The 72,089-nt window shown below is 38.5% G+C and overlaps 2 protein-coding genes and 2 pseudogenes across 2 annotated transcripts; 1 reads left to right on the top strand and 3 right to left on the bottom strand.

Annotated features, from left to right (window-relative positions):
* Positions 1 to 714: 714 nt before the first annotated feature.
* Positions 715 to 1,655, bottom strand: LOC100666238 (putative olfactory receptor 1F12P; annotated as a pseudogene).
* A 16,755-nt stretch (positions 1,656 to 18,410) lies between these two features.
* On the top strand, positions 18,411 to 30,175 carry LOC104847314 (putative olfactory receptor 2B8; annotated as a pseudogene).
* A 7,195-nt stretch (positions 30,176 to 37,370) lies between these two features.
* LOC100666521 (olfactory receptor 2G3-like) lies at positions 37,371 to 40,510 on the bottom strand. Its single transcript, XM_010602526.3, has 2 exons — positions 39,599 to 40,510; positions 37,371 to 37,394 (listed from the first exon to the last, which is right to left on the bottom strand). The coding sequence occupies exons 1-2, from the start codon at positions 40,508 to 40,510 to the stop codon at positions 37,371 to 37,373; spliced, it is 936 nt and encodes a 311-aa protein (XP_010600828.3).
* A 19,475-nt stretch (positions 40,511 to 59,985) lies between these two features.
* Positions 59,986 to 60,930, bottom strand: LOC100669710 (putative olfactory receptor 2B8). The gene has a single exon (XM_003421122.2). It carries the CDS (start codon positions 60,928 to 60,930, stop codon positions 59,986 to 59,988), a length of 945 nt encoding a protein of 314 aa, XP_003421170.2.
* Between the last annotated feature and the right edge of the window lie 11,159 nt (positions 60,931 to 72,089).

The following is a 72,089-nucleotide window of genomic DNA, read 5'->3' as shown; positions in this document are numbered from 1 at the left end:
ACACACACACACACACACACACACACACACAAAACTTCAGGAGGAAGTATAACTATCCATCCTCACTCCCACCAGTTCCTAATACATATCATTCAATCCATTCAGATAATTTTTTTCAATACACACCATGCCCCTTCTTACCTACAAAGCTTCCTCATGTGTTTTGAATGTTCTTTTCATTCCTGTGTAAAACTCATCCAAGGTTCAAGAGCCAGATTAAGCGTCTTTTCCCTGAAGTTTCCTTGACCTCTTCAGCCCTCACCAATCTCTGCTTCCTTTGACCTTGCATTGCATTTATGGTTTGAACATTTGATTTTGTAGTAGCTTTTATTCTCTAGTGTTTTTCATGTATGACAACGTGGTCATCCATTCCATCCTGCCCTAGTAGGAGGAAAGTCCTGGGGCCATCCTCTATTCTGCACTCCCTGTGATTCATTCCTGTGTTAACATGAGCTTCGTTTGATGTCTTAACAATTCATTCAAACACTGATTTAATGTTTTTATTGTAGTTTGAGAGATTTTACATATAAATATTTATCCACATAAATAATCTCCAAGTGCTCACATGTATAAGGGCTGTGATTATGTCACTCCTAGAGTTTAGGTTATACAAAGTTCAACTAGGTGCTTAGTAACTGCTTTGTAATTATGGTGAGAATGAGAACAACGACGTCATTAAGATTTTCTCTTTTTGAACTCCTCGGCCAGTACAAATCACTGGGAGAAGATTTTTCTGTGGCCTAGGACCTTCTTTAAAGCTCCCTTCAGTTCATTGTTTCTTAGACTGTAAATGAAGGGATTCAGTACAGGGGCTACCACAATAAAAATTACTGATGCCACTAAGTCTTTGTCAGTTGAATGATTGGATATGGGAGTCATATAGATCTTTGTGATTGCTCCATAGAAAAGAATGACCAAGGCAAGGTGGGATCCACAGGTGGAGAAAGCCTTGAGTTTTCCTTGGGCAGAAGGGATTTTCATCACAGCAGAGAGGATGTGGGCATAGGATGCCAGGATACACCCTGAAGGTACCACAAAGAGCAGCCCCACCACAGTCAGAACCATCAACTGATTAAGGCTGGTGTCAGAACAGGATAGAGGGAGAAGAGAGTTATTATCACAGAAGAAATGGTGGATGACATTGTTAGAGCAGAAGTACAGACGGGCCATCAAAAGGGTATGCAAGAGGGGGTTCAAAGTGGCAATGACCCAGGGAACAGCTACCAGGCAGGCACAGAGGTACTGGGCCATAATGGTGGAGTAATGCAAAGTGTGACAGATGGCCACATAACGGTCATATGCCATCACTGTGAGCAGAAAATTGTCCATGTTGGTAAACATTATACTGAAGTACATCTGAGCTAGGCAGGCAGAATAGGATATGGACTGAGTCTGTGTTTGGATATTCTGCAACATCTTGGGAACTGTAGTTGAAGAAAGACAGAGGTCTACCAAGGACAAATTGGCAAGGAAAAAAACATGGGTGTGTGGAGATGATGGTCTGAAGCAATAGCCATCAAGATGAGTAAGTTTCCCAACAGTCCTGTTAGGTAGAGGCACAGAAAAAGTGCAAAGAAGAGTGCCTGCTGCCTTGGCCAATTGGAGAAGCCCAAGAGGAGAAATTCAGAGACATTGGTTTGGTTTCCCTTTTCCATTGCTTGGATATATCTGCATAAAAACCCAGGGAATAAAATGTTTTTGTTAGAAAAAATTTTCCTTTTATGATTTTTATGTACTCACCTACTGTAGTCCCACTTATTAGATATTCTGTCTTTAGGCTATTATACCTCCTTTCTGATTTTCTCTCTCAAGCCTCATTGAACCTCAGCTATGTCTTTTCAACTCATCAGTTGTCTTTCCCTATATTTGCCCTTACTGAAGCTGCACTTTATCCAAGATTTCTATGGGATCTGTATATGTCTTCCTTCAGTAGGCAGAGACTGTCTTTCTTCTTATAAAGTTGACACTAACACTTGCATATTCTGCCTTGTGTGTGTTGCCTGACTCTCAGCTGTGTGTTGGACCGTATAATGAATCTGACACTAAATGATTCCATGGCAAGCATTGATATTTAAATGGGAAATTTTGTCCAAATATTTGCTCAACAGCATATGAACCATCCTGCTTGGAAAGCAGTCAGACACCTACAATACAGAATTCATTTAATGGGGGTGCACTATCCTATCTGTATAATACTCAAAGTAAAAATATACAAACTTGCTCAGTATATACAAAAAGATAAACCTCCAAAAATAATTTACAGGAAGATTATGAGCAACATAGGAAAATATTTACAAATAAGTTTAAAAAGCAGAACATAAAAAGTATAATAGAGCATATACCACCTTCTAAAACAAGAATTTCCCCACCTCCCATCTTAAAACCTTCCAGTGATTTTTCATTACCTTCAATTCAAATTTCAAATTCTTTATCATGGCATGCAAGGTTCTTCATGAACCCCATCTTACCTTTCTAACCTTATCTCTTGCTAGGATTAATTTCTCACCCTTAGAATTTTCTGGCACACATTGCAGTTTTATGTCTATATAGCTTTTCTCATTTCGGAATTCTCCGACCATTGTATTTAAAGATTCCTTCCAAAAACTCTCTGTCACATTGCCCTGTTTTTTGTTTTCATGTCACTTACCACCATGTGGAATGTACTTATTTTCTAAAAATATTTCCTACTTATTAGTTTTCTAACTTTCACCAGTAAAATGTAAGCTCCATGGGGGCAGGAAATTTGTCTTTTTCCTTCTCTGTCTCTTTCTTTTTATCCTTTTATATACAATATAGGCATATCTCAGAGATATTGCAGGTTCAGTTCCAGACCACTGCAATAAAGTGACTACCACAATAAAACAAGTCACATGAATTTTTTGGTTTAGTCTATTAAATGTGCAATAGCATTATATATAAAAAAACAATGTACTAAAAAATACTTTATTGCTAAAAAATGCTAACCATCATCTGAGCCTTCAGTGAGTTGTAATCTTTTTGCTGGTGGAGGAGAGTCTTGCCTTGATGTTGATGGCTACTGACTGATCAGGGTGGTGGTTGCTGAAGATTTGAGTGGTTGTGGCAATTTCCTAAAATAAGACAACGATGAAGTTTGCCACATTGATCGACTCTTCCTTTCACCATGAAAGATTTCTGTGCAGTATGCGATGCTGGTTGATAGCATTTTACACAATATAACTTCTTTCAAAATTGGAGTCAGTTCTTTCCAACTCTATCGCTGCCTTATCAATTATGTAATATTCTAAATCCTTTGTTGTCACAGCATCTTCGTCAGCAGTAGATTCCATCTCAAGAAATCACTTTCTTTGCTCATCCATAAGAAGCAACTCCTCATGTGTTCAAGTTTTGTCATGAAATTGCCACAATTCAATCACGTCTTCAGGCTTCACTTCTAATTCTAGTTATCTTGCTATTTCAACCACATCTGCAGTTACTTCCTCCACTGAAGTCTTGAACCACTCAGTCATCCATGAGGGGTGGAATAAACTTCTCCCAAATTTCTGTTAATATTGATATTTTGACTTCCTCCCACAAATCATGAATGTTCTTAATGGCATCTAGAATGGTGAATCCTTCCCAGAAGGTTTTCAATTTACTTTGTCCAGATCCATCAGAAGAATCACTATCTATGGCAGCTATAGCCTTATGAAAAATTTCTTACCCTCAGAATTTTCTGGCAATTTTATGTCTATATAGCTTTTCTCATTTGGGAATTCTCTGACCACTGTATTTAAAGATTCCTTCCAAAAACTATCACATTGCCCTGTTTTCTTAAATAATAAGACTTGAAGGTTGAGATTACTCCTTCATCCATGGTCTGCAGAATGTATGTTGTGTTAGCAGGCATGAAAACAACATTAATCTCCTTATATGTCTCCATCAAAGCTCTTGGGTGACCAGGTGCATTGTCAATGAGCAGTAATATTTTGAAAGGAATCTTTTTTTCTGAGCAGTAGATCTCAACAATGGGCTTAAAATATTCAGTAAATCATGTTGTAAACAGAAGTGCTGTCATCCAGTCTTCGTTGTTCCACTTACAGAGCACAGACAGAGTAGATTTAGCATAATTCTTAAGGGCCCTAGGATTTTAAGAAAGGTAAATGAGCACTGGCTTCAACTTAAAGTCACCAGCTGCATTAGCCCCTAGGAAGAGAGTCAGCCTGTCCTTTGCAGCTTTGAAGTCAGATATTGAATTCTCACTAGCTAGGAAAGTGCTGGATGGCATTTCCTTCCAATACAAGGCTGTGTCATCTATGTGGAAAATCTGTTGTTTGCGTAGCTCCCTTCATCACTTTTCTTAGCTGTATCTTCTGGATAACTTGCTGCAGCTCATACATCAGCACTTGCTGCTTCACCTTGCACTTTTATGTTATGGAGATGGTTTCTTTCCTTAAACCTCATGACTCAACCGCTGCTAACTTCACGTTTTTCTTCTGCAGCTTCCTCACCTCTCGCAGCCTTCACAGGATTGAAGAGAGTTAGGGTCTTGCTGTGGATTAAGTTTAGGCTTAAGGGAATGTTGTAGCTGGTTTGATCTTCTATCCAGATTACTAAAACTTTCTCTTATGAGGAATAAGGCTGTTTCACTTTCTTATCATTTGTGTGTTCACTGGAGTAGCGCTTTTAATTTCCTTCAAGAACTTTTCCTTTGCATTCATAACTCGGCTGTTTGGTGCAAGAGGTCTAGTTTTCAGCTTATCTTGGCTTTCAAAATGTCTTCCTTACTAAGCTTAATCATTTCTAGCTTTTGATTTAAAGTGAGAGACATGAGACTCTTCACTTAAACACATAGAGGACAGTGTAGGGTTATTAATTGCCCTAATTTCAATATTGTCATGTCTCACGGAATAGTGAGGCCTGGGGAAAGGGAGAGTGGCGAGGGAACGTGTGGTCAGTGGAGCAGTCAGAACACGCACATTTATTGATTAAGTTTGCCTTCTTATATAGGTGTGGTTTGTGGCACCCCAAAATAATTACAATAGTGGTATCAAAGACATTGATCACAGATCACCATAACAGGTATAATAATAATTAAAAATCTGAAATATTGGGAGAATTACCAAAATGTGACAGAGAGACATGAAGTGATCACATGCTGTTGTAAAAGTGGTACCGATAGACTTGCTCGACACAGGGCTGCCACAAAGCTTCAATTTATAAAAAATGCATTATCTGTAAAGCTCAATAAAGAGAAGTATAATAAAACAGGGTAGGCGTGTACTGGCATACAGCACTATTGTGTATGTGCATGTGTGTGTGTGCATGTATTGTAATGAATGAAGAAAGAGAGAGAGAGAGGAAAAAACAAAAGGAAGGAAGGAAGAAAGAAAACAGTATAGGCTCAGGAAGCTTTTTTTTGTATCATGAGTAGAATAGAAATAGTGCCCTCAATGTATAATTTTTAGGAATTTTAATCCTAGACCATATAATGTTTGTATACATATTTATTTATCTACACCATACTTATCAACCATCTTGTTATCCAACATTTCACATTTATGACAATAGTAAGAAATCTACTATCCTACTATTTTGTGCATTAATGATGTACATCTGGTAGTAATGAATGCTGAGGTTCAAGGCAAGAATAACGGTGTGACGGTTAAAGGTGTGTCAACTTGGCTAGGCTATGATTCTCAGTGGTGTGGCAGTTATGTAATGATGCAGCCATGCTCCATTTGGGGATCTGATATGGTCATCCTCTATTTTTACATAACACCGATTTTTGTATAAGAAACTGGTCTTTGCTACCCACCATGTCGATAAATGAGGAGTGGATGTATACTTGGTTTTCATAACTCATTCTTGCTTGTAGGATTTTGGAGAGCACATGGACTGAATCTTATTCATCTTTGGGTAGGGAAGCCCAGCTTTATAAACAGTGATTTATATTTGCCTAAGAAAATAGAATGAAACTTTTTTGGAGGCAGGGGAAATGAGCTTCAAGTCAGAGGGTTCAACACATGTATGAGTCTATTATTGGTTCTCTACTCAACTTCATTGCCTTGTATCTAAGCTAAATGGATGAAGAGTCTGGAGGCAGAAACTCAAGGAAATGGAGGGACCATATTTTCAGTGATTGAATAATGAAGCGTGAAACTGAATGGAAGAGAGAAGCATTCCATACACGTACATGCAACATGGAGAAAGGCATAGGTACTTTGGACTCCAGAGAACACAGAGCTGCCTGGCATTAGCAGCTGAGGAAATCAATGTCCTGACACTGCTGTTACTTTTCTCAAAGTAGTTATTGGCAGAAAAATAGTGATTAGCGGCCTATATTAAAGGGAAGGAAAATGGAGGATTCTATCCATCAGAGAGTAAGCAGAGAGCCCATGTGAGACCCTCTTAGAAGTCTCAGAAATCATTAAAATAACTTTCCACAGCTGTAGAACTTGATACAGTAGGTAAAATAACCGCCTGCTGTTAATAACCACTCTTGGGCTGACAGGCTGATATGGTCTCTGGAAACATAGGTTAGAGTTGTGTCATATCACTTGGAACAGCTGCTGCCACATCGTGGGCATTCAAGAAGTTGAGAAGGAGTAGAGATACGTGACGATACTTTGGGTGCAAAACTATAAACATCAGTGGCTGAAGGTGGTGGCAGTGATGACAGCAAGCAAGAAAAGTTATTACCCCTCCCCTTCAATTTTTCATAAGGTAAAATTTTTTTTCACTGCTGGGAACATTATAAAACAATCAGAAGTAGATGAAATCAGCTGAGTAAAGTCTATAAATGTATTTAAAAAATCACAAATCTTTCATCAATTTAGAAAAAATATGAAGTCAAGATTTACCACTATCAAGTAATCTATGTCATGCTGAATGTTTTCATAGTTTGTTAATCCTTACAACTCTATAATGTAGGTCACATAACCCAGTTATGTAGACACTGAGTTTTAGCAGAGACATAATCTCAATTAACCTTTCTTGATCTAAAATCTAGCCCACTTTTCACTAAACCGTCAGACCATCTAGGATTTCACACCTTTATCTCCCATTAACTAATTAATTAATTCCACAAAAGGTTATTAAGCACCTAGTATATGTAAGGCAATGTCTGACGACTTTGCATCGGGCTTGCGCTTGTCTTGCTTGTCTAAGTGAACAAATGCTTTCTCCTCGTTTCTCCAAATCTACTCACTCCCCACGGCACTCACCGGGTATTCATACGAGGAGCCTTCTGGGCAGAGGCTTTGATTTCCAAGAGTCACGCAGAGGTAATGGGAAAAATAAAAAAGTGCAAAGTCTGTCTTCCAGAATGTGTGGGTGCGGGGATGGATTACCCAATAAGCCCGGCGCAGGGAATTACTTGTGCTTACTTACTAATCCCTAGTGACCGATTTCGCCTGTTTTTCACCACAAAAGCCATGTAAAATTGGTCACCAGCGATTAGTAAGTAAACACAACTAAGCTGGTGCATACCTTGCTTACTGCAAGCCAGTGCATACCTTGCCGAGAGGTTAATCTGCCCCCGTACAGGAATGAGACATGGGATGATTCTTGGGACATTGATGCGGAGAGAACTAGCGTGTGCAGCGGCCTCCCCACACTTAAATGTGTATTTCCTTTGTAGTCCCTGGGAACCCAAGCTTAACAAGCTTCCTCAACTCTAGCAATAATTGTTTCATCCCCCTCGTGGGTTTCCCAGTGCGATGCTAGGGATAATGCACCTGGCAGACAATCCCCCAGAGAGAATCAAGAAATTAAAGACCTGGAAGTTGTTCACAGGCTTCCAGGAAGGTTTATTACAGACCGTCTTGCTTCTTCCCAAGAGGCCCCCAAACAACAAAAATCAAGCATTACGACAATTAAAAAATAACCTTTCCAGAAATGAATTGTTTCTTCCTTAATAGAATTGATCCATTCTGCAAACAGAGGTTTGCCTTCTCTGCCTGCAGCACCCTGCGAGCGATACCATCCTAGGGCTTACATATGCCAGCTTTCTCAACAGTGCTTCAGATTCGAGATTCATTTTGTGGCAAAGGAGATGAGACAAAGGGCACAAGATCGCAGAATTCACTGGTCTTGTCACATACTCCATCACCTAGCCTAAGAAAACAGTGGAATGGTCTCTCAAAAGCTACTCTTATCTACCAGGTTGGGGCTAACTCTCGCAGGATTTGGGATGCTGTATTTTTTTTATTCCAAGATGCTGTATATGCATAAAACAAATGGCCAGGATATGGTGCTATATCCCTAATTACTACATATGATGCTGTGTCCCCAACTGCTATAATGTATGAGTCCAGGATCCAGAGGATCTTAGCTTTTTCTGTGTAAGCAACCAAAAACGAAACCAAACCCATTGCGGTGGAGTAGATTCTGACTTATGGCAACCCTATGGGACAGGGTAGAACTGCCCCATAGGGTTTCCAAGACTGTAATCTTTATGGAAGCAGACTACCACATCTTTCTTCTGCGGAGCACCTGGTGGGCTCAAATTGCTGACCTTTCAGTTAGCAGCTGAGCCCTCAACCACTACACACCCACTAGGGCTTCTTTCTGTATAACAAACCACCCTAAAACTTAGTGGCTTAAGACGTCAACCATCTATTTACTCATAATTATGTTGTTGTTAGGTGCTGTTCAGTGGGTTCTGACTCATAGCGACCCTATGTACCACAGAATGAAACACTTCCTGGTCCTGCATTATGTTCACAATCGTTGTTATATTTGAGCTCTTTGTTGCAGCCACTGTGTCAATGCATTTCGTTGAGGGCCTTCATCTCTTTCACTGACCCTCTACATTACCAAGCATTATGTCCTTCACCAGGGACTGAGCTCTCCTGACAACATGTCCAAAGTATGTAAGACGCAGTCCCGCCGTCCTTGCTTCTAAAGAGCATTCTGGTTTTACTTCTTCCAAGATGGGTTTGTTCATTCTTTCGGCAGTCCGTGGTATACTCAATATTCTTTGCCAACACCACAATTCAAAGGCGCCAATTCTTTTTTGGTCTCCCTTATTAATTGTCCAGCTTTCACATGCATATGATGCGATTGAAAATACCATGGCTTGGGTCAGGCGCACCTTAGTTTTCAAGGTGACACCTTTCTTTTCAACACTTTAAAGAGGTCTTTTGCAGCAGATTTGACCAATGCAACGCATCTTTTGATTTCCCGACTGCTGCTTCCCTGGGTGTTGATTGTGGATCCAAGTAAAATGAAATCCTTGACAGTTTCAATCTTTTCTCCATTTATCATGATGTTACTTATTGGTCCACTTGTGAGGATTTTTCTTTTCTTTATGTTGAGGTGTACTCCATACTGGAGGCTATGTATGGTCTTTGATCTTTGTCAGTAAGTGCTTCAAGTCCTCTTCACTTTCAACAAGGAAGGTTGTGTCATCTGTGTAATAAAAAAAATGCTGGTTGTTAATTATCCTTCCTCCAATCCTAATGCCCCATTCTTCTTCTTATAGTCCATCTTCTCGGATTATTTGCTCAGCATACAGATTGACTAGGTATGGTGAAAAGATACAACCCTGACGCACACCTTTCCTGACTTTAAACCACGCAGTATCTCCTTGTTCTGTCTGAACAACTGCCTCTTGATCTATGTAAAAGTTCCTCATGAGCACAATTAAGTGTTCTGGAATTCCCATTCTTTGTAATGTTATCCATAATTTGTTATGATCCATACAGTCAAATGCCTTTGCATAGTCCATAAAACACAGGTAAGCATCCTTATGGTATTCTCTGCTTTCAGCCAGGATGCGTCTGACATCAGCAATGATATCCCTGATTCCATGTCCCCTTCTGAATCGGGCCTGAACTTCTGTCAGTTCCCGGTCGATATACTGCTGCAGCTGCTTTTGAATGATCTTCAGAAAAATTTTGCTTGCATGTGATATTAGTGATATTTTTTGATAATTTCCACATTTGGTTGGATTACCGTTCTTGGGAATAGGCATAAATGTGGGTATCTTCCAGTTGGTTGGCCAGGTAGCTGTCTTCCAAATATCTTGGAATAGATGAGTGAGCACTTCCAGTGCTGCATCCGTTTGTTGAAACATCTCAGTTGGTATTCCGTCAATTCCTGGAGGCTTGTATGTTGCTAATGCCTTCAGTGCAGCTTGGACTTCTTCCTTCAGTACCATTGGTTTCTGATCGTATGATACCTTTTGAAATGGTGGACCATTGACCAATTCTTTTTGGTATAATGACTGTCTATTCCTTCCATCTTCTTTTAATGCTTCCTGCATCGTTAAATATTTTCCCATAGAATCCTTCACTATTGCAAATCAAAGCTTGAATTTTTTTCCTCAGTTCTTTCAGCTTGAGAAATGCCGAGCATGCTCTTCTCTTTTGGTTTTCTATCTCCAGCTTTTTGCACATGTCATTATAATACTTTGTCTTCTCGAGATGTCCTTCTGTTAAGTTCTATTACTTCATCATTTCTTCCTTCTTCTTTAGCTGCTCGACACTTGAAAGCATATTTCAGAGTCTCTTCTGCCATTCATTTGGTCTTTTCTTTCTTTCCTGTCTTTTTAATGAAATCTTGCTTTCTTCATGTGTGATGTCCTTGATGCCATTCCACAACTCATCTGGTCTTTGGTCATTAGTGTTCAAGGTGTCAAATCTATTTTTGAACTGGTCTCTAAATTCAGGTAGGATATACTCAAGGTTGTAATTGTCTCTCTAGGACTTGTTCTAATTTTCTTCAGTTTCAACCTGAGCTTGCATATGTGCAATTGATGGTCTGTTCCACAGTATGCCACTGGCTTTGTTCTGACTGATGATATCAAGCTTTTCCATCGTTGCTTTCCCTAGATGTAGTCGATTTGATCCTGTGTATTCTGTCTGGAGGGGTCCATGTGTATAGTCGCCGTTTATGTTGGTGTAAACTGATATTTGCAATAAAGAAGTCATTGGTCTTGCAAAATTCTATTGTGCAATCTCTGGCATCTTTTCCAACAGCCGTTTCTTCTTCCTTGTTTCCAGCTTTCACATTCCAATATCTGGTAATTATCAATCCATCCCGATTGCATGTTCGATCAATTTCAGACTGCAGAAGCTGGTAAAAATCTTCAATTTATTCATCTTTCGCCTTAGTAGTTGGTGCATAAATTTGAATAATAGTCATATTAACTGGTCTTCCTTGTAGGTGCATGGATGTTATCCTATCACTGACAGTGTTGTACTTCAGGATTGACCTTGAAATGTTCTTTTCGATGATGAACGCAACCCCATTCCTCTTCAATTTGTCATTCCTGGCACAGTAGACCATATGATTGTCTGATTCAAAATGGTCAATACCAGTTCAGTTCAGCTTACTGATGCCTAGGATATCAATGTTTGTATTCCATTTCATTTTTGAAGATTTCCAATTTTCCTAGATTCATAGTTTGTACATTTCATGTTCTGATTATTAATGGATGTTTGCAGCTGTTTCTTCTCATTTTGATTCATGCCGTATCAGCAAATGAACGTTCCGAAAGCTTGACTTCATTCACACCATTAAAGTCAACTCTGCTTTGAGGAGGCAGCTCTTCCAGAATTATGCGAGTCAGTAATTTGCGCTAAGCTGAGCTGGGCAGTTCTCATGTGAACACTTTGAACACATTCATGTGCTTGCAGTGAGCTGTTGGGTCAATTTGGGCCTGACTGATATAGGATGGCTACAGTTGGAATGGCATGTATTGCTTAGTGTGGTTTGGTGTCCTCCAGTAGGGTGGCCTGGGATTCTTCATTTGCTGCAGGTAGGTTTCCAAGAAAGAGAGAGAGCAGAAACATTCAAAACTTCTTGAGGCCTAGGCTTAAAACTGGCACAGTGTCACTTCCACTGCATTTTATTGCCCAAAGCAAGTCACAAGACCAATTCAGTCTCAAGGGGTGGGAAAAGACTCTGTTTCTTGATGAGAAGCACATCAAAGCTACATTGTAAAAGGCATGGATTCAGTGAAGGGTACACAATTGTGCCATTTTTGCAATCAATCGAGGATAGAAATAGGAATGATTTATTTTACTATTACTCCCAGTGATATGCTTTTGGTATTTGTGCTTCACAGTCCTGTAACCCTATCTCTGCTAGATTTGAAGTCCTGATTTCATGAAAGAAAAAGTATCCATTGGAGAACACAATTGTTTAGCTAAATTAAAAAAATTTTTTTTGTAATTTTTAAAAATTTTATTGTGCTTTTTATTTTTATCATGCTTTAAGTCAGTCTCTCATACAAAAATTTATATACATCTTGCTATGTACTCCTAGTTGCTCTCCCTCTAATGAGACAGCACATTCCTTCTTTTCACCCTGTATTCCCCCTATCCATTCAGACAGCTCTGTTCCCTTCTGCCTTCTCATCTCCCCTCCAGACAGGAGCTGCCCACAGAGTCTCATGTGTCTACTTAATCTGAGAAGCTCACTCCTCACCAGTATCATTTTCTATCCCATAGTCGAGTCCAATTCCTGTCTGAAGAGTTGCTTTTGGGAGTGGTTCCTGTCTTGGGCTAACAGAAGTTCTGAGGACCATGACCTCCGGGGTCCTTCCCATCTCAATCAGAACATTAAGTCTGGTCTTTTTACGAGAATTTGAGGTCTGCATCCCACTGCTCGCCTGCTCTGTCAGGGATTCTCTGTTGTGTTCCCTGTCAGGGCAGTCATTGGTTGTAGCTGGGCACCATCATGTTCTTCTGGCCTCAGGCTGGTGTAGTCTCTGATTTATGTGGCCCCTTCTGTCTCTTGGGCTCATAATTACCTTGTGTCTTTGATGTTGTTAATTCTTCTTTGCTCCATAGGTTTGAGACCAACTGATGCATCTTGGATGGCCGCTTGCTAGTGTTTTAAGACCCTAGACGCCACTCACCAAAGTGGAATGCAGAATGTTTTCTTAATAGATTTTATTATGCAAATTGACCTCGATGTCACCTGAAACCATGGTCCCCAGACCCCCACCCTCCCATACTCTGGTACTCTGGTCTTCGAGCCATTTGGTTTATTCAGGAAACTTCTTTGCTTTTGGCTTAGTCTAGTTGTGCTGACCTCTCCTGCATTGTGTATTGTCTTTTCCGTCACCTAAAATAGTTCTTGTCTACTATCTATTTACTGCATACCCCTCTTCCTCCCTCCCTCCATCCCACCTCTCAGAACTATCAAAGAATATTTTCTTCTGTGTTTAAACTATTTTTTGAGTTCTTATAATAGTGATCCCATACAATATTTGTCCTTCTACAACTGACTAATTTCACTCAGCATAATGCCTTCCAGATTCCTCCATGTTGTGAAATGTTTCACGGATTCACCATTGTTCTTTATCTATGTGTGAATCGACTCGACGGCAGTGGTTTTTTTTTTTTGGAAGTATTCCATTGTGTGAATATACCATAATTTATTATCCATTCATCTGCTGATGGACACCTTGGTTGCTTCCATCTTTTTGCTATTGTAAACAGTGCTGCAATGAACATTAGTGTGCATATATCTGTTTGTGTGTGTGAAGGCTCTAATTTCTCTAGGATATATCCCAAGGAGTGGGATTGCTGGATCATATGGTACTTCTATTTCTAGCTTTTTAAGGAAGTGCCAAGTTGATTTCCAAAGTGATTGTACCATTTTACATTCTGACCAGCCCTACATAAGTGTTCCAGTCTCTCTGCAACCTCTCCAAAATTTATTATTTTGTGGTTTTTGCATTAATGCCAGCCTTGTTGGAGTGAGGTGGTATCTCACTGTAGTTTTGATTTGCATTTCTGTGATGGAAAATGATCATGAGCATTTCCTCATGTATCTGTTAGCCACCTGAATGTCTTCTTTGGTGAACTGTCTGTTCATATCCTTTGCCCATTTTTGAACTGAGTTGTCTTTTTGTTTTTGAGTTTTTGCAGTATCAGGTGGATTTTAGAGATCAGACGCTGGAAATGTCATAGCTAAAAACTTTTTCCCAGTCTGTAGGTAATTCTTTTACTCTTTTGGTGAAGTCTTTGGATGAGCACAGGTGTTTGATTTTTAGGAGCTCCCAGTTACCTAGTTTCTCTTTTGATGTTTGTGCATTGTTGGTAATGTTTTGTATACTGTTTATGCCATGTATTAGGGCTCCTAGCATTGTCCCTGTTTTTCTTCCATGATCTTTTTAGATTTTATATTTGGGTCTTTGATCCATTTTGAGTTAGTTTTTGTGCATGGTGTAGGGTATGGGTCTTGTTTCATTTTTTGTAGATGAATATCCAGTTATGCCAGTACCGTTTGTTAAAGAGATGTCTTTTCCCCATTTTGCTGACTTTGGGCCTTTGTCAAATATCAGCTGCTCATATATGGATGGATTTATGTCTGGATTCTCAATTCTGTTCCATTGATCTTTGTATCTGTTATGGCTGTTTTGACTACTGTGGAGGTATAATAGCTTCTAAAATCAGGTAGTTTGAGGGCTCCCAGTTCTTCTTCAGTAATGCTTTACTTATCTAGGGCCTTTTTCCCTTCCACATGAAGTTGGTGATTTGTTTCTCCATCTCATTAAAAAATGTCGTTAGAATTTGGATCAGAATTACATTGTATCTGTAGATCGCTTTGGATAGAATAGACATTTTTACAATGTTGAGTCTTCCCATCCACAAGCAAGGTATGTTTTTCCACTTAGGTAAGTCTCCTTTGGTTCCTTGCAGTAGTGTCTTGTAGTTTTCTTTGTATAGGTCTTTTACAACTCTGATCAGATTTATTCCTAAGTGTTTTATCTTCTTGGGAGCTACTGTAAATGGTATTGATTTGGTAATTTCCTCTTCGACGCTCTCTTTGTTAGTGTAGAGGAACCCAACTGATTTTTGAATGTTTATCTTCTATTCTGATAGTCTGCTGAACTCTTCTATTAGTTTCAGCAGTTTTCTTGAGAATTCTTCATGGTTTTCTGTGTATAAGATCATGTAATCTGCAAATAGAGATACTTTTAGTTCTTCCTTACCAATCTGGATTCCCTGCATTTCTTTATCTAACCTAATTGCTCTGGCTAGGACCTCAAGCACAATGTTGAATAAGAGTGGTGATAAAGGGCATCCTTGTCTAGTTCCCGTTCCCAAGGGGAATGCTTTCAGACTATATCCATTTACCATGATGTTGGCTGATGGCTTTGTATAAATGCCCTTTATTATGTTGAGAAATTTTCCTTCTATTCCTATTTTGCTGAGAATTTTTTTTCATGAATGGGTGTTGGGCTTTGTCAAATGCCTTTTCTGCATCAATTGATAAGATCCTGTGTTTCTTGTCTTTTGTTTTATTTATGTGACGGATTACATTGTTTTTCTAACATTGAACTCCCTTTGCATACCTGGTTTGAATCCCGCTTGGTCATGGTGAATTATTTTTTTGATATGTTGTTGAATTCCATTGGCTAGAATTTTGTTGAGGATTTTTGCATCTAAGTTCCTGAGGGTTATGGGTCTGTAATTTTCTTGTTGTGTGGTTTCTTTACGTGGGTTTGGTATCAGGAATATGCTGGATTCATAGAATGAGTTTTGGAGTAATCCATCCTTTTCTATGCTCTGAAATACCTTTAGTAGTAGGTGTGTTAACTTTTCTCTGAAAGTTTGGTAGAACTCTCCAGTGAACCCGTCAGGGCCAGGGCTTTTTTTTTGGGAGTTTTTTGATTACCTTTTCAATCTCTTCTTTTGTTATGTGTCTATTTAGTTGTTCTACTTCTGTTTGTGTTAGTTTAGTAGGTAGTGTGTTTTAGAAATTCATTCATTTCTTCTAGGTTTTCAAATTTGTTAGAATATAGTTTTTCATTGTAATCTGATATGATCCTTTTAATTTCAGTTGCATCTATTATGATATTGCCCATCTCATTTCTTATTCAGGTTATTTGCTTCCTCTCCTGTTTTTCTTTTGTCTGTTTGGCCAGTGTTTTATCAATTCTGTTAAATTTTTTCAAAGAACCAGGTTTTGGTCTTGTTAACTCTTTCAATTGTTTTTCTGTTTTCTATTTCATTTAGTTCAGCTCTAATTTTTATTATGTGTCTCTTGTAGGCAGAATATAGAGAGATCTTGGTTTTTATGCATTCTGCCACTCTCTGTCTCTTTATTGGTGCATTTAGTCCATTTACACTTGACGTAATTATGGATAGGTATGAATTTAGTGCTGTCATTTGATATTCTTTTTTGTGTATTGTTGACAGTTTCTTTTTCTCACTTAATTTTTTGTGCTTTGTAGCTTATCTTTATATATTGTCTTTTCCTCTTCTTTGTTGTTGTTGGTTTTGTTTTTGGTGAGTCATTGTTTTTCTTGTATTTTATCGTGAAGTGTAGGATTGTTAGTCTCCTTTGTGGTTACCCTAATATTTACCCCTATTTTTCTAAATTTAATCCTAACTTTTATTTCTTTATATTGCCTTGACTTCCTCTTCATATGAAAGATTTAGGACTACATTTTTTAGTGCCTCTTTATTATTTTAATGTTGTCATCTTTTACATAATGACATCGCTGTTATCCTTTTTGAGTGTTTTTTTATCTTTATTTATTTTTGTGATTTCCTACCTGGGTTGATATCTGGTTTCTCTTTCCTTTGTTCTAGTCTTGGGTTGATATCTGTTATTATTGATTTTCTTACCACAGAACTCCCTTTAGTATTTTTTGTAGTTTTGTTTTGGTTTTTACAAATTCCCTAAACTTCTGTTTATCTGGAAATGTCCTAATTCGCCTTCGTATTTGAGAGACAGTTTTGCTGGAGATATGATTCTTGGCTGGCAATTTTTTTCCTTCAATTTTTTTTATAAGTTATCCCATTTTCTTCTTGCCTGCATTGTTTCTGCCAAGTAGTACAAGCTTATTCTTCTTTACTCTTCTTTGTAGGTTACTTTTTTGTGTATCTCTACCTACTCTTAAAATTCTCTCTTTTCTTTGGTTTTGGCAAGTTTGATTACAATATGTCTTGGTGACTTTCTTTTGAGATCTACCTTGCATGGGATTTGATGGGCATCTTGGATAGATATCCTCTCCTCTTTCACAATATTGGGGAAGTTTTCTGCCAACAAATTTTCAACAATTCTCTGTGTATTTTCTGTTATCCCTCCCTGTTCTGGTATTCCAGTCACTCGTAGATTATTTTTCTTGAGAGAGTCACACATGATTCTTATGGTTTCTTCTTTTTTAAAAATTCTTTTATCTGATTTTTCTTTGAATATATTAGTGCAAGGGGTTTTATCTTTTGTCTCACTAATTTTGCCTTCCATTGCTCAATTCTGCTCCTCTGACTTTCTATTGAGTTTTCTAATTCTGTAAGTTTATTGTTCATCTTCTGAATTTCTGATTGCTTTCTCTCTATGGATTCTTGCAGCGTATTAAATTTTTCATTATGTCCTTGAATAACCTTTTTAATTTCTTCACTTTCTTTATGTGTGTGTTCCTTGGCTTGTTCTGCGTTTTTCTTGATCTCATTCCTGATGTCTTGAAGAGTTCTGTATATTAATCTTTGTATTCTACATCTGGTAATTCCAGGATTACATCTTCATCCAGAAGATCTCTTGATTCTTTGTTTTGAGAGCTTATTAAAGTGATCATGGTGTGCTTCTTTATGTGATTTGATACTGACTGTTTGCTCTGAGCTATCTGTAAGTTGTTGTATTAATTTATTTTACTTTTGCTTATTGTATCCAAGCTTCTTGCTTTATTTTGTTTTTATATGTGCAAATAGGCTACTTGAGTGGGCTAGCTTATTTGTGCCTTTGAAGCTCTAATGTACTGTCACCGGATGGCTAGAGCTGTTACCAGGTATGTGAGCCTAGGAGTCCATTCACTTTTCTTGTAAGTATTCAGCTTATGTGTCCAGGTAGTTGGTCATCCAGTGTGTGGGTACGGGTTCTTTCCTACAGCCTTAGAGGGGCTGGGGTGATTGGTGTAGGCACAGGTATCTGGTTGCAGCAGGGGGTCATACATTGAACAAGGCAGGGGGCTGACAAACATCCCCCAAGTGTCTGTGAGGAAAGAGCGTCCCTGTTCCCTAGAGCACACAGGTGGGTGGGTTCTGCAGATGGACCGTGGGCACTTGATGCTTTTGGTTGTAAGGACTGGGAGGCACCACTTATCCTTGGACCCTCATTGCAGGTGGCTAGGTGATGTGGATGGAGGTACCAGTCTTTGGGCCCCTGATGTGTGTAGGTGAGTAACCTGTTTAATAGGCAAAGCAGTGTCAAAAAAAAAAAAAAAAAAACCCGCCTCTCAACTGCACAGCTGAAAGAGTTGAAGACAGATCTTAAGCACATACACTGTTGCAGTCTGCAAACAAGGGCCTAATCTCCTGAAATTGCCCCACACAGGTCCATGCAGGGGTGAAAGGTAATCAAAGTCCGTGGATCGTTTGTGGCTGGATGGGAGCCCCTTCTCTCCTGAGATCACCAGCTTCGTGGAGCTGGCAGATTATCTTTTCCCCCAATTGTTAATTTATTACTTTTCCAAGGCTTGGAGAATGGCTCAGGGCATGGAGCAGGACGAAAGTCAGGCCCAGCGAAATCGACAGCCACTGAAGCTGGCTTGGGGTTTGGGGGCATGGTAAAATAAATGCAAGTACTTGGCTTTTGCTGAGAGTGCTGTTCTCTGATTCCAGAGGTGTGAGTAGACTGTGCAGCTTGCTGTCTCTCCCTGAGGAACTTACAGCACCAGTCCCACTGAGGTCACAGCAGGGGATCGTGCCTGAGGGGCTCTAGTTCCTGCTGAGTCAGGTCTGGCAACTCCTCACTGCTTCTAAACTGTCTCTGCCTTCCCCTGTGCTGAGTCCAATTTCCTAACTTTGCCTTTCTTGCTCGGGCTCCTAGCTTGTCATATATATAATCATTTCACTCGTTTTTTCAGGTTTTTGTTATATGAAGGATCACTGGAAGCTTCTGACTACTCTGCCATCTTGGCCCCACCTCCCTGTTCAACTAAATTTGGAGCTGTGACTACCTTCTGACCACTCTGGATTCCTTGTGCAAAAGAACAAACTGGCAAAGAAAAGGGTTATTATATTGTAGGAGGATAATTGACCTTCATTACCATAAGGATCTACTATTATTGTTACATTTGAAGTTGTTCTTAGCTGCCGTCAAGTTGGTCTCCTATTCATGGTGACTCCATGCACACTGTGTTTGAATCTTTGTGACCCATATGGTTTTTATTGGCTGATTTTTTGGAAGTAATGTCCAGGTCTTTCTTAGTCTGTCTCAGTTTGGAAGCTCCACTAAAACTTGGTGAACATCACAGCAACATGTAAACCTCTGCTGACAGACTAGTGGTTGCTGCGCTTGAGGTGGATTGGCCAAGAATTGAACCTGCATCTCCTGCATGGATAGTGAGAATTCTACCACTGAACCATCCCTGCCCTCCATATGAAGTTAGGAAGGAATTTATATGGAACCAGACTGTAAGTGTGGAATTATAGCAACCAAATAATGGCATAGTTCCCTTAAGGATAAATGTCTGGATCACCTCCCCAGGCAAGCAACACATGCTAGCCAAATGATGGCTGAAGAGAAATGAAATCTGTTATGGGTATACAGCGTTTGAACAGCTACAGCAGTAAAATTATAGTATTTTCACTAATTCTTTTGCATTAAGATTTTGTAGAGGCTGTGCTGGCAGTCACCTTGAATGGAACTCTGTGATTGGCTACACACAAGGGAATTTTAGTGATAATAAGGGTAGACTGCTTCAGACCTTGGGGTACCCGTTCAGAATATGGGAGCTTCACATTTCTATTTCAGCCACTAATGCTGTAATTGGCTTTGTGACCTCTAGTTTTATTTAGCTGTAACTTGACAATGCCTTAGCTTGGGCTTGTGCTGTGGACCTCTTACTTCTTGTACCAGGCTGTCTCTCTTGCTGCAACATAGAGGGCACCACAGTTACCTACTTGGTGCTCATACATTTACAATGTGTAAGTATGGGACAGTGAACACCCCATGGAGTGAATATTTGACTGATGAGAGATGATAGGTAATTTTTTCTTCTTTCTTCTCTTGGGTTAGAGATAAGACATATTTCAGGTGTGCACATGGGATCAAGCACCGAATCACTTCATACAGGTGGCAAACTCAATAGTGCATCCTTGGCTGCTCAATTTTCCTCCCTCCTATGTTCATTCTCTTTTACACCTGATTCTGTACCACATCCCCACTCAAGTGCTTGTGCTTAAGCCTTTGTCTCAAACTCTTGTTTTTTGGGCAAAAATATGGACCTCTTCCTGTTAGTTGTCCAGGTAGCTGTCTTCCAAATTTCTTGGTATAGATGAGTGTGTGCTTCCAGTGTTGCATTTATTTTTTGAAACATCACAATTGGGATTCCATTAATTCCTGGAGTTTTGTTTTTCAACAATGCCTTCAGTGCAGCTTGACCTTCTTTCTTCAGTATCATCAGTTCTTGATCATATGCTACCTCTTGAAGTGGCTGAATGCCGACCAATTCTTTTTGGTACAGTGACTCTGTGTATTCCTTCCATCCTCTTTTGATGCTTCCTGCATCATTCTATATATTGTCCATAAAACCAAAAAACCAAAACCAAAGCCAAACCCATTGCTGTTGAGTTGATTCTGACTCACAGTGACCTTATAAAACAGAGTAGAACTGCCCCACGGGGTTTCCAAGGAGTGGGTGTGGATTGGAGGTGCCAATCTTTTGGTTAGCTCCTAACCACTGCACCACCAGGTTCCGTATTGCCCATAGAATCCTTCAGTGTTGCAATTCCAGGATTGAATTTTTTCTTCAGTTCTTTTAGCTTGAGAAATGCTGAGCCTGTTCTTCCCTTTTGGTTTTCTAACTCCACATCTTTTCACATTTCATTATAATAAGTTGTCTTCTTGACTGCCCTTTGAGATCTGTTGTTTAGCTCTTTTACTTCATCATTTCTTCCTTTCACTTTAGCTAGTGTACATTCAGGGGCAAGTTTTATAGTCTCTTCGGATGTCCATTTTGGTCTTTTCTTTCTTTCCTGTATTTTTAATGCCCTTTTGTTTTCTTCATGTATGATGTCCTTGACGTCCTCCCGCAACTTGTCTGGTCTTCTGTCATTAGTGTTCAATGCATCAAATCAATTCTTGAGATGGTCTCTAAATTCAGGTGGGATATACTCAAGGTTGTACTTTGGCTCTCATGGACTTGTTTTAATTTTCTTCAGCTTCAACTTGAGCTTACATATGAGCAGTTGATGGTCTTTTCTGCAGTAGGCCCCTGGACTTGTTCTGACTGATGATATTGATGTTCATTGTCTCTTTCCCCAGATGTAGTCAATTTGATTCCTGTGTATTCCGTCTGGTGAGGTCCATGTGTATAGTCACCATTTATGTTGTTGAAAAAAGGTATTTCCAATGAATATGTCATTAGTCTTGCAAAATTCTATCATGTGACCTCCAAAGTTGTTTCTATTCACCACGGCTATAATTCCCAACTACTAGTCCTTCTTCTTTGTCTCCAACTTTCACTTTCCCATCACCAGTAATTATCAATGCATCTTGATTGCATGTTTGATCAATTTCAGACAGCAGAATTTGGTAAAAATCTTCAATTTCTTTGTCTTTTGTATTCATGTTTGGTGCATACATGTGAATAATAGTCATATTAACTGGTCTTCCAAGTAGGTATATGTATATCATCCTATCCCTGACAGCATTGTACTTCAGGATACATCTTGAAATGTTCTGGGTTCACCCCTCTCTTTTTATTTATTATTCCTTTTTAAATTTGCTAAAGTGCTTTGTCATGACAGGAAACAGATGCTAACAAAGGAGGAGCAGAAAAATGGGAGTTCTTTCACTGGATTTGTCTTATTGGGTTTCTCTGACAGGTCTCAACCGGAGCTAGTCCTCTTTGTGTGTGTGTGTTTTTTTTTTATCTTTTATATCTTCGTTTTGCTGGGAAACACACTACTATTTTATTGCCCGAACTGTGCCCAAATTTTTACACCTCTATGTAGTTTTTTCTCACCAGCATAAGCTTTCTTGATCTGTGTTAACCTACCAACGTTGTCCCACAGCTACTGGTTATTCTCAGAGAATGGACAAATCTATCTCCTATGGTGGTTGTGTAGTTCAGCTGTATATATCTCTTGGTTTGCTATCTACAGAATCCATTCTGTTAGGGATTATGGCATTTGACCATTATGCAGCTGTTTGCAAGTCCCTCCGCTACACAGTCATCATGCACCCCCGTCTCTGTGCCCTGGTGGCTTCTGCTTCCTGGCTCGATTGTTTTGCCAACTCTATATTGCAGACAGTGCTCACCTTCCTTTTACCATTTTGTGGGAGAAATATATTAGAACACTTCTTGTGTGTGGTTTGTCCTTTGCTCAAACATGGCTGTGTTGACACCACTATGAATGAATCTGAATTTTTCTTTGTCGGTGTCATCATTCTTTTTATACCTATTGTATTAATCATGTTCTCCCATGGTCAGATTGTCAGAGCCAACTGATGCATAAAGTCAGTGGCAGGCAGAGAAAATCATTTGGAACCTGTGGATCCCACCTTACAGTGGTTTCCCTGTTCTATGGCAGAGCCATCTATGTTTATCTCCAGCCCAGCAATAACTACTCTCAGGATCAGGGCAAGTTCATATCATCTGTCTTTTACACCTCCATTATACCCATGATTGATCCTCTCATATATACACTGGGGAACAAGGATGTGAAAGGTGCATTTAAGAAGATTCCTTGGAAAGGCTGTGACTCCAGATTACTGGGGCGGGGGGAGAAAGATGCTTCAGTGGAAGGACTTTGAATACCAGAGCCCCTAAGATGTGATATCCTCCACATGTCTTCCAAAATTTCCCCTGACAACTCTCAAGGGCATTTCCTTACCTAATTCTTTTAGGAAGATGAATGTTTAAAATCTAAGTTTATGGATTCAGTTCAAGCTCCAGAGATGGTGATTCAGTATTCCTAGAGCATCTGTATTATTATTATTTTTAAAAAGCTTTACAATTTTTTCTTATTTGCATCCTCATTTGAGGACATTATTCCATTTCTACTTACAGAAACACATTTACATACATGCCATAAAGTCACAGGCACAATGGGATTATAAAACTGTTGAAGCTAGTAAGAATACTAACATTTTAGCATTTTTTTTATTAACTTTTATTAAGCTTCAAGTGAACGTTTACAAATCCAATCAGTCTGTCACATATACGTTTACATACATCTTACTCCGTACTCCCACCTGCTCTTCCCCTATTGAGTCAGCCCTTTCAGTCTCTCCTTTCCTGACAATTTTGCCAGCTTCCCTCTCTCTCTATCCTCCCATCCCCCCTCCAGACAAGAGCTGCCAACACACTCTCAAGTGTCCACCTGATTTAATTAGCTCACTCTTCATCAGCATCTCTCTCCCACCCGCTGACCAGTCCCTTTCATGTCTGATGAGTTGTCTTCAGGTATGGTTCCTGTCCTGTGCCGACAGAAGGTCTGGGGAGCATGGGCGCCGGGATTCCTCCAAGTCTCAGTCAGACCATTAAGTATGGTCTTTTTATGAGAATTTGGGGTCTGCATCCCACTGATCTCCTGTTCCCTCAGGAGTTCTCTGTTGTGCTCCCTGTCAGGGCAGTCATCGGTTGTGGCCGGGCACCAACTAGTTCTGGTCTCGGGATGATGTAGGTCTCTGGTTCATGTGGCCCTTTCTGTCTCTTGGGCTCCTAGTTGTCGTGTGACCTTGGTGTTCTTCATTTTCCTTTGCTCCAGGTGGGTTGAGACCAATTGAAGCATCTTAGATGGCCGCTTGTTAGCATTTAAGACCCCAGACGCCACATTTCAAAGTGGGATGCAGAATGTTTTCATAATAGAATTATTTTGCCAATTGACTTAGAAGTCCCCTCAAACCATGTTCCCCAGACCCCCGCCCCTGCTCCGCTGACCTTTGAAGCATTCATTTTATCCCGGAAACTTCTTTGCTTTTGGTCCAGTCCAATTGCGCTGACCTTCCATGTATTGAGTGTTGTCTTTCCCTTCGCCCAAAACAGTTCTTATCTACTGATTAATCAATAAAAAATCCTCTCCCTCCCTCCCCCCTTCGTAACCACAAAAGTATGTGTTCTTCTCAGTTTTTACTATTTCTCAAGATCTTATAATAGTGCTCTTATACAATATTTGTCCTTTTGCCTCTGACTCATTTCGCTCAGCATAATGCCTTCCAGGTTCCTCCATGTTATGAAATGTTTCACAGATTCGTCACTGTTCTTTATCGATGCGTAGTATTCCATTGTGTGAATATACCACAATTTATTTACCCATTCATCCGTTGATGGACACCTTGGTTGCTTCCAGCTTTTTGCTATTGTAAACAGTGCTGCAATAAACATGGGTGTGCATATATCTGTTTGTGTGAAGGCTCTTGTATCTCTAGGGTATATTCCGAGGAGTGGGATTTCTGGGTTGTATGGTAGTTCTATTTCTAACTGTTTAAGATAACGCCAGATAGATTTCTAAAGTGGTTGTACCATTTTACATTCCCACCGGCAGTGTATAAGAGTTCCAATCTCTCCGCAGCCTCTCCAACATTTATTATTTTGTGCTTTTTGGATTAATGCCAGCCTTGTTGGTGTGAGATGGAATCTCATCGTCGTTTTAATTTGCATTTCTCTAATGGCTAATGATCGAGAGCATTTTCTCATGTATCTGTTGGCTGCCTGAATATCTTCTTTAGTGAAATGTGTGTTCATATCCTTTGCCCACTTCTTGATTGGGTTGTTTGTCTTTTTGTGGTTGAGTTTTGACAGAATCATGTAGATTTTGGAGATAAGGCGCTGGTGTGAGATGTCATAGCTGAAAATTCTTTCCCAGTCTGTAGGTGGTCTTTTTAGTCTTTTGGTGAAGTCTTTAGATGAGCATAGGTGTTTGATTTTTAGGAGCTCCCAGTTATCGGGTTTCTCTTCATCATTTTTGGTAATGTTTTGTATTCTGTTTATGTCTTGTATTAGGGCTCCTAGGGTTGTCCCTATTTTTTCTTCCATGATCTTTATCAGTTTAGTCTTTATGTTTAGGTCTTTGATCCACTTGGAGTTAGTTTTTGTGCATGGTGTGAGGTATGGGTCCTGTTTCATTCTTTTGCAAATGGATATCCAGTTATGCCAGCACCATTTGTTAAAAAGACTATCTTTTCCCCAATTAACTGACACTGGGCCTTTGTCAAATATCAGCTGCTCATACGTGGATGGATTTGTATCTGGGTTCTCAATTCTGTTCCATTGGTCTATGTGCCTGTTGTTGTACCAATATCAGGCTGTTTTGACTACTGTGGCTGTATAATAGGTTCTGAAATCAGGTAGAGTGAGGCCTCCCACTTTCTTCTTCTTTTTCAGTAATGCTTTGCTTATCCGGGGTTTCTTTCCCTTCCATATGAAATTGGTGATTTGTTTCTCTATCCCCTTAAAATATGACATTGGAATTTGGATCAGAAGTGCGTTATATGTATAGATGGCTTTTGGTAGAATAGACATTTTTACTATGTTAAGTCTTCCTATCCATGAGCAAGGTATGTTTTTCCACTTAAGTACGTCCTTTTGAATTTCTTGTAGTAGAGCTTTGAAGTTTTCTTTGTATAGGACTTTTACATCCTTGGTAAGATTTATTTCTAAGTATTTTATCTTCTTGGGGGCTACTGTGAATGGTATTGATTTGGTTATTTCCTCTTCGGTGTTCTTTTTGTTGATGTAGAGGAATCCAAGTGATTTTTGCATGTTTATTTTATAACCTGAGACTCTGCCAAACTCTTCTATTAGTTTCAGTAGTTTTCTGGAAGATTCCTTAGGGTTTTCTGTGTATAAGATCATGTCATCTGTAAATAGTGATAACTTTACTTCCTCCTTGCCAATCCGGATAAGCTTTATTTCTTTGTCTAGCCTAATTGCCCTGGCTAGGACTTCAAGTACGATGTTGAATAAGAGGGGTGATAAAGGGCATCCTTGTCTGGTTCCCGTTCTCAAGGGAAATGCTTTCAGGTTCTCTCCATTTAGAGTGATATTGGCTGTTGGCTTTGCATAGACACCCTTTATTATGTTGAGGAATTTTCCTTCAATTCCTATTTTGGTAAGAGTTTTCATCATGAATGGGTGTTGGACTTTGTCAAATGCCTTTTCTGCATCAATTGATAAGATCATGTGGTTTTTATCTTTTGTTTTATTTATGTGATGGATTACATTAATGGTTTTTCTGATATTAAACCAGCCTTGCATACCTGGTATAAATCCCACTTGATCATGGTGAATTATTTTTTTGATGTGTTGTTGGATTCTATTGGCTAGAATTTTGTTGAGGATTTTTGCATCTATGTTCATGAGGGATATAGGTCTATAATTTTCTTTTTTTGTAATGTCTTTAGCTGGTTTTGGTATCAGGGAGATGGTGGCTTCATAGAATGAGTTGGGTAGTATTCCATCATTTTCTATGCTTTGAAATACCTTCAGTAGTAGTGGCGTTAAGTCTTCTCTGAAGGTTTGGTAGAACTCTGCAGTGAAGCTGTCCGGGCCAGGGCTTTTTTTTGTTGGAAGTTTTTTGATTACCGTTTCAATCTCTTTTTTTGTTATGGGTCTATTTAGTCGTTCTACTTCTGAATGTGTTAGTTTAGGTAGGTAGTATTTTTCCAAGAATTCACCCATTTCTTCTAGGTTTTCAAATTTGTTAGAGTACAATTTTTCGTAGTAATCTGAAATGATTCTTTTAATTTCATTTGGTTCTGTTGTGATGTGGTCCTTCTCATTTCTTATTCGGGTTATTTGTTTCCTTTCCTGTATTTCTTTAGTCAGTCTAGCCAATGGTTTATCAATTTTGTTAATTTTTTCAAAGAACCAGCTTTTGGCTTTGTTAATTCTTTCAATTGTTTTTCTGTTCTCTAATTCCTTTAGTTCAGCTCTAATTTTTATTATTTGTTTTCTTCTGGTGCCTGATGGGTTCTTTTGTTGCTCAGTTTCTATTTGTTCAAGTTGTAGGGACAGTTCTCTGCTTTTGGCTCTTTCTTCTTTTTGTATGTGTGCGTTTATCGATATAAATTGGCCTCTGAGCACTGCTTTTGCTGTGTCCCAGAGGTTTTGATAGGAAGTATTTTCATTCTCGTTGCATTCTATGAATTTCCTTATTCCCTCCTTGATGTCTTCTATAACCCAGTCTTTTTTCAGGAGGGTATTGTTCATTTTCCAAGTATTTGATTTCTTTTCCCTAGTTTTTCTGTTATTGATTTCTAGTTTTATTGCCCTGTGGTCTGAGAAGATGCTTTGTAATATTTCGATGTTTTGGACTCTGCAAAGGATTGTTTTATGACCTAATATGTGGTCTATTCCAGAGAATGTTCCATGTGCGCTAGAAAAAAAAGTATACTTTGTAGCAGTTGGGTGGAGAGTTCTGTATAAGTCAATGAGGTCAAGTTGGTTGATTGTTGTAAGTAGGTCTTCCGTGTCTCTATTGAGCTTCTTACTGGATGTCCTGTCCTTCTCCGAAAGTGGTGTGTTGAAGTCTCCTAGTATAATTGTGGAGGTGTCTATCTTACTTTTCAATTCTGTTAAAATTTTATTTATGTATCTTGCAGCCCTGTCATTGGGTGCATAAATATTTAATATGGTTATGTCTTACTGATCAATTGTCCCTTTTATCATTTTATAGTGTCCTTCTTTATCCTTTGTGGTGATTTAAGTCTAAAGCCTATTTTGTCAGAAATTAATATTGCTACTCCTCTTCTTTTTTGCTTATTGTTTGCTTGATATATTTTTTTCCATTCTTTGAGTTTTAGTTTGTTTGTGTCTCTGAGTCTAAGGTATGTCTCTTGTAGGCAGCATATAGATGGATCGTGTTTCTTTATCCAGTCCGTGACTCTCTGTCTCTTTATTGGTGCATTTAGTCCATTTACATTCAGCGTAATTATAGATAAATAAGTTTTTAGTGTTGTCATTTTGATGCCTTTTCATGTGTGTTGTTGGCAATTTCATTTTTCCACATACTTTTTTGTGCTGAGGCGTTTTTCTTAGTAAATTGTGAGATCCTCATTTTCACAGTGTTTGACTTTATGTTAGTTGAGTCGTTACGTTTTTCTTGGCTTTTATCTTGAGTTATGGAGTTGTTATACCTTTTTGTGGTTACCTTTTTATTTAGCCCTATTTTTCTAAGTAAAAACCTAACTTGTATCATTCTATATCGCCTTGTATCACTCTCCATATGGCAGTTCAATGCCTCCTGTATTTAGTCCCTCTTTTTGATTATTGTGATCTTTTACCTATTGACTTCCATGATTCCCTGTTATGTGTATTTTTTTTTTAATTAATCTTAATTTGTTTGTTTTTGTGATTTCCCTATTTGAGTTGATATCAGGACATTCTGTTTTGTGACCTTGTATTGTGCTGGTATCTGATATTATTGGTTTTCTGACCAAACAATATCCTTCAGTATTTCTTGTAGCTCTGGTTTGGTTTTTGCAAATTCTCTAAACTTCTGTTTATCTGTAAATATCTTAATTTCGTCTGCGTATTTGAGAGAGAGTTTTGCTGGATATATGATCCTTGGCTGGCAATTTTTCTCCTTCAGTGCTCTGTATATGTCGTCCCATTCCCTTCTTGCCTGCATGGTTTCTGCTGAGTAGTCTGAACTTATTCTTATTGATTCTCCCTTGAAGGAAACCTTTCTTTTCTCCCTGGCTGCTTTTAAAATTTTCTGTTTATCATTGGTTTTGGTGAGTTTGATGATAATATGTCTTGGAGTTTTTCTTTTTGGATCAATCTTAAATGGGGTTCGATGAGCATCTTGGATAGATATCCTTTTGTCTTTCATGATGTCAGGGAAGTTTTGTGTCAGGAGTTCTTCAACTATTTTCTCTGTGTTTTCTGTCCCCCCTCCCTGTTCTGGGACTCCAATCACACGCAAGTTATCCTTCTTGATAGAGTCCCACATGATTCTTAGGGTTTCTTCATTTTTTTAAATTCTTTTATCTGATTTTTTTCCGGCTATGTTGGTGTTGATTCCGTGGTCCTCCAGATGTCCCAGTCTGCATTCTAATTGCTCGAGTCTGCTCCTCTGACTTCCTAGTGTGTTGTCTAATTCTGTAATTTTATTGTTAATCTTTTGGATTTCTACATGCTGTCTCTCTATGGATTCTTGCAACTTATTAATTTTTCCTCTATGTTCTTGAATAATCTTTTTGAGTTCTTCAACAGTTTTATCCGTGTGTTCCTTGGCTTTTTCTGCAGTTTGCCTTATGTCGTTTGTGATGTCTTGAAGCATTCTGTAAATTAGTTTTTTATGTTGTGTATCTGATAATTCCAGGATTGTATCTTCATTTGGGAAAGATTTTGATTCTTTTGTTTGGGGGATTGGAGAAGCTATCATGGTCTGCTTCTTTATGCAGTTTGATATGGACTGCTGTCTCCGAGCCATCACTGGGTAACTAGTTTTTCTGGAAAATCTGCTAAAAAAAAAAATTCAGTCAGATCCCTATCAGAGTTCTCCCTCTGGCTCAGGCTATTCGGATGTTAATGAAGCTGCCTGGGGAGGGTGGGGGAGGGATCAGAGAGATAGGAGAGTAGCACCTCAGAATATAGCCAGAATTGTTTGTCTTGCTTGGAATGACTATTATATCTGAGATTTCCGTGGGGCGCGTCACCTATGTGTGCTGGCTGTGTGGAGATTGCCCCCGGGGGGTCTGGCCCACTGGAGTCATGGTCAGATCCTCCGCTGCCAGCCTGGGACGGTGCACTCCTGAGTCCAAAATCAGTTGCTGCCTCCCAGGGACTCCCCGTCCGGCCTGCCGCGTCGCCGCGCCGCCTCCACGAACCGGCTGGGCTCCTCCCCGGGGTCAGCTCAGGCAAGCAGAGCAGCTCCCCGCGCCTGCGCTACGACCGCGTGTCCTGGCTGGGACGCCACTCTCCCCACTCCAAGACCCATCACTGTCTCCCCGGGACTTCTCTCACTGGCTGCATCACCACGCCGCCCGCGCAAACCGGCTGGGCCCCCTCCTGGGGTTTGTTCAGGGGGTGGAGCTGCTCCCTGCGCTTATGCAGTGCCCGTGGTCTGCCAAAATCCCTGTGGGACGGCTCCCTGGCTGGGATGCTGCTCTTCCCACTCCAAGACCTGTCACTGCCTCCCAGGGACTTTTCCCACTGGCTGTGCTGCTACTCTGCCCACAGGAACTGGCTGGGCCCCCTCCCGGAATAAGTTCGGGGCCGGGGCTAGGCCCCTTGTTTGTGCCGTCTGCCCCCCTGGGCTTTGCCCCAAATCGGGCTCCGAAGGTCACCTGACTGGTACGCTGGCTCCAGGCTCTGAAAACAATCGCTGCCTCCCCGTATTTGTTCGTTCTCCGTCTCTAAATCTGTGTTTGTTGTTCAGGGTATGTAGATTGTTATGTATGTGATCGATTCACTTGTTTTTCCAAGTCTTTGTTGCAAGAGGGGTCCGCGGTAGCGTCCACCTTGTCCGCCATCTTGGCCCCGGCTCCTCTCACATTTTAGCATTTTTGAGGGATGTTAAATATTATTATAAACGATTATATATTTTTGACTGCATAGAATTCTCTCGTACAGAGGAATTGGAATTTTCACCAGTACTCCGTCACTGGACATTTAGAGTTTTTAAAAAACATTTTATAATTAATTGGGTTATGAAAATTATTGTGCATAGATTTTTTTTTGCAGGTATTGCTCATCATATCATTACAAGAAATTAAAGGAAGTGTAATTTTTTCCAAAAAATATTTGATAAATTATACTACAGGGAATTTATGTAATTTGCCCACAGATTTTCTGAATTTACAGCATTATTACCTACAGGGAATATTGGATAGGCCAAAAACTATGTCATTTTTATTATCTCAATTTTATTTCTAGATTGGTTGAAATATTTTTTCATCTACTTATAGGACATGTGTAGGTGGGGCAAGGGCTTATTGTTTTAGGAAATACCTGTTTATGGTCTTTGCATATCTTTCTATTGAATTATTCATATTCACACTAAGACTTTTTTATATTAAAGGTTATAAACCACTGTCCATTAAATATGTAGCAACTATTTTCCCCAGTATGTTCATTTTCTTTTTATTTATTATGAATTTTGGATTTAATATTTATGTGGTCACATAAATTGGTCTGTTTGTTAATGATTTTCTTCTTTAGTGGCTAGAAAACTCTCAAAAGAGAGTTAAGAAAAGCATACATATATACTTCATTTGGTTCTTTTTTGAAAATAAATATCTCTTTAGTCAATCTGATTTGATGTACATTGTGAGGAGTTAATTACCTTTTTTGTGTGGTTAGTATTGAAAGAGCATTTATTCAAATATCATTTATTTTCCATATATATCTGTTTTTGAATTTTAGATTGTTTCCTTTTTCTCGTTTGCCAGAATCTCACTGATGTAAGATTCATAGTTTTAGTATAAATTCTAAAATTTGGCAGATTTTGTTGTTGTTGTTAGCTGCCCTAACAGAATGTTGTATAACAGAATGAAATGTGGCTTGGTCCTGTACCATTTTCGTGGCTGTTAGTATGTTTGAGTCCATTATTGTGGTTATTGTGTCAGTCCATCTTATAGGGTTTCCCTAGTTTTTGTTGGCCCTCTACTTTACAAGACATGATATCCTTTTCTATTGATTGGTCTTTCCTGACGATATATTCAAAGTAAGAAAGTCAACAAAATCTTGCGGTCCTTACTACTAAGGAACATTCTGGTTGTATTTCTTCTGAGACTGATTTGTTCATTCCTTTCAGGCATATTCAGTATTCAGGCATATTCAATATTCTTCATAACACCGCAGTTCGAATGCATCAATTCTTCTTCTATCTTCCTTTTTCATTATTCAACTTTCGCGATCACATGAGGTAATTGAAAAGATCATGATTTGGGTCAGGCACATCTTTGTAATCAACGTGACATCTTTACTTTTTAAAACTTTAAAGAGGTCTTTTGCAGCAAATTTGCCTGATGCAATAGGTTGTTTGATCTCTTGACTGCAGCTAACAAGATAAAGTATTATGATGAAATGTGCAAAGGCTTAGAGTTAAAAAACGAAAAGAGAAAAACACAATTGGCATTTCTCAAACTGAAGTAACTGAAGGAAAAATTCAAGCCTGAAGTTGTAATACTGAAGTTTTCTTTGGGCAGAAATTCAATTTGGAAAAAAAAAAAAAAAATTGGCAGATTAAAACCCATTGCCTTCAAGTCGATTCCAACTTGTAACAACCCTATAGGACAGAGTAGAACTGTCCCACAGGATTTCCAAGGGTGTAGTCTTTACAGAAGTAGACTGTCGCATCTTTCTCCTGCATAGCACCTGGTGGTTCGAACCTCAGACCTTTCAGTTAGCTGCTGAGCTCTTAGCCACTGTACCACCAGGGTTCCTTAATTGGCAGATCACACAATGCACACACACACATACACACACCCCTGTAGCTGTTGAGTGGATTCCTACTCATAGTGACCTGACATTTAAAAAACAAAAAAAACATTAGGTCTCCCTTATTTCTATATTTTGGAGTTGTGAGTGTACCTTAGAAATAATTTTTACAGTTTCTAAAAAAAAAAAAAAAAAAAAAAAAATCGTAGATTTAAATTGGAATTGCGTAAATCTATAAAACAATTCCTGGAGAACTGGCAGCTTTGCAGTATTCTATCCATTTTGGTTGTGATTCATCATTTATTTCCTTTGTTATACATTTATTAGAAAAGTTTTACAAATTCTTATTAAGATAAACTAGTTTCTTGATGTATTTTTAATTCTTTTTATTGTAACTGGAATCTTTTTAAAACTTTTTATTTCAGTATACCAGAGAAAAAGTGTGTTTATTTGTATTTGGCACACTCTTTAAACATTGTCCACAATATCCCAAATTTTCATTTTATTCTCTTGAATTTTCTAAATAAATAACCATGAAATGCACAAAATAAATGGTTGCTGATATTTTTGAGGCATTAAGTTTTGGTGGATTCTTATGCAACAATAGGTAACGTGGAACCCAAGTGTATTTGAACAGCCACACCACCATTTCAAGGGATACCATATTTTTAATCAGGAAAATTCAGTTCTTGCCTTTATGGGATTTTTTAAATGTTAATATCATTAGCAGGAATTTTGCTAACAGCCCATTCAACTTCATATTTTCTTCTACATATTATATGGGGCATTGTGGTTCACTGGTAGAATTCTCAACTCTCAACTTCCATGTGGGAGACCCAGTTTCGATTCCCAGCCAACGTACCTCATGGGCAGACACCACGTGTCTATCGTGATGTTGAACTACTTCCGAAAATCATCCAATGAAACTCCTATGAATCACAATGCTTCTGTCTGCAGGGGATCATAGGATTGACCCAGAACTGGGCACATTTCTTCCAGTTGTGCGTGGGATCACCATGAATCGAGACTGACTCCACAGCAGCTAAAAAAAACACTATTATATATTATATATAATATATTATATATTATGTAATATAATTATATATATATACATATGCACACATATATACATACCTTATACACATAGTTTTTTTTGTATATATATATTTGGAAACACTGGTGGTGTAGTGGTTAAGAGCTACTGCTGCTAAGCAAAACGATGGCAGCTCAAATCCAGCAGGGGGTCCTTGGAAAATCTATTGGGCAGTTTTACTCTATCCTGGAGGGTTGCTATCAGTGGGAATGGACTTAATGGCAATGGGGTATATATATATTTAACATATATGTATATACATAATCTGTATTTATGGTTTCTACATTCTTTTGGGCATTAAGACAGAGTGGTCTTGCAACAGATACAGCATTTAGCAAGCTGGAAATGACAGCTAAGGCAAAGTATACAAGTGATCAAGATTCTGTCTACATCCCTAACATGTTACACACAAAAAAACATATTACAGTACCCACATTATTCACACATGAAGTCAACACTCAAGAATCTCTATACATACTGATACAATAGAAATGCTTATTGTAAACCAGTAAGAAAACAGTTTTGAAGTACTATTTACCCCCCAAATTGCCACTCTCCATTACTATTCAACAACATTGTGATAGTCATATCCAAAATGTCATTTAAAAAATCCCTGAAATGAAGTTTTTTTGGTGCAGAAAATATCCAGGTCTCATAAAGTCATAGGCTATTGTTCAGACTGAGCAACAATTTTTCTGCTTGACGGGACACCCTAAAGCTCTGCAATGAAACAGATTTATTTCATTTAATTACAAGTTTGAACAGCATTTGAATGTTTATACTTGGACATAAACTAAAGATTGTAAAGATCTCTGGGCCCCAAGCTACAAGTGAAGAAAAAAATAATCACTTAAGAGATCAAACTCAAAAAGTTCAGTATTGTTCTGTACCATTTTTCACATGGGATCTAGGAACTCTGACTCATCAAGTTACCCATGCTTTGTCTATTATAGACATAGGGTTGTGTGAATTGCCACCAAAATCATTAGAACTGATTTCCTTTTGAATTTTCACCAACAACTGTGGAATGGCTGCAGTGGTTGTACCAAGACTGACTAAATTATTTTATCCCATCTGTATTTATCATCTGGAGTCAAGCACTGTAATTATATCCTAAGCTACTGGTGGATTCCTTCAACCCTTTAGCCTTCTGAGGAACACGGAGTGCACACCTCAGCTCAGGTAAGAGTGATTGCAGAAATCCAAAATGTCAGCCAAACTCACATGAAACACAAGTCTTAAGCAGCACAAGCTTTACTAATGATTAGCAAAGTATACAAGAGAGGGGAAACAGCACACCAACATCTACAAGGCCTGAACATGTCAGATGCAGCTTCTGGACCCCTTTGTACAATGGAATTTTTTTTTTTTTTTGAGTACAGGACACCAACTGCTTATGGTACAAATCAGCACAGAGAATGCATTTAGCTTGGGGGTTTCTCAGTTTCTATATGTGTCTACTCTTGTAGACCTGTTCTGGCTACAAGACTAACACTCTTTAGAACAATTGAAGTCTGCCAGGCGCAGGTTATTTATAATAAACAATCAACACTCTAGACAGACCACATAAATCCTGCTAAAATCATTACTAGATCAGTAATCAGTATATAGAGTCTATGGGTGGTACAAATCATTAATGCTGTTGGCTGCTAACGAACAGGTTGGAGGTTTAAGACCACCCAGAGTTGCCTAGGAAGAAAGGCCTGGCTATCTATTTCCAAAAGATCAGCCATTGGAAATCCATGAAATGCAGTTCTACTCTGACATGCATGGGGTCACTATGAGTCGGGGCCGATTCAATGGCAACTGGTTTTATCTCTTAGCTGGTAAATTCCAGAAGTTACCGTTTGCCAGAGGTTCTGCTGAGCACAGACTCCCCAAGGAGGAAGGAACAGGTAGCAGGCCCCTGTTAACCATTTCTTTTGCATGTGAATTCTAATCTGATGCTTGGCTACAGTATAGCTGAGAGCTTTCTTCCCCCTCTAGCATTGTAGCGTGTTTCAAAATCTGACTTGACAGATGCTGTAAAGCATAATGTTTGGAAATGTCTTGGGGATGTGGTTTGCTGGAAAGGTGGGATATATGTTGTAAATGTAGAAATAAATGGCCCCTGAATCAGAAAGATATGGGGATGGGATCTGGAGCACTCTCCCGTCATTTACATTGTGTGGCGGATTTTTTCTAACCATTCTGAACGGAATAGAATCTACTAGTTCTACAAGTTCTTCTGATTACACAACCATTCATGGGGATAATTTTAACCTCTTTTGATAGTGAAGCTGCTCAGTTGTTGTGCCTGTGTCTACAAACAGGGTTTGTAGACAGGATATTGCTAAAACACTCTCTTTCAGTAACATTGTAGAGATTTTGTATTAAACAGTGGTAAAAATCAGGGCCTAGGAAAGGGAGAAGGAGCCCTGATGGAGCAGTGGTAAACCACTGGACTGCTAACTTAAAGGTGGGCAGTTCGAACCCATCAGCTGCTCGGAGGTAGCAAGATGTGGCAGTCTGCTTCTGTAAAGATTACAGCCTTGGAAACCCCATGGGGCAGTTCTGCTGTGTCCTGTAGGGTCACTCGAATTGGAATCCACTTGACAACAACAGGTAGGAAAGGAAGAATAAATGGGAAGGAAGAAATGAATGGGATGTCTTGTTCTTTATTTTGTTTCCTGATATTACTTGTTTTTTATAGACCAGTAAGACATGGCAATGAGAGAATAACTGACAACAACACAGTCACACAGCCATGTGCTAGGGCTGTGATTTGAACCCAAGAGCATCTAGCATCAAACTCCTATATTTTAACCGTGGGGCTGTAAAAATCAGGTCCCAACCTTTATTAATGCATGAGGTTCTGGGTTTTCTGTGCTAGTTTTTCTATAAAAGTTTTCTATGTTCAGATTCAGTTTACATTAAAAATTCCAGTACTTTTATTGGCTTTTGATTTCAGACATAACTTTTTATTCTCCCTTAGATTCCACTCTTTTTTAGTGGAGCAGGTCACGGGAAAGCAATTTTCTGTTTTCCCCCATCAAATCACAAATTTGCTGTCTTCCAAAGTTGGGGGAAAATTTGAAGTCCTTTTCACTGTGATTGTGAATAAAAAGCACGAAACCTCACTAGTCGTAAGTGGTTAGTTCCCTTACCTGATGAGAATGCTCTCAAGACTTGTGTGTCTTATCAGGATGAGCATGGTCCCAAGCCTTTACCCATTGCGTGACCACATTAATGGAGTTTCTGATAATAAAATTGTACTTTTCATTTCTAGAATGTTCATTCAATGTTTTAAATGTAGATTGCAATTTTCTTGTGAAATTCTTCATTTTTTCATCAATTTTTCTAGCCTTTCCTCTATTTTTCTTGACAGGATTTAATCATAGCTACTTTAAAGCCCTTGAGTGCTAATTCTGTTATTTTGATCATCTATCATTCTGCTTCTGGTATTATATATTCCCTTGATTCTCACTCATATGATCATCTGTCTTCATGTCTTATAATTTTTAATTATATGCCAGAGATGGTGTATAAAAGAACCATAGAGGATCCAGATGATGTTATCTTCCACCAGAAGAGCTCTTCCTTCCTTTGTTAGGACTGAGCTGGGTCAGGCAGGGTCACGGATTTAGTAAGATTCAGTCTTCCTCTTGTTCCTTCCTATTCCTAGGGTGTGGTCCTCTTGAGAGTGTGACAGAAAGTCTGGGAAGTCTTGTTCTTCAGCCCTGAAAGGCTCTGGGAGATTGAATTCTGCCCCTTTAAAGATGTTTAATTAGTAGTCTCCTGCTCCAAGCAGCTTCAAAATCTGACAAATATCTTAATAGGGAGAGCTGTGTGACAGAGGGAGGTTCTTACTCTTTGTGGGTCTTTTGTTTCCCAAGTGCAATGAAATTGCAGGGGGTTTTATTATATCTTTTGTCTTTAAAAACTTTTTTTTTTATTTAAATACATATAATTTTTAAATTATAAAATTTTATTAATTTATTTATCTGTATTCTACCTCTTGAAGCTTTTGGCCTAGCTCTTCAGCCTCCCATTCAGCTTCAGAATCCAGCAAGTGTCTATTGGGAACAAATGGCCATTTATTCGAGGTTTCTTAGGTTTTCAATTTGTCACTCCAGCCTAACATGATTGCTGTACTGACTTCTTTCTCTCCTAACAGAGACCATTTGTCTGCGTCATACCTCATCTTCATCTCACAGTCAGGTTTGACAAATGCTCCCAGGGTTGGGAGTGGAGGAAGCTAGCCCTCATTGGCTCAGTTAAAAATGTCTATCTCCTCTCTGTAATTTTAGTCCACATCGCCCTCGTCACAACCACAGCTCTCTAATGTCTTTAAAAATATGACCTCTAAGAATGTATCTGACTTTTCAAGTACCTGCAAGGCCTGCCATAATCTAGTGCATCTTATCTGGAAGCAGAAGTTACAAAAGGCTACCTTGAATAGGCTAATGAAATGAGGTAGTGATGAAAATAGTGTTTATTTTCTAAAAAGAAAAAAAAAAGATAAACAGCATGGGACTTGTGTGTCATACAAGTGATATGGTTATCAATGAAGCTAGTCATCATGGTTTTGAAAAAACATCCAATGAATTGTCATTAAAATAATCGTATGGTCTGTATTCCACTCAGAAAATAATCAGAAGTCACTCAAAACTATTCAGTACAACAGAGGGAAGATCATTTAGGGAACTCAACAATTCAGTAATCAACTTTCATTTATGTAAAGAAATATTTGCTATTCTATCACTTGATCAGCTGAATATACATGAACAAAAGTTCAAACATGCCATTGTCAAAATAAGATATATTTAAGGAGAAAATATTTAAATAAACTACCTGTTAAGTTAACCAGGTAATCATTTGATTCTGTTTTTTACTGTTTTTGATAAATCTTCTTCAATACCTGCTATTTTACCTGTTGTTGAGTGTTGTCAAGTCAATTCTGATTCATTACGACTCTATAGGGAAGAGTAAAACTGCCCCATCGAATTTCCTAGACTGTAATGTTTATAGGAGCAGGTTGCCAGGTCTTTACTCCTGCAGAGCTGTTGGTGGGTTCAAACCATGAAATGCTTGAATATTTTGAAATCTTGGATTAATGAAAACTATTTTTAGGTTTTTACCTAAATTGTGGGTTTATGTAGACAAAATCAGGCATTAAATATCCTTTTCTGTCAGAATATAGTTAAGCCAGGGTAATCAAAGAATTCAGTAGTAAGCTGTTCATGTGGAAATTATCACTCTAATTTTTGCTTCAATAACTGGCCACTTGAAATCTACTTGAAGAGATTAGAGACTCACTCAATAAATGATCTTTGTTTGGTACTTTCAAATGAGATGTAGTCAAGGTTTGTTGTAGTCTGGCTGAATATTTTGAACATCAAAAGCACTTTAGCATCTAGTATTTCAGTCCAATGGAAAGAAGTAATTTGGGTAATTCAGAATCCCAGTGAAACCCAGTGCCGTCGAGTCATCCCGACTCATAGCAACCCTATAGGACAGAGTATAAACCCAAATCTTGTGTAAAAGGAAAAAAAAATACTTAACATGATTATGTAGTATCATAATTCTGTTAATTCTGGCTTGTTTTTTAAATTTTAAACATAAATGTTAATGAAGTACAACATAGATACAGAAAGTGCAGATATCAAAGTGCACAGCCCAATGAACTTTCAAAAATTCCACACCTTATACGACCAGCATTCAGAACCAGAAGGAAAACATGAACAAAACTCCTGAAGCTCCGTCCAAACTTCCCCTTTCAATCACCGCTCCACAGGGCAACTACTGTCTGATTTTCAATGTCACAGATTTATTTTGCCTGGCTTTGAGTTTTTGTATAAATGAATTCATACATGAACTGTTTTGTACCTGAGTTCTTTCACTCAACATTGCATTTGTGAGAATCATCCATGTCATTCTATGTACTTATAGTATGTTTATTGTCATTATTGTATAGTGTTCCAATACATCACAGACCACCATTTATTTTTAGCTTATCTTATTTAACTTATCTTCTCCCCCCTAGAAAGTTTAAATTCATGACGACAGGAGTTTCTCTTGTTCAGTCACTGACATATCCCAAGTACTTAGAACAGTGCCTGGTACATAGTAGGTGCTGCATGAGGATTTGCTGAATTAAGTTAAAAGTAGTTTAGGCTGCTGAGAAGTTTTCCAGAGCACAACTGATTGAGCCTGCAAGCCCTGTATTAACTCTTTCTTGAGGCTATTATTCTCCCCACTAATCTCCTTAGTGCCCCTTTGCCTTCCTTGTTCCTCAGAGTGTAAATCAGGGGATTCAGCAGGGGAGTCACCAGAGAATAGAAGAGTGTGATGCTTTTGTTCACATCCTGTGAGTAACTGGAGGGAGGCTGGAGGTACATGGAGATGAGCGTGCCAAAGAAAATGATCACCACCAGGATATGAGAACTGCAGGTTCCAAAAGCTTTCCATCTCCCCTGCACTGACTTTATCATCAGGACTGCATGGGTAATGTGACCATAGGACACTAAGATGAGTGAGAGAGGCACCACCAGGAAGAGGACACCGACAGCAAAGACTTCAGCCTCATTGATGGAGGTGTTGGTGCAGGCCAGTTTCAACATCACTGGAAGTTCACAGAGGAAATGGTGCACCTGGTTTTTACCACAGAAAGGGAGAGTCATGGTCAATGCCGTCTGTACCACAGAAGTGCCAAAGCCTGTAAGCCAAGCAGTTGCAACCAATTGCAAGCAAAGCTCGGGATGCATGATCACCATGTAGTGAAGTGGGCGGCAGACAGCTGCATAACGGTCATAGGCCATGACAGACAGAAGGATACATTCCACTCCCCCCAGGCTCACGGAAAGAAAGAGCTGTGTGACACAGCCACCATAGGTGATGGTCTTCTCCTTCCCTTTGATGTTGACCAGTGTCTGAGGGACAGTACAAATAGTCAAACAAAGATCCATAAAAGACAAGTTGGAGAGGAAGAAATACATAGGGGTATGGAGACGGGGTTCCAAAATTGACAAAAGGATAATGGTGCTATTGCCTAGAAAGCTCAACAAGTAGATGATTAGGATAACCACAAAAAGAACTGATTCCAGTTGGGGTCTGCCAGAGAAGCCAAGGAGAATGAATCTGGAGAAGGTGCTGTCATTAGCTCTTTCCATTGTGCCCTACCTGTTGGAAAGAAGAGACCTCTATACTTTTATCATCTGTGTTTAATCATTTGATTGGGGGCTTGAGGTGTTTTCACAGTCTTCTTTTGCAAGAACCCGTACCCATTGCCTTCAAGTCAATTTTGACTGATAACAACCCTATAGGACAGAGTAAAACTGCCCCACAGAGTTTCCAAGGAGCTCCTGGTGGATTCGAACTGCCTCTCTTTTGGTTAGCAGCTGTAGCGCTCAACCACTACGCCACCAGAGTTTCCTGCAAGAAAGAGAGTGATAAATAGGTATTACATATGAGTGTTTTCCATTTTATCACAACAACCGTAAGAGAATGTCACTTCTGTTGTAGAGGTGAGAAAACTGAGGGTTAAGAAAATTGAGGAACTTTCCCAGGGTAACTCACCTAACAAATGGCAGAGACAGGATTCAAATAACCAGGGATACTACATTTTTATGATTGCATGAATTTTAAAGATAACTCAAGTTTTCCCTAAATTTTTCTGAATGAGGTGCAAATCTGTACTCCCTTAATCTCTCAATCTTTTGCTTCACAAAAAACTGAAATATTTCAAACTGGCTCTCCCACTTTTGTATTTTCTGAAGATACATAGAAGATAAAACCTATCATTTACCAATTTTACTCAAGGGAGCAGTACATTTTAATGTATAAACTGATGATAGCTTCCTGCATTTGGAGTCTGTAATCATGTTTCTAGACAGTGTCTACTGGAAAAAAAATTATGAATTTTTGGCATCCAAACCCCAAACCTCAGTGAGACCAATTGTAAATAATTGTCATCAATTTTATTTTCAGCAAAAAGCCAGGAAACAGCTAATCCAATATTTAGTTTTTCCCCTTCTCTCACTTTATAATTCTTTTTTTTACTTTTTTCAATGTAATAGAGTAATTTTTTTCCACTTCCTCACTCTGTATTTCTAATACAGCGTTCTCTTTTTTATTAAAATCAGTGGGCCTGCTATTAGAAATAAACTATCTTCTCTCTCTGCCTCTTTCTCTCTCTCACATACAAGCATGATGCAATCTTAAGAGTGAATATTACCTGAATAAGAGCAAGTCAACATGAGAGAGGTGGAGCCAAGATGGGGGAATACACAGGTGCTTCCGGAGAGCCCTCTTTACAACAAAGACCCAAAAAAACAAGTGAAACGAGTATATTTGTGACAAGCTGGGAGCACTGAGCTTCAAAGGCAAGCTTAGAAAACTAACTGAGGGGCAGGGAGAGGAAGGGACCGTTTAGAAGCGGAGAGGAGTTACTGGACCTGAATTGCAGGGAACTCTCATGCACCATTCCTGAAGCCACGGAGGCGGCAGGCTGGTACTAGCATTGGGCCTCAGTTTCCTCAGCGAGAGGCAGCCAGCCACACAGCCTACTCACACCTCCGGACCAGAGAAGAACAGTGCTGTCAGCAAAAGCTAAGTTCTTGTGTATATTTTACCATGCCCCCCCACCCCCGAGCCCTCTTCAGTGGCTGAATTCCCTGGGCCTGAGATATGCACTGTTGAGCACCTACAGCCATCCTCCTGGCCTTGGGGAAGGAAAAAAATTGCAATCGGGGGAAAAGATAATTTGCTAGCTCCACTAACTGGGGGAGCTCAGGACAGAAATGGCTCCTGTCCAGGCATAAGCTGTCCGTGGACTTTGAGCACCTTTCCCTTTTGCATGGGCATGTGTGGGCCTATTTTGGGAGAATAGGCCCTTGTTGGCAGACTCCAACCATTTCAGCGGTGCGGTGGAGAGGTGGTTGTTTGATGTTTGATATTGCTTTGCCTATTAAACAAGGTCCTCAACTGCCCACATCAGGGAACTAAGGACTGGTAGCTCCACTCAGGTCGCCCAGCCACCTGCGACAGGGTCCAAAGATAACTGGTACCTCCCCGTCCTTTCAATCAAAAACTTTGGGTGCTCATGGTCTGTCTGCAGAACCCACCTCCCTGCGCACTCTAGGGAACAGGGACGTGCTTTCCTCTGAGACACTTGGGGGTCAGTTCTCAGCCCCCTGCCTTGTTCAGAGTGTGACTCCCTGATGCAATCAGATACCTGTATATACTCCAATCACCCCTGCCTGTCTAAGACTGTAGGATAGAGCCTCTACCACATATTGATGATCAGCTACCTGGACACATAAGCTGAATTCATGCAAGAAAACTGAATGGACTCCTAGACTGATATACCTGATAACAGCTCTAGCCAGCTGGGGACAGGACACCAGAGCTCCAAAGGTGAAAATAATCAAGCTTGCTCACTTAAGCAACCCATAGGGGTATACCAAAACAAAACAAAGCAAGAAGCTATGACACAGTAAGCAAGCATAAAGTAATACAATAACTTATAGATGACTCAGAGACAACAGTCAATATCAAGTCACATAAAGAAACAGACCATGATCACCTCAACAGGCTCTCAAAACAAAGAATCCAGGGATCTTCTAGATGAGTGTGCATTTCTGGAATTACCAGAGCTAGAGTACAAAAGTTGAATATACAGAACCCTTCAAGACATCAGGAAGGAAATGAGGCAATATGCAGAAGAAGCCAAGGAACACACAGATAAAGCAATTGAAGAACTTAGAAAGATTATTTAGAAACATAATGAAAAGTTTAATAAGCTGGAAAAATCCATAGACACACAGCAATCAGAAATTCAGAAGATTAACAATAATATTACAGAAGTAGACAACTCAATAGAAAGTCAGAGGAGCAGAATTGAGCAAGTAGAATGTAGAATTTATGAATTCAAAGATAAATCACTTGGCACTAATATATCTGAAGAAAAATCAGATAAAAGAGTTAAAAAAAATGAAGAAACCTTAAGAATCATGTGGGACTCTATCGAGAGAAATAACCTACGAGTGATTGGAGTACCAGAACAGGGAGGGATAACAGAAAATATAGAGAGAATTGTTGAAGATTTGTTGGCAGAAAACTTCCCTGATATCATGAAAGATGAGAAGATATCTATCCAAGATGCTCATCAAATTCCACATAAGGTAGATCTTAAAAGAAAGTCACCAAGACATATTATAATCAAACTTGCCAAAACCAAAGATAAAGAGAGAATTATAAGAGCGGCAAGGGATAAACAAAAAGTCATCTACAAAGGAGAGCCAATAAGAATAAGCTCGGACTACTTAGCAGAAACCATGCAGGCAAGAAGGCAAGGGGATGACATATTTAAAAAATTGAAGGAAAAAAATTGCCTGCCAAGAATCATATATCCAGCAAAACTGTCTCTTAAATAAAAAAACCCACTAAAAATATGAAGGTGAAATTAAGACATTTACAGAGAAACCCAAGTTTAGGGAATTTGTAAAAACCAAACCAAAACTAGAAGAAATACTAAAGGGAGTTCTTTGGTTAGAAAGTCAATAATATCAGGTATCACCCAAGACTAGAACACTGGGCAGAGCAACCAGAAGTCAACCCAGACAGGAAAGTCAAAGAAAGCAAAGCAAGATTAAAAAAAAAAAAAAAAAAGCTCAAAACAGACTAAGAGTGATGTTATTTTATAAAAGAAGACAACATTAAAATAATAAACGAGGACTAAGAAATGTAATCATATGCCTTCCATATGGAGAGGAATATACAGTGATACAAAGAAATAAAACTTTTAAATTCAGAAAAATGGGGGTAAATAATAAGGTAACCACAAAGGAGACAAACTATCCTACTCATCAAAATAAAATACCAGGGAAGAATACAGACTCAGCAGAAGCCAAATCAACAACAGCAAATATGAGGAAAGGACAGTATATAAATGTAATCTACTCAGCACATAAATTTAAGTGGGAAAAAGAAACTGTCAACAACACACAAAAAAAGACATCAAAGTGATAGCACTAAATGCATACCTATCCATAATTATCCTTAATGTAAATGGACTAAATGCATCAATAAAGAGACAGAGAGTGGCACAATGGATTAAAAAACAAGATCCACCTATATGCTGCCTACAAGAGACACACCTTAGACTTAGAGACAAAAACAAACTCAAACTCAGAGGATGGAAAAAAATATATCACGCAAACAACAATGAAAAAAGAGCAGGAGTGGCAATATTAATTTCTGACAAAATAGACTTTTAAGTTAAATCCATCATAAAGGATAAGGAAGGACACTATATAATGATTAAAGGGATAATACACCAAGAAGATATAACCACATTAAATATTTATGCACCCAATGACAGGGCTGCAAGATAAATAAAACAAACTCTGTCGGCATTGAAAAGTGAGATAGGCAGCTCCACAAAAATAGTAGGAGTCTTCAACACACCACTTTCAGTGAAGGACAGGACATCCAGAAAGAGGCTCAATAAAGACATGGAACATCTAAATGGCACAATCAACCAACTTGACCTCATAGACCTATACAGAACGCTCTACCCGATAGCAACCAAGAATACTTTCTTTCTAGTGCACATGGAACATTCTCTAGAATAGACCACATATTAGGTCATAAAGCAAGCCTTAGCAGAATGCAAAACACTGAAATATTACAAAGCATCTTCTCTGACTATAAGGCCATAAAAGTGGAAATCAATAACAGGAAAAACAGGGAAAAGAAATCAAACACTTGGAAACTGAATAATACCCTGCTCAAAAAAGACTGCATTATAGAAGACACTAAGGATGGAATAAAGAAATTCAGAGAATCCAGTGAGAATGAAAACACTTCCTATCAGAACCTTTGGGACACAGCAAAAGCAGTGCTCAGGGGCCAATTTATATCAATAAATGCACACATCCAAAAAGAAGAAAGGGCCAAAGTCAAAGAATTATCCCTACAACTTGAACAAATAGAGAGCAATAAAAGAAATCCAGAGGCACCAGAAGAAAACAAATAATAAAAATTGGAGCTGAACTAAACGAAATAGAAAACAGAAAAACAATTGAAAGACTTAACAAGACCAAAAGCTGGTTCTTTGAAAAAAATCAACCAAATTGATAAACCACTGGCCAAACTGACAAAAGGAAAACAAGTCAGGAAGCAAATAACCCAAATAAGAAATGAGATGGGTGATATTAAAACAGACCCAACTGAAATTAAAAAGAATAATCATATCAGATTACTATGAAAAATTGTACTCTAACAAATTTGAAAACCTAGAAGAAATGGATGAATTCCTAGAAACACACTACCTACCTAAACTAACACAAACAGATGTAGAACAACTAAATAGACATATAATGAAAGAAGAGATAGAAAAGGTAATCAGAAAACTCCCAACAAAAAAAGCCCTGGCCCGGACGGCTTCACTGCAGAGTTCTACCAAACTTTCAGAGAAGATTTAATACCACGACTACTAAAGGGATTTCAGAGCATAGAAAAAGACGGAATACTTCCAAACTCATTCTATGAAGCCACCATATCCCTGATACCAAAACTAGGTAAAGACACCACAAGAAAAGAAAATTATACACCTATATCCCTTATGATAAAAAATAATTTTTTTTTTATCCCTTATGAACGTAGATGCAAAAATCCTCAACAAAATTTGAGCCAATAGAATTCAACAACATATCAAAAAATAATTCACCATGACCAAGTGGGATTCATACCAGGTATGCAGGGATGGTGCAACATTTAGAAAAACAATTCATGTAATCCACCACATAAATAAAAGACAAGAATCACATGATTTTATCAATTGATGCAGAAAAGGCATTTGACAAAGTTCAACACTCATTCATGATAAGAACTCTCCGCAAAATAGGAATAGAAGGAAAATTCCTCAACATAATAAAGGGTATTTATACAAAGCCAATAGCCAACATCAACTTAAATGGAGACAGCCTGAAAGCTTTCCCATTGAGATCGGGAACCAGACAAGAGTGCCCTTAATCACCGCTCTTATTCAACATTGTGTTGGCGGTCCTAGCCAGAGCTAGATAAAGAAACAAAGATCATCCAGATTGGCAAGGAAGAAGTAAAAGTATCTCTATTTTCAGATGACATGATATTATACACAGAAAACCCTAAGGAATCTTCCAGAAAACTACTAAAACTAATAGAAGAGTTCAGGGCAGTATTGGGATACAAGATAAACATAAAAAATCAGTTGGATTCCTCTACACCAACAACAAGAACTTAGAAGAGGAAATTACCAAATCAATACCACCTGCGGTAGCCCCCAACAAGATAAAATACTTAGGAATAAATCTTACCAGAGACGTAAAAGACTTATACAAAGAAAACTACCACACACTTCCGCAAGAAAATGAAAGAGACCTACGTAAGTGGAAAAACATACCTTGCTCATGGATAGGAAGAATTAACATTATAAAAATGTGTATTCTGCCAAAAGTGATCTATACATTTAATGCAATTCCGATCCAAATCCCAAAGACATTCTTTAATGAGATGGAGAAACAAATTACCAACTTCATATGGAAGGGAAAGAGGCCCCGGATAAATAAGGCATTACTGAAAAAGAAGAACAAAGTGGGGGGCTGTACTCTACTTGATTTTAGAACCTATTATACCGCCACAGTAGTCAAAACAGCCTGGTACTGGCACAACAACAGATACATGGACCAATGGAACAGAATTGAGAATCCAGACATAAATCCATCCACATATGAGCAGTTGATATTTGACAAAGGCCCCAAAACAGTTTAACGGGGAAAAGACATTCTTTTTAACAAATGGTGCGGCATAACTGGATATCCGTCTATCGGCAAAAAAATGAAACAAGACCCATACCTCACTCCATGCACAAAAACGAGCTCAAAATAGATCAAAGACCTAAATATAAAATCTAAAATGATAAAGATCATGGAAGAAAAAATAGGGAAAATGTTAGGAGCCCTAATATATGGCATAAACAGTATAGAAAACATTACTGAGAATGCAGAAGAAAAACTAAATAACTGGGAGCTCCTAAAAATCAAACACCTATGCTCATCCAAAGACTTCACCCAAAGAGTAAAAAGACTACCTACAGTCTGGGAAAAGGTTTTAGCTATGACATTTCCGATCAGCGCCTGATCTCTAAAATCTACACGAGACTGCAAAAACTCAACTAAAAAAGACAAATAACCCAATTAAAAAATGGGCAAAAAATATGAATAAACACTTCACTAAAGAAGATATTCCGGTAGGAAAGAGATACATGAGGAAGTGTTCATGATCATTCACCATTAGAGAAATGCAGATCAAAACTACAATGAGATTTCATCTCAATCCAACAAGGCTGGCAGTAATCTGAAAAACAGAAAATAATAAATGTTGGAGAGGCTGTGGACAGATTGGAACACTTATACACTGCTGGTGGGAATGTAAAATGGTACAACCACTTTGGAGATTGATTTGGTGCTTCCTTATAAAAAGCTAGAAATAGAGCTACCGTATGATCCAGCAATCCCACTCCTTGGAATATATCCTAGCGAAATAAGAGCCTTTACACGAACAGATATATGCACACCCATGTTTACTGCAGCACTGTTTACAATAGCAAAAAGATGGAAGCAACCAAGGTCCCCATCAATGGATGAATGGATAAGTAAATTATGGTACATTCACACAATGGAATACTATGCATCAATAAAGAACAGGGAGGATCCTGTGAAACATTTCTTAACATGGAAGAACCTGGAAGGCATTATGCTGAGTGAAATTAGTCAGTTGCAAAAGGACAAATATTGTGTAAGACCAGTATTATAAGAACTTGAGAAATAGTTTGAACTGAGAAGAAATCATTCTTTTGTGGTTATGGGAGAGGGGAGGGAGGGAGGGTGGGAGAGGGGTATTCACTAATTAGGTAGTAGATAAGAACTACTTTAGGTGAAGGGAAAGACCACACACAATACAGGGGAGGTCAGCACAATTGGACTAAACCAAAAGCAAAGAAGTTTCCTGAATAAACTGAATGCTTCGAAGGCCAGTGTAGCAGGGGCAGGAGTTTGGGGACCATAGTTTCAGGGGACATCAAAGAAAATTGGCATAATAAAATGTGTTAAGAAAACATTCTGCATCCCACTTTGAAGAGCGGCGTCTGGGGTCTTAAATGCTAGCAAGCAGCCATCTAAGATGCATCAATTCGCCTCAACCCACCTGGATCAAAGATGAATGAAGAACACCAAGGACACAAGGTAGTACGAGCCCAAGAGACAGAAAGGGCCACATGAACCAGAGACTACATCATCCTGAGACCAGATGATCTAGATGGTGCCTGGCTACAACTGATGACTGCCCTGACAGGGAACACCACAGAGAACCCCTGAGGGAGCAGGAGAGCAGTGGGATGCAGACTTCAAATTCTCATAAAAAGACCAGAGTTAATGGTGTGAGAGTAGAAGGACCTCGGTGGTCATGGCCCCCAGACCTTCTGGTGGCCCAGGACAGGAACCATTCCCAAAGCCAACTCTTCAGACATGGATTGGACTGGACAATGGGTTGGAGAGGGATGCTGGTGAAGAGTGAGCTTCTTTGATCAGGTGGACACTTGAGACTATGTTGGTATATCCTGCCTGGAGGGGAGATGAGAGGGTAGAGGGGGTTAGAAGCTGGTGAAATGGACACAAAAAGAGAGTGGAGGGAGACAGCGAGCGTTAGGGGGAGAGTAATTGAGAGTATGTAGCAAGGTATGTATCAGTTTTTGTGTGAGAGACTGACTTGATTTGTAAACTTTCACTTAAAGCACAATAAAAATTATATAAAAAAAGAGTAAGTCAACATGAAGCTCATCAAGGTCAGAGACCTCAACTGTCTTGATCTCCATAATGTCCCCACAAACTAGAAAAGAGGCTGGCATACAGCGGACTCACACACACAAAAAAATTGTTGAATAAATGAAAATATGGAGTAGGCTTAAAAAATATAATTAAGTATAGAAATTAAGTTTAAGGGGTTATAGAAATTTATAAATGTTCAAAAACAAACAAAACAAAAAAATGTTGAAAAATCTTTATTAAAATGTTATGTTATCTCCCAAATAAGGAAAATTTAAGCTGCGTGAAAAATGTGGCTGTTTGGGAAAATGAAATTTAATTTCAATTTCCTTTTGCAGTTTTCTCCTTACACTTACAGTGGTAAGCCTATTCTACACTAGAGACACATGGCAATAAGCAGTCATGAATATTCCCATTTTATGTTTTTATTTAATGCTATGCTGCATGGAACCTTGAAGCACTCTGTTAATCGTTTGTAAACATCACTTTTTTGTGAGCAAAATCCATGATCAAGGAAGAGGATGTATTTTGCCGCTTCTCCATCCTGTCTTTTCTGTTGGATTCTAGATGCCCCTAATTCTTTTGTTCCTCAAGCATTTCAGGGATTGCTTTGGTGGCAGTTGTGACTGTGGTGCCAAAAGATGAAATTAATTTGGAATAATATGTTCTAAAATTCAATAAAATTGGGATCAGGATCTTGGATTCTAAGAATAAACCTGCCATTCATAAGCTTTGAGATTCTAAACTCTGCTCCCTTACCCCTCCTTCTGGGCTAGTTTACCCTTCAAATAAAAGACATAATGTTATTAGCCTTTAGCTCTTTACCGAAACTGGTCAGTTTACCTTACAATAGAACTATTATCATATTTTGAATAATGGAAATAGCACATTCTAGCAAATTCTTCATGACAGTATGGTTCTTAATTTCTATGCCTCCCACATTTCCAGGCTCTGTTTCAAAATACCCAGAATCATAAAACTGGCATTTGTCTATCAAAAGTCGCTGCTGCATACGTTTGCTTTTCCTCTCTATTTGTGTCTTCAGAGTCGCAGAGAGTTTGTCCAATTCACCACAGTGCCCAGCTGAATACACTATTATTTCCCAGACACCACTGCAATGTCTCACAACTTAGTTGAGAACATGCTTTTGAGTGACTTGTTGTTCTTAGTGATGCATAGAGGTGATCTGAACCAAGAAAGCATATAGAAACATATAAAATTCATTATGACTACAAAAGTAGTTTTGAGCCCTGATGGTGCAGTGATTAAGCATTTAGTTGCTAGCCAAAAAGGTCAGCAGTTCACATGGAATCCCTATGGGGCAGTTCTACTCTATTCTACGGATCGTTATGAGTTGGAATTGACTCCATGGCAATGAGTTTTTGAGTTTAACATAAGTTTCAACATGATAGAATTTAATCATGCCTGCAAGTCGTAGCAATTCTTTATGCAATGGTAAGCCTCTCTTATTCCAAGCTCACGAGTGAGTTACAATGCGATCGCAAATTTTTAAAAAGATTGTTATTGATAATGTTGCTATTTCTGTTATTTCAATGGGTGTGTGGCTGGCAAAACTACAGTAATAGGAAGAACTGATTTCCCTTAATTGGTGGGAGTATCCAATGAAGGGTTTTCACATATACACACCTTTGTTACATTCACAGATCTAAAACATAAGTACAGACTGCATGTGCTTAAAAAACCTAGCACCTAGCATTTGGTTTAAACGGAAGAGAAAATGGCCACAAACTATCATTCCTCTAAACCCAAAACCCATTGCCATGGAGTTGCTTCCAACTCATAGCGACCCTAGAGGACGAAGTAGAACTGCTCCACAGGGTTTCCAAGGCTGTAATCTTTATGGAAGCAGACTTCCACATCTTTTTCCCATGGAGCACTTCTGGTGGGTTTGAACCGCAGTCCTTTCAGCTAGCAGCTGAGTGCTTAACCATTGCGGCACCAGTGCAGGAATATTTCGCTGGCCTAGAGCTCAGATTCCTCTTTCAGTCTAGAACTTGATCTAAGTAAACAGCAAACACATGTACAGACATCAGATGTGTTGGGTCCAAGGAATCAGGAGAAAAAAGAACAACCTCAGCAGGCCTTGGGAACATTTGAGTAGGTGTTGAATTAAGAATATGGCATTGTCTCCCATCAAAGAATAACATTACTCAGAGATCCATCTACCTTCTAGAAGAGGCAAGAAGGTTTTTAAAGGACCGCTGCAGCTCTGTGAAACCAGAGTATTGGAATGTTGATGAGAAAGTGAACACTAGGCAGATGAAGCCACATGAATGCTGGTCTCCCAAATATGGTATTTTCAGTGATTAGCAAGTGTTGTGTTTTGTCTTGGAACTGAAGAAAGGTGTTAGGGGATGAAGTTGGAAAAACAGAATCATTAGAATATACTTATAATATGCCTTTAAATATAAACCATTCTTGGACAGGATAGTTCTTGAAAATGCTGAATCATCAAAGGCAAGGTACTCACTCAGGTTTTGACAAAGGTAACATCAAGTCTTCTTAAAATTACTGTTAGCGTAAATGTGTCATCTCAAGGTTTTCCCAGGAAGAACATCCACTCATTTTATAGAGTGTTTAAGTGCATTAGAAGGAGTAGAAATGAGGGCAGACAGTTGAGTCTGCAACAAAACAGAGGGTTGAAATCTGTGAATTCTATGGAATCTTCCATGAAAAAAAGAGCTAATGTTATATCTGAGGGATATTTTTATAAGCCACCAAACTCAAGGTATATATGCCTTAGGGACCGAGATGTTTGAAGATGTTTTTATTTTCTAGTGGCCCCAAGAGTGTCCTGCCCCATGTAACTCATTAACCTCAGTTCAAGTATCCAGAGTTTGACTGCTCCCCAGAGGGAGGCCCTGGAGAGGTGACAGCAGATAGTCAATCTTTTCCTGCCAAATTGACTAGGAGTGAGCCTGTCATTTGTGTTTAACATCCATTTCTCATGTTAGTTGTGTTGATTGCAGTTTTTTGTGTCAATCTTTAAATTTTCACCCTTATTTTAAGATCTATCATTTCTTCCTACCTAAAAGAGAGAGATAGAGAAAAAAAAAAAGATATTTGCAAATACCTTTTTTCACCAACATAATTGGCAACTATACATATGGACCTCGCAAGATAGAATATACAGGAATCAAACTGACTACATCTGTGGACAGAGACGATGGAAAATCTCAATATCATCAGTCAGAACAAGGCCAGGGGCCGACTGTGGATCAGACCATTAATTACTCATATGTAAGTTCGAATTGAAACTGAAGAAAGAACAAGTCTACGAGAGCCAAAGTAAGACCTTGAGTATATCCCACCTGAATTTAGAGACCATCTCAAGAGTAGTTTTGGTGCATCGAACACTAATGACCGAAGACCAGATGAGTTGTGGAATGACATCAAGGACATCATACATGAAGAAAGCAAGAGGTCATTAAAAAGACAGGAGAGAGAGAAAAGATCTAAATGGATGTCAGAAGAGACTCTGCAACTTGCTCTTGAACGTTGAGTAGTTAAAGCAAAAGGAAAAAATGATAAAGTGAAAGAGCTGAACAGAAGATTTCACAGGGAATCTCAAGAAGACAAAGTTAAGTATTATGATCACATGTGCAAAGAGCTGGAGCCAGAAAACCAAAAAGGAAGAAGACACTCCGCATATCTCAAGCTAAAGGAACTGAGGAAAAAATTCAAGCCTCTAGTTCCAATACTGAGGGGTTTTATAAGGAAAATATCAATGACACAGGAAGCATCAAAAGAAGATGGAAGGAATACACAAAAGTCTCTATACCAAAAATAATTGGCTGACATTCAACTGTTTCAGGAGGTAACATATGATCGGGAACTGATGGTACTGAGGAAAGAAGTCCTAGCATTACTGAAGGCTTTGGCAAAAAAGAAGACTCTGGGAATTAATGGAATACCATTGAGACGTTTCAACAAATGGATGCAGCACTGAAAGTGCTCACTTACTTATGCCAAGAAATTTGGAATGACAGCTACCTGGCCAACTGACTGGAAGAGATCCATATTTGTGGATATTCCCAAGAAAGGTGAGTCAATCAAATGCAGAAATTATGGAACAATGTCATTAATATCACATGCAAGCAAAATTTTTCTGAAGATCATTCAAAGCGGCTGCAGCAGTATATCGACAGGGAACTGCCAGAAATTCAAGCTGGATTCAGAAGAGGACATGGAACCAGGAATATCATTGCTGATGTCAGATGGATCCTGGCTCAAAGCAGACAATACTAGAGAGATGTTTACCTGTTTTTTATTGACTATGTAAAGGCATTTGACTGTGTGGATCATAACAGATTATGGATAACATTGGGGAGAATGGAAATTCCAGAACTCTTAATTGTGCTCATGAGGAATCTGTACATAGATCAAAAGGTGGTGGTTGGAACAGGACAAACGGATACTGGATGGTTGAAGTCAGGAAGAGTGTGTATCAGAGTTGGATCCTTTTATCATACCTATTCATTCTGTATGCTAAGCAATTAAACTGAGAAGCTGGACTATATGAAGAATGGGGTGTCAGGATAGGAGGAAGACTCATTAACAACCTGCATTATGCGGATGATAGAACTTTTCTTCCTGAAAGTGAGGAGGACTTGAAGCTCTTACTGATGAAGATTAAAGACCACAGCCTTCATTATGGATTACACATCAATATAAAGAAAACAAAAATCCTCACAACTGGGCCAATAAACAGCACCATGAAAAAGGTAGAAAAGATTGAGATTGTCAAGGATTTCATTTTACCGGGATCCACAATCAACACCCAGGGAAGCAGCAGTCAAGAAATAAAAAGACATTGCATTGGGCAAATCGGCTGCAAGATGTATGTTTAAAGTGTTAAAAAGCAAAGATATCACCTTGAGGACTAAGGTGTGCCTGACCCAAGTCATAATGTTTTCAATCACCTCATATGCATGTGAAAGCTGGACAGTGAAGAAGTAAGACTGAAGAAGGACTGACGCCTTTGAATTGTGGTGTTGGGGAAGAGTATTGAACATACCATGGACTGCCAAAAGAAAGAACAAATCTGTCTTAGAAGTACAACCAGAATGCTCCTTGGGAGCAAGGATGGCAAAACTGCATCTCACATACTTTGGACATGTTGCATTGCATTGGGCAAATGTGCAGCAAAAGACCTCTTCAAAATCTTAAAAAGCAAAGATGACTACAGTGTGCCTGACTCAAGCCATGGTATTCTCAATCACCCCATATGTACATGAAAGCTTGACAACGAAAAAGGAAGGACAAAGAAGAATTGATGCATTTGAATTGTGGTGATGGTGAAGAATATTGAACGTACCATGGACTGCCAGAAGAACGAACAAAGAAGTCTTGGAGCAAGTACAACCAGAATGCTCTTTAGAAGGGAGAATGGTGCTTACTTTGGACATGTCATCAGGAGGGACCAAGCTCTGGAAGGGCAACATACTTAGTAAGATGTCGGGTCAGTGAAAAAGAGGAAGACTCTCAACGATATGAATTGACACATTGGCTGCAACAAGGGCTCAAGCATAAGGATTGTGAGGATGGCACAGGACTGGGCAGTGTTTCATTCTGTTGTACATGGGGCCGCTATGAGTCAGAACTGACTCGACAGCACCTAACAACAACAACAACAACAACAACATATGCTTATGTTATTACTGACTCCCTTAAAAAATGTTATTTTCCACAGTACTGTTAACTTTATTACCTTCCAAATTTTTTGAGATTTTTTTCACTCAGTTATATTTAATCTTTTCCATATCTTCAGCTTCTAATAAAATACTTTAGCTTCTAACAAAAAATTAACTCTTTATCCATACCCTAGAAATATGCTCTCTATGAAATCATAAAAACAAAAATAGAGTTAAACCTTCCACCCTTCAAACTCTTCTAGCTTTACTCTTCCATTTATTTACAATCTTTCCAAGAGGACACAAAATATCCATGATTTCTCTCCTTCCATCCATACTTCCAAATGCTGTTATTTGCCTTCTTCTTATTAATAGTTAATGGGGTTATTGCTCCTCTCAATAAAATCTCCAATACTCTTCCCATCATACAAAATAGATGCACTAATTGCCATTTTACTCAAGTAAGAAATGCAATTTGGCATTAATCTTCTCCTTCTTTAAGAAATGATACTGTCCATTGGCTTCATCACTCACGTTTTGTTTTTGTCTTATGGTTTAGACTTCTGATTCTTAGTCTTCTTTCCCACCAGGCACCAATTTCAATGTTCAGCTTTCCCAAAGGCTCACTTAACCCCATAAGTATGATATTACATTGGGTTTTTGTTGTCGTTGCTCTGCATTATTTTGGAAATTTTTTTGGTATATCTTCGGTCGTAAGTATTTTTTAATTACAACAAACTTTGTCAAAGTATTTGGTCACTTTTACTTTACATATTTCTTCCAGTATCTCCTATATATTATCCTTCTCTTAAGTATATACCCAGAGTTTCTTCTATGTAGATATTTTTTGGCTAACCTCTGAGGCTTTATATGCCAAAAAATTTTTATCATGCTCTTGTGTTTAAATGACCATGTGGCTAGATAAAAATTCTAAGTTCCAAGTTTTTTCTTTCAATCTTTTGAAAATGAACCTCCATTGTTCTTTTGCATTCAGTGTTGCTTTGAAAGAATTTGATAGTGCATCCAAATGACTTAGACAAAAAAAATGCAAATGCTTTCTGAAGAAACACAACCTCAAGCCAAGCTTCAAACACTCCTCCAGGTACAGTTCAAGATAATGAGTTGTTCACCAACCAAAATCACATAAAGATACAAGGAAAGAGGTTACCATGAGTAAGAAGAGGACAAAAACAAAAGACAGCAGAATCAGATTGAAAAAGATTTTGCAATATTTGAATACACAGTGTAAAATAAATATGGTTACTATGATTCAATAGTCAAAAAAAAAAAAACAAAAAAACAAAAACCCTCAAAGTTCGGAACATATGAATGAGAAACAAATGACTAAGGGAACAAAAAAGCAGAGTCTGGTCCTGAACGTCGTGCTGACTATGACCAGAGCTGACTTCCTCCTTCAAGAGAGTTCCCAGAGAAATTCAAGAAGATAGAGAAAACTTAATAGATGGAAAAGAAATATACCATGAAATTAGTAATCAGAATAAATTTTGTGCATTTATATTATTATCATAAAAATTACATAATAAAATAAAAAGAATTGCCAGGGTCAGTAATGATGTTGCAGGACAACAGAAAGAAGACTTAATCTAGAAAATATGAAATTAACTTATATGTACTACTTCATAGATTCAAATATATTAAAAAAAATTGATGAGATTATCTGAAGGACTTGCCAGAATGACAAGCATGGCCACAGATTTAACACTCCTGTCTCCATGATAAATCAAGCAGACAAAAAAAGTCAGAAAAGATTTTGAACAATACAATAAATACACTTGTCCTGGTAGGCATATACATGATTCTGAATCTTAAAAATGGAGAATACATATTTTTTTGAACAAAATTGATTAGGTCTTAAATGAACTTCCCACAAACACTAAAAAAATCAGTATAACATACATCACTTTCTCTGACCACACTGATATTAAATTACAAATTAATACCAAAACCTTCATTTTAGATAACTTCTAAGATAAAGGAGGTATCACATACAAGAAAAGTACTACATACAAAAGATTCTGGGATGTTGTTAAAACTGTATTTAAATAAGACATTTATAGCCTGAAATGGTTATATCAGAAGAGAATGAAATGTTAAAACTATGAACATTGAATTCAACAAGTTAGAAAATGAGAATATAAACTCCCAAAAGTAGGAGGAAGGAAATAATAAAGAGCAGAAAATCATGAAAAAAGGAAACAAAGATAACCATGTTGTTGTTTTTGTTGTTAGGTGCCGTCTAGTCGGTTCCTACTTATAAGAAGGCCCAGCAACCCTATTTATAACAGAAGGAAACATTCTCTGATCCTGTGGCATCCTCACAGTTATTGTTGTTTGAGGGCATTGTTGCAGCCACTATATCAATCCATCTCATTGAGAATCTTTCTCTTTTTTGCAGTCCCTCAACTTTACCAAATATGATGCCCTTCCAGAGATTGATCCCTCCTGATGACATGTCCAAAGTAAGCATCCTCATTGCTTCCAAACAGCATTCTGGTTGTACTTTCTCCAAGACTTCTCTGTTCGTTCTTCTGGCAGTCCATGGTATGTTCAATATTCTTCACCATCACCACAATTCAAATGCATCAATTCTTCTTTGTTCTTGCTTTTTCATTGTCGAGCTTTTGGATGCATGTGGAGTGATAGAAAATACCATGGCTTGGGTCATGCACACCTTAGTCTTCAAAGTGACGTGTTACATTTCAAGGTTTTGAAGAGGTCTTTTTGCTTAAGATTTGCCTAATGCAATACATTTTTTTTTTTTTGCTTCCACGGGCATTGATTGCTGATCCAAGAAGAAAGAAATCCTTGACATCTTCAATTTCTTCACAGTCTATCACGACGTTGTTTATGTGCCCACTTGTGAGGGTTTTCAATTTCTTCACATTCAGGTGTAAACCACACTGAATGTTGTAGTCTTTTACTTTTATCATTAATGCTTCATTCTGGGCAAGCAAGGTTGTGTGATCTGCATATTGCAAGTTCTTAATGAGTATTCCTCCAATTCTGATGCCATGTTCTTCTTCATAGAGTCCATCTTCTCTGATTATTTGTTCAGTATACAGATTGAATAGGTATGGTGAAAGGATACAACCCTGACGTGCAACTTTCTTGACTTCAAACTATGCAGTGTCCCCTTGTTCTGTTTGAACGACTGCTTCTTGACCTATGTACAGGATCTGCATGAGCACAATTAAGTTTTCTGTAATTCTCTTTCGTTGTAATGTTATCCATAATTTGTTATGATCCACACAGTCAAATGCCTTTGTGTAGACAATAAAACACAGGTAAACATCTTTCTGGCATTCTCTGCTTTCGGCCAATGATCCATTTGACATCAGTAATGATAGCCTTTGTTCCATGACATCTTCTGAATCCAGCTTGAATTTTTGGCAGTTCCCTGTTGATGCACAGCTACAGCTGTTTTTGAATTATCTTCTGCAAAATTTTGCAAGCGTGTAATATTAATGATATTGTTCAACAATTTCCATATTCCATTTGATTGCCTTTCTCTGGAATGGGCCTGAATATGAATTTCTTCCAGTTAGCTAGCCAAGTAGCTGTCTTCCAAAGTTCTTGACACAAATGAGTATGCACTTCCATCATTGCATCTGTTTGTTGAAGTATCTCAATTGATATTCCATCAATTCCTGGAGACTTGCTTTTCACCAATGCCTTCAGTGTGGTTTGAAATTCTTCCTTCAGTACCAGCTGTTTTTGGTCATATGCTACCTCCTGAAATGGTTGAATGTCAACTAGTTCTTTTTGGTACAATGACTCTGTACAGTATTCCTTCTGTATTCTTTTGATGCTTCCTGCATCATTCAATTTTTTGCCCATAGAATCCTTCAATACTGCTACTTTAATAGCTGTGACAGAGAATATGAAAAAACCATAAATCGTACCTGAAAATGCTTATAAATGAGTCAGATCTCTGGCGAGACTAACCAAGTGAAAGGAGACAAAGAGGGGGTGGAGAGGGAAAGAGAAGAGATTAAACAAACAGCATGAGAAATGAAAGAGGAATCATACCTACAAATATAGTAGAAAATAGGTGAATCCAATTTTTGCCTAGGCATGAGTGCCAGGTTTTAATAATTGTTTGAGTAAATATGAAGAGATATTTGGAAGATTTTCAGTAGAAGAGTGACATAGTTATCCATGTTTTAAGAAAATAAAACTGGCAGCATTATATTTGGATGAAATGGAGAAGAAATAAAACTTTTTTGAAATAGTTAATGTGAGAGCCAGTTAGAGACTGAACAGTTTTCATTGGAAAGGATTTCAAATGAATGTAGAATTATGAGCCCAGCATACTTCTAATGTTTTGAATCTCTGTCAATGTTCCTTCTACTGGAAGAAAAGATGAATCAAGAGAAATATTCTGGTTTACATATGATGAGTTTAATTTATGTAAGTTAAACCTAAACTTTGTGTAAAAGGAAAAAAATCATACTTAATATAACCATTTATTATCATGCTGTTAGTTTTGGCTTACATTAAAAATTTTAATGTAAATGTTAATGAAGTACAATATACATACAGAAAATGCAGATATCAAAGTACACATTTCTATGAACTTTTACAAATTCCACACCTTATACAACCAGCATCCAGAACAAGAAACAAAACATGACCAGAACTCCTGAAGCCCCTCCCCATTTCCCCTTTCAATCACCACTCCACAGGGCAACCACTATATGACTTTTAATACCACAGATTTAGTTTGCCTGGCTTTGAGCTTTTATATAAATGGATTCGTACATGAACGGTTTCATATCTGAGTTCTTTCACTTGACATTTGTTTGTGAGAATCACTCATGTCATTCTATGTACTTACAGTTTGTTTATTCTCATTATTATATAGTATTCCAGTACATCATAGACCACAATTTATTTTTAGCTTTTTTATTTAACTTTTCTTCTCCCCCTTAGGAAGTATAGCTCCATGAGGACAGGTGTTTCTCTTTTTCGGTCACTGACATATCCCAAGTACTTAGAACAGTACATAGTAGGTGCTGCATAAGGAATTGTTGAATTAAGTTAAAAGAAGTTTTAGCTGCTGAGAAGTTTTCCAGAGCACAAGTGATTGAGCCTGCAAGCCCTGTATTAACTCTTTCTTGAGGCTATGGTTCTCCCTGCTAATCTCTTCAGTGCCACTTTGACTTCTTTGTTTCTCAGAGTGTAAATCAGGGGATTCAGCAGGGGAGTCACCAGAGTATAGATGAGTGCCATGCTTTTGTTCACATCCTGTGAGTAACTGGAGGGAGGCTGGAGGTACATGGAGATGAGTGTGCCAAAGAAAACGATCACCACCAGGACATGCGAACTGCAGGTTCCAAAAGCTTTCCGTCTCCCCTGAGCTGACTTTATCATCAGGACTGCACGGGTAATGTGACCATAGGACACTAAGATGAGTAAGAGAGGCACCACCAAGAAGAAGACACTGACAGCAAAGCTTTCAGCTTCATTGATGGAGGTGTTGGTGCAGGCCAGTTTCAGCATCACTGGAACTTCACAGAAGAAATGGTCTACTTGGTTTCTACCACAGAGTGGGAGAGTCATAGTCAATGCTGTCTGCACCACAGAATTACCAAAGCCTATGAGCCAAGCAGTTGCAACCAACTGCAAGCAAAGCTGGGGATGCATGATCACCATGTAGTGGAGTGGGCGGCAGACAGCTGCATAACGGTCATAGGCCATGACAGACAGGAGGATACATTCCCCACCCCCTAGGCCCAAGACAATAAAGAGCTGAGTCACACAGCCACCATAGCTGATGGTCTTGTCCTTCCCCTTGAAGTTGACCAGTGTCTGAGGGACAGTACAAGTAGTTAAGCAAAGATCTGTAAAAGACAAGTTGGAGAGGAAGAAATACATAGGGGTATGGAGATGGGGTTCCAAAATTGACAAAAGTATAATGGTGCCATTGCCTAGAAAGCTCAGCAAGTAGGTGATTAGGATAACCACCAAAAGAACTGTCTCCAGATGGGGTCTGCCAGAGAAGCCCAAGAGAATGAATCCAGGGAAGGTGCTGTCATTAGCTCTTTCCATTGTGCTCTACCTGTTGGAAACAAGAGGCCTCTATACTTTACCACCTCAAATACCTAATTATTTGATTAGGGATTTGAGGTGTTTTCAGTCACCTCTTTGTTTGCAAGAAAGAGGGTGATAGATGGACATTATTTATGAGTGCCTTCCATTTTGCCACAACAACCATATGAGAATGACACTTGAGACACATGAGACACATGAGAGAGCTGAGGGTAAAGAATATTCAGGAGGTTTCCCAGTGTAACTCATCTAATAAATGGCAGAGATAAGATTCAAACACCTAGGGACGCTACCTTGAATGAACTTTAAAGACAACTTGAGTTTCTTCCTAAACTCCTCTGAATGAATTCAAATCTGTACTCCCCTACTCTCTCAATCTTGGTGCTCCTTCAAGAACTGAAATATTTCAAACTGGTTTTCCCACTTCTGTATTTTCTGAGGATACGTAGAAGATAAAACCTACTCCTAACCAATTTTACTGAAAGGGGAGCAATACATTTTAATCTATAAACTGATGGAAGCTTTCATCACTGGAGTCTGTAGTCATGTTTCTAGACAGCTTCTATTGGAAAAGATATATGAATTTATGGTATCCAAACCTCACACTTCAAGAGCACCAATCATAAATAATCATCATCAATCATATTTTCAGCAAAAGCTCAGGGAATAACGAATCCAATACCTAGTTTTTTTCCCTTCTCTCACTTTACAATTCCCTTTTTGCTTTCTTCATTGTAATAGAGTAATTCCATAAATCATTATCTTTTTCATTAAAGTCAGTGGGCCTGCTGTTAGAAATAAACTATCTTCTCTCTCTTTCTCTTCCTCTCTCTCATACACAGAGCATGATGTAAACTTAATAGTAAATATTAGCCAAATAAGTCAACATGAAGCTTATCAAGGTCAGAGACCTCAACTGTCTTGATCTCCATAATGTCCTTGTAGTCTAGAAAAGAGCCTAGCATATCTTAGACTCACACAAAAAAAATTGTTGAATAAATGAAAATATGGAGTAGGCTTAAAAAATGTAATTGGCTATAGAAAGTAAGTATAAGGGGTTATAAAAATTTAGAGCTGTTTCAAAGCAAAAGAAAACAAAACAAATCTTGGAGAATCTTTATTAAAAAGTTACATTATGGAATTATTCCATATTACATTATGGAATCTTTATTAAAAAGTTACAAATATGGAAAACTGAAGCTGCCTGAAAAATGTGGCTGTTTGGGAAAATGAAATTTTTTCAATTTCCTTTTGCAGTTTTCTCCACAGTGGTAAGCCTATTCTACACTAGAGACATGTGGTAATAAACAATTATGAATATTCCCATTTTAGGCTGTTGTTTAATGCTATGTTGCGTGGAACCTTGCAGGACTCTGTTAATCATTTGTAAACATCACTTTCCTGTTAGCAAAATCCATGATCATCCTGCCTTTTCTGTTGGATTCTAGATGCCCCTAATGCTTGTTCTGTTGGATTCTAGATGCCCTAATGCTTGTTCCTCAAGCATTTCAGTGATTGCTTTGGTGGCAGTTGTGACTGTAGTGCCAAAGGATGAAATTAATTTGGAATAATATGTTCTAAAATGCAATAAAATGGGGATCAGGATCTTGGATTCTAAGAATAAACCTGCCATTCATAAGCTTTGAGATTCTAAATTCTATACTCCTACCCCTCTTTCTGGGCTAGTTTATCCTTCCAAATAAAGGACATAATGTCATTAGCCTTTAGCTCTTTACTGAAACTTATCAGTTTACCATCCAATAGAACTATTATCATATTTTGAATAACAGAAATAGCACATTCTCGGTGACAGCATGGTTCTTAATTTCTATTCCTTCTACGTTTTCAGGACTTGTATCAAAATACCCAGAACCATAAAATTGGCATTTGTCTATCAAAAGTTGTTACTGCATACTTTTGCTTTTCCTCTCTATTCATGTGTTTTAAGAGTCACAGTTTCTCCAGTTTGCCATGGTGCCCACTTGAATACACTATTATTTCCCAGAGATCACTGAAATGTCTCACAACTTAGTCGATAACATGCTTTTGAGTGATTTTGTTCTTCTTAGTTATGCATAGAAAAAAAAATTTGAGGTGATCTAAACTAAGAAAGCGTATAGAAACATATAAAATTTATTATGACCACAAAAGTAGCTTTGAGCCCTGATGGCACAGTGGTTAAGCATTCGGTTGCTAACCAAAAGGTTGGCAGTTCATGTGGAAACCCCATAGGGCAGTTCTACTCTGTCCTATGGGTTGCTATGAGTCAGAACTGATTCGATGGCAATGAGTTTTGGGGTTTATTTTAGCATAAATTTCGATGTGATATAATTTAATCACACTTGCCAAGTCATAGCAATTCTTTATGAAATGGTAAGGCTCTCTTATTCTGAGCTCAGGAATGCATTACAATGTGATCATAATTTTTTAAAAAGATCATTACTGATAATGTTGCTATTTCTATTATTTTTATTTGTGTGTAGCTAGTAAAAATCTGTAGTAATAGGAAAAATTGGTTCCCCTTAATTGGCAGGAGTATCCAATGAAGGCTTTTCACATACACACATTTTCATTACATTCTACAGATCTAAAACATAAATACAGGCTGTGTGCTTATGAAACCTAGTATCCAGCATCTGGATTAAATGGAAGAGGAAATGGCCACACACTCTCACTTCTCTAAACCCAAAACCTGTTGCCATTGAGTTGATTGTGACTCATGGCGACCCTAGAGGACAAAGTAGACCTGCTCCGCAGGGTTTCCAAAGCTGTAATTTTTATGGAAGCAGACTGCCATGTCTTTCTCCCATGGTGGTTTTGAACTGCTGACCTTAACCAGTGCTTAGCAGCCGAGTGCTTAACCAATGTACCACCAGAGCAGGGATTTTAGCAGGCCTAGAGTTCAGATTCCTCTTTCAGTCTAGAATGTGATCTAAGTAAATAGCAAACACATGTGCAGACATCAGATGTACAGGTAGCATGACTCCTTTATTAGGTCTAAGGAATCAGGAGAATAAAGAACAACCTCAACGGACCTTGGAAACATTTGAATGGCTGTTGAATTAAGAGTATGGCCTCGTCTCCCATCAAAGAATAACTAAGATTACACAGACATCCATCTACCTTCTGGAAGAAGCAAGAAGGTCTTTAAAGGACAGCTACAGTTCTGTGAAATCAAAATATTGGCATATTGATGGGAAAGCGAAAACTACCCAGATGAAGTCTCATGAATGCTGGTCTCCCAAATATGACATTTTCAATGATTAGCAAGTGGTGTGTTTGGTCTTGTTACTGGAGAAATATGTTAGGGGACGAAGTTGGAAAAACAGAATCATTAGATTATATTGAGAATATATTTATAATATGCCTTTAAAAATAAGCAATTCTTGGGCAGGATAGTTCTTGAAAATGCTGAATCATCAAAGGTAAGGAAAATGAAAATTGCTACTCACTCAGGTTCTGACAAAGGTAACATCAATTCTTCTTAAAATTACTGTTAGCATAAATGTGTCATCTCCAGATTTTCCCAGGAAGAGCGTCCACTGATTTTACAGAGTGTTTGAGTACATTAGAAGGAGCAGAAATTAGGGCAGATAATTGAGCCTGTAACCAAACAGAGGCTTGAAATCTGTGAATTCTATGGAATCTTCCATGAATAAAAGAGCTAATGTTATATCTGAGGGGTATTTTTATAAGCGACCAAACTCAAGGTATATATGCTTTAGGGACTGAGACTTTTGAAGATGTTTTTATTTTCTAGTGGCCCCAAGAGTGTCCTGCCCCAGGTAACTCATTAGCCTCAGTTCAAGTATCCAGAGTTTGACTGCTCCCCAGAGGGAGGCCCTGGAGAGGTGACAACAAATAGTCAATCTTTTCCTGCCAAATCGACTAGGAGTGAGCCTATCATCTGTGTTTTACATCCATTTCTTATGTTAGTAGTGCAGATTGCAATTTTTTTGGTCACTCTTTAAATTTCCACCCTTATTTTCAGAAATATTTCTTCCTACCTAAAGAGATAGAGGGAAAAAAACATTTACAAATACTTTTTTCACTAACATAAATGGCAACCATACATGTGGATCTCACCTGATGGAATACACAGGAATCAGATTGACTACATGTGTGGAAAGAGATGATGGAAAAGCTCAATATCATTAGTCAGAACAAGGCCAGGGGCCGACTGTGGATCAGACCATCAATTACTCATATGCAAATTCAAATTGAAACTGAAGAAAATTAGAACAAATCTATGAGAGCCAAAGTACGGCCTTGCGTGTATCCCACCTGAATTTAGAGACTATCTCAAGAATATATTTGACACTTTGAACACTAATGATCGAAGGCCAGACGTGTTGTAGAACGACATCAAGGACATCATACATGAAGAAAGTGAGAGGTCCTTAAAAAGACAGGACAGAAAGAAAAGTCGTAAATGGATGTCAGAAGAGACTGTGAAACTTGCTCTTGAATGCTGAGTAGCTAAAGCAAAAGAAAAAAATGATGAAGTAAAAGAGCTTGAGGGTGGCTTGAGAAGACAAAGTACAGTGTTAATGATGACATGTGTAAAGACCCTGACATAGAAAATCAAAAGGGAAGAACACACTCTGCATTCCTCAAGTTGAAAGAACTGAGGAAAAAATTCAAGCCTTGAGTTGCAATACTGATGGATTCTACAGGGAAAATATTAAATGACACAGGAAGCATCAAAGAAGATAGAAGGAATACACAGTCACTACATCAAAAAAAATTGGCTGACTTTCAACCATTTCAGGCGGTAACATAATCAGGAACCAATGGCACTGAAGGAAGAATTCCAAGCTGCACTGAAGGCATTGGCAAAAAAGAAGGTTCCAGGAATTGATGGAATACCAATTGAGATGTTTCAACAAATGGATGCAGCCGTGGAAGTGCTCTCTTGCCTATGCCACAAAATTTGGAAGACAGCTACCTGGCCAACCTACTGGAAGAAAACCATATTTATGTCTATTCCCAAGAAAGGTGATCCAACTGAATTTGGAAATGATCAAATAATATCATTAATATCATATGTAAGCAAAATTTTGCTGAAGATCATTCAATATTGGCTACAGCAGTATATTGGCAGGGAACTGCCAGAAATTCAAGCCGGATTTAGAAGAGGACAGGATACAGGGACATCACTGCTGACGTCAGATGGATGCTGGCTGAAAGCAGAGGCTACCAGAAGAATGTTTTATTGACTATGTGAAGGCATTCCACTATGTGGATCATAAGAAATTATGGGTAACATTGCAGAGAATGGGAATTCCAGAACACCTAATTGTGCTCACGATGAATCTGTACATAGATTGGAAGGCAGTCGTTTCAACAGAACTAGCATGGTTTAACGTCAGGAAAGGTGTGGGTCAGGGTTGTATCCTTTCATCATACCTATTTAATCTGTATGCTGAGCAAATAATCCAAAAAGCTGGACTATATGAAGAAGAATGTGGCATCAGGATTGGAGGAAGACTCATTAACAACCTACGTTATATAGATAATAGAACCTTGCTTACTGAAAATGAAGAAAACTTGAAGCAATTACTGATGAAGCTCAAAGAACACAGCCTTCATTATGGATTGCACCTCAACATAAAGAAAAAAAAAAGCCTCGCAACTGTGACCAGTAAGCAACATCATGATAGATGGAGAAAAGATTGAGGTTGTCAAGGATTTAATTTTACTTGGATCCACAATCAACACTAGGGAAGCAGCGGTCAAGAAATCAAAAGACACACTGTATTGGGTAAATCCATTGCAAATGATCACTTCAAAAAATGTTAAAAAGCAAAGAGGTCACCTTGAGGACTATGGTGCGCCTGACCCAAGCCATAGTGTTTTCAATCACCCTATAGGCATGTGAAAGCTGGACAGTGAATAAGGAAGATTGAAGAAGAATTGGCACCTTTGAATTGTGGTGTTGGGGAAGAATATTGAATATACCACGGACTGAAAAAAAAGAATGAACAAATCTGTCTTAGAAGAAGTACTTTGGACATGTTGTCAGGAGGGATCAGTCCCTGGAGAAAAACATCATGCTTGCTAAAGTGGAGGGTCAGTGAAAAAAAGAAAGACCCTGAATGAGATGAACTGACACAGTGGCTGCAACAATGGACTCAAGCATAACGATGATTATGAGGATGGCTCAGGACCGGACAGTGTTTTGTTCTGTTGTGCATAGGGTCACTATGAGTCAGAATCAACTCAATGGCACCTAAGAACAACAACAATGAAAGAAAAAACATATCATCAGGCATAAATGTTTGTGGTTTTTACTTTTCATTTTATATGTTTATGTTATTATTGACTCTCTTAAAAATATATATTTTTTCCATAGTGCTATTAACTCTATTACCTCCCAACTTTTCTGAGATTTTTTCACTCAGTTATATTTAATTTTTACATATCTTCAGCTTCTAATAAAATAATTCATTAACTCTTCTTCTCCCTCTCTGTTCTGGCACTACAATCACTTGTAGGTTACTTCTCTTGATGGAGTCCCACATGATTCTTAGGGTTTCTTCATTTTTTAAATTTCTTTTATCAGACTTTTCTTCAAATATATTGGTGCCAAGTATTTTACATTCAATCTCATTAATTTTGCCTTCTGACTTTCGATTGTGTTGTCTAATTCTGTAATTTTATTGTTAGACTTCTGAATTTCTGCTTGTTGTCTATGGGTTCTTGCAGCCTATTAAATTTTTTGTTATATTCTTGAATAACCCTTTTAATTTCTTCAGCTGCTTTATCTGTGTGTTCCTTGTCTTGTCTGCATTTTGCCTGATCTCTTTCCTGATCTCTTGAAGAGTTCTGTGTTTTAATCTTCTGTATTCTATATCTGGTAATTCCAGGAATACATCTTCATCTGGAAGATTCCTTAATTCGTTGTTTTGCGAGCTTGTTGAAGTGATCGTGGTCTGCTTCTTTATGTGATTTGATATTGACTGTTGTCTGGGAGCCATCTATAAGTTATATTAATTTATTTTAAGTTTGCTTACTGCATCCTAGCTTCTTGCTTTGTTTTGTTTTGATATGCCCAAATAGGCTATTTGAGTGAGCTAGCTTGATTATTTACACTTTTGAAGCTCTAACATCCCGTCACCAGATGGCTAGAGCTGTTACCAGGTATATGAGCCTAGGAGTCCATTCGCTTTTCTTGTATGGATTCAGCTTAGGTGTCCACATATTTGGTCATCAAGTGTGTGGTACAGGCTGTCCTACAGTCTTAGAGGAGCAGGGGTATTTGGTGTAGGCACAAGTATCTGGTTGCAGCAGGGGGTCATGCTCTGAACAATGCAGAGGGGGCTGAAAACCATCCCCTGAGTGCCTGTGAGGAAAGAGCATTCTTGTTCCCTAGAGCACACAGGTGGGTGGGTTCTGCAGCTGGACCATGGGCAACCAATGGTTTTGGTTGTAAGGACTGGGAGGCACCATTTATCCTTGGACCCCTGTCATGGGTGGCTAGGTGATATGGCTGGAGCCACAAGCTCTCAGGCCCTAATGTGGGTAGGAGAGGACCCTGTTAAATAGGCAAAGTGGTGTCAAACATCAAAAACCCACCTCTCCACCACATAGCAGAAATAGCTGAAGTCAGATCTCAAGCACATACACGGTTGCAGCCTGCCAACAACGGCCTAACTTTCTGAAATGGGTTCACATAGGTCCATGCAGGGGTGAAAGGTATTCAACATCTATGGACTGTTTGTGCCTGGACAGGAGCTGCTTCTGTCCTGAGCTCCCTGGCTAAGTAGAGCTGGCAGATTATCTTCCCCCCCAACTGTTAATTTATTCCTTCTCCAAGGCCAGGGGAATGTCTTGGGATGTGCAGTAGGACCTATCTCAGGCCCAGGGAAATCGACAGCCACTGGAGCCAGCTTGCGGATTGGGAGCACAGTAAAATAAATGCAACTACTTAGCTTTTGCCGAGAGCATCGTTCTCCTCTGGTTCCGGAGGTGTGAGTAGACTGTGTGGCTCGCTGTCTCTTCCTGAGGAAACCACATCTGGAATGCTAATGCCAGCCCTGCTGCAGTCGCTTCAGGGGATTGTGCCTGAGGGACACTGGTTCCTGCCAAGTCGGTTTCAGCAACTCCTCGCCGCTTTTGAGCTGCCACTCAGTCCAATTGCCTAACTTTGCCTTTGATGTTCAGGGCTCCTAGCTTGTCACATATATGATCATTTCACTTGTTTTTTTTGTGTCTTTTGTTGTAAGAGGGATCATGGGAGGCGTCTGACTACTCCACGATGTTAGCGGCGCCTACTACTTCATTAACTCTTTGTCCATAGCCTAGAAGTATGCGCATGTCTATCCAATCATAAAAACAAGTATAGAATTAAACCTTCCTCCCCTCAAACTCTTCTAACTTTCCCTTCCATTTGTTTATAATCTTTTCGATAGGACACAAAATATCCTTGGTTTCTCTCCTTCCAACCACACTTTCAAATGCTGTTACGTGCCTTCTCATTAATAGTTAATGCTGTTATTGCTGCTTTCAGTAAAATCTCCAAAACTTTTCCCATCACACAAAATAGATGCACTAATTGTCATCTTTCTCAAGTAAGGAATACAATTTGGCATTGATCTTCCCTTCCTTCAAGAATTAACTCTGTCCATAGGCTTCATCACTCACTTTTTGTTTCTCTATTCTGCTTTAGACTCCTGATTCTTTGTCTTCTTTAGCACTGGGCACCAATGCCAATGTTTAGATTTCCCAAAGTCCTGTCTTTGGCTCCCCTTTCTCTCCACACTCTCCCTGGGACAGATTTCCATGGCTCTACCACCTACATGATAAATCCTCAAACCATACCCTCCTCAATTACCATACTAAGTCAAATTGAGTCTTGGCTATATATACATGAATTATTTGTAAACTCTAAAATTTCAGTATACAACTAAATTTATCATTTTCTGAAACCAATCCTGTCTTTGCATGTCAAATTTCCAGAATGTCAATACCAAGCCCTCAGTTACCTGAGAGAGAAACCCCTGAGTTATTCTCGATTTTTCCTTTTGTTTTGGTTTCAACATTCAACCTAAGCTTTGTTGATTGTCTCTTTTTTCTAGAATACATTCACTATCCAGTCCGCATTTTCCATCTGTTGCCAATACTTTAATCAATGTATTTTTACCCTTCCTTGACCAATTTAACTTATCTCCCAGGAGGTCTTCCAGCCAGACTCTCACCTTCTGCAGTGTGATCTAAATTATTTTTCCTGAAATGGACACATTACATCATTTCCTTGCTTAAAAATAGTTTTACCTCCCATTGTGTACATAGATGGTCAGCAGAGAAGAGGAAGACCCTCAAAGAGATGGATTGACACCATGGTTGGAAGGATGGGCTCAAGCATAACAATGATTGCAAGGATGGTGTGCTGACCGGGCAATGCTTCATTCTATTGTATGTAGGGTTCCTATGGTTCGGAGTGGACTCGAGGTCACCTAAAAAGAACAATAATAGTCTACATGATTAAATAAAAAGCACACTTTTAATATATAGACCTGTATTTATTGTTTAGACGCTGCTGTTCTGGGAACAAACTCATGACTTGCTAATCAATGAATACACCATTCTTTTTTGAGGCCTGCTTTCTATCATACATTCTATTATTCTACTATGTTCTTTAATCTGAAAGATAAGTCATATCTTTGATAGCTAATGATAGAATTCTGTTATCATAAGACCTAACATATGATCTTTTGATTCTTTGTATTTCTCTAAGGTCAATCGTCATGTCCCCACTTTCATTTCTGATTTTGGATATTTGCATCTTCTCTCTCTTATTCTTTGTCAATCTAGCTAAAGATTTGTCAATTTTATTGATGTTTCCAAAAACCCAGTTTCTGGTTTCATTGAGTCTCTTGTTTTTCTATTCTCTATTTCATTTATTTCTGCTCTGATCTTTGTTATTTCCTTCCTTCTGGTAACTCTAAGCTTAGTTGCTCTTCTTTTTTCTCATTCCTTAAGTTGTAGAGTTCGGTTATTGATTTGAGATTTTTCTTCTTTTTTAATGAAGGTGTTCATTGCTATAAATTTCCCTTTGAGCACTGCCTTCACTGCATCCCGTAAGTTTTGGTATGTTGTGGTTTCATTTTCAGTCAACACCTAGTGTTTTCTGATTTCTCTCTTGATTTCTCCGTTTACCCATTGGTTGTTTACTAGTGTGCTATTTAATTTCTACATATTTGCATATTTCCCAGTGTTCCTTCTGTTATTAATTTCTAGTCTTATTCCATTGTGGTCTGAGAAGGCACTTTCGATCTTTTTATATTTATTGAGATTTGTTGTGACCTAACACATAATTTATCCTGGAGAATGATCATGTGCACTGGAGAAGAATATATATTGTGCTGTTGTTGGGTTGAGTGTTCTATATATGTTGATGGGTCTAGTTAGCTTATAGTGTTGTTCAAGTCTTCTATTTCTTCATTGATTTTCTTTCTAGATATTCTGTTCAGTATTGAAAGTGGGATATTGAAGGCTCCAAATATTTATTGTAGAACTTCCGTTACTTCCTTCAATTGTATCGGTGTTTGCTTCCTATATTGTGGGGTTCTGATGTTAGCTGGATATATATTTATAATTGTCATGCCTTCTCGATGGATTGATCTTTCTGTCATTACTGTCCTTCTTTTTCTTTTATGACATATTTTGACTTAAAGTTAGTTAAGATTTCTTATTTAAATCATGAATATTTTTATCATGTGCCTCTAAATTTCTAAGCAGCAAATTGTTTCATTTATATTTCAATATTAATTTCTAATTTGTTTTTTGGTCAGAAATCATGAACTGGACTCCAACTATATCTGAGTCTTTCTTGGTGTAATGTTCCATCTGTGCCTGAGAAGGATGTATCTTTTTTTTTTAATTGAGCTTTAAGTGAAAATTTACATATTTACAAATTCCCATTCTTTGTAATGTTATCCATAATATGTTATGGTCCACAGAGTCAAATGCCTTTGGGTAGGTAATAAAATACAGGTAAATATCTTTCTTGCATTCTCTGCTTTCAGCCTATGATCCATTTGACATCAGTAATGATATCCCTAGTTCCATGACATCTTCTGAATCCAGCTTGAACTTCTAGCAGTTCCCTGTTGATGTGCAGCTACAGCTGTTTTTGAATTATCTTCTACAAAATC

This window comes from Loxodonta africana, chromosome 1 (genome assembly GCF_030014295.1).
Source record: "Loxodonta africana isolate mLoxAfr1 chromosome 1, mLoxAfr1.hap2, whole genome shotgun sequence".
NCBI classification, from domain to species: Eukaryota; Metazoa; Chordata; class Mammalia; order Proboscidea; family Elephantidae; genus Loxodonta; species Loxodonta africana.
The sequence above is the reverse complement of the archived record's forward strand: the minus strand, read 5'-3'. Positions and strand labels throughout refer to the sequence as shown.

Coding starts and splice junctions, on each gene's coding strand:
- LOC100666521 (XM_010602526.3), bottom strand. CDS start 40,510: ATGGAAAGAGCTAATGACAGCACCTTCTCCAGATTCATTCTCCTTGGC. Junction 37,395..39,598: donor AAGGGGCACTAAGGAGATTA/GTGGGGAGAATA, acceptor TGGATTCTGAAG/CTGAATGGGAGGCTGAAGAG.
- LOC100669710 (XM_003421122.2), bottom strand. CDS start 60,930: ATGGAAAGAGCTAATGACAGCACCTTCCCTGGATTCATTCTCTTGGGC.